The sequence below is a fragment of the Sorghum bicolor genome, chromosome 2 (genome assembly GCF_000003195.3).
Source record: "Sorghum bicolor cultivar BTx623 chromosome 2, Sorghum_bicolor_NCBIv3, whole genome shotgun sequence".
Classification (NCBI taxonomy): Eukaryota; Viridiplantae; Streptophyta; class Magnoliopsida; order Poales; family Poaceae; genus Sorghum; species Sorghum bicolor.
Genome location: NC_012871.2, coordinates 57,778,454 through 57,844,386, shown reverse-complemented (window position 1 = coordinate 57,844,386; position 65,933 = coordinate 57,778,454). Strand labels below are relative to the sequence as shown.

General features: G+C 45.6%; 1 protein-coding gene and 1 long non-coding RNA gene across 2 annotated transcripts; one reads left to right on the top strand and one right to left on the bottom strand.

Annotated features, from left to right (window-relative positions):
* Positions 8,481-9,647, bottom strand: LOC8055783. Its single transcript, XM_002460128.1, has one exon. It carries the CDS (start codon positions 9,645-9,647, stop codon positions 8,481-8,483), a length of 1,167 nt encoding a protein of 388 aa, XP_002460173.1.
* LOC110432350 lies at positions 23,092-31,233 on the top strand. Its single transcript, XR_002449769.1, has 2 exons — positions 23,092-23,756; positions 24,529-31,233. It is a non-coding gene; the product is annotated as an uncharacterized LOC110432350 (long non-coding RNA).

Here is a 65,933-nt window from a genome sequence, read left to right as displayed (position 1 = left end):
CAAGTCTCTAAGCCGCCTCATACCAATTCCATGGATGCATTTATAGAAGCTAGAGGCGGGTAGAGATTTCGTGAAAAGATCTGCGAGGTTATCGCACGATCTTGCTTGTAGGATACTTATCTCCCCGCTCTTCTGGAGCTCATGGGGATAAAAGAACTTTGGAGCAATATGCTTCGTGAGATTGCTCTTGAAATAACCCATGTGCATCTATGCAACACAAGCCGCATTATCCTCATAGATAATGGTGGGGGTGTCGACGACGTCCAAACCACATGACCTCTGGATGTGATTGATCATTCGTCGCAACCAAACACACTCTCGTGTAGCCTCATATAGAGCGATTATCTCTGAGTGGTTAGTCGATGTGGCAACCAGGGTCTGCTTTACAGATCGCCAGGAAATGGCTGCACCACCACAGAGAAAGACAAAACCAGTATGTGATCTGGCATTATGCGGGTCAGACATATAGCGAGCATCCACATATCCCACCATGGTTGGAGCTTGGTTCTTCGGGAATCATAGACCAAGGTCTTGTGTACCTTGTAGGTACCTCAAGATGGTTTTGACACCAACCCAATGTCTCCTGGTTGGGGGCAGCACTGTACCTTGCCAACAGATTTACTGCAAAAGCAATGTCAGGTCTAGTGCAATTTGCAAGGTACATTAGTGCTCCAATGGCGCTTAGGTATGGAACTTCAGGTCCCAATACTTTCTCATCATCGCCCTTTGGTCTAAATGGGTCCTTATCCATTTCAAGAGATCGGACCACCATGGGGGTCTTAAGAGGATGGCACTTGCTCATATTGAATTTTTCAAGTACCCTCTTAGTATAAGTGGACTGGTGTACAAACACTCTTTCAGGGAGGTGTTCGAGCTGCAGGCCCAAACAAAACTTGGTCTTGCCCAAGTCTTTCATCTCAAACTCCGCCTTGAGGTAAGCCATCGCTTCCTCAATGTCCCTTGTAGTCCCGATGATGTTCAAATCATCGACATAGACGGAGATTATGCAAAATCCATCATTGGATTTCTTTATGAAAACACAGGGACAATCATCTTTATTAATGTAACTCTCTGCAGGAGAAAGTTACTCAATCGGTTGAACCACATCCTTCCAGATTGTTTCAACCCATATAACGACCGCTGCAGGCGGACGCTGAGCATGTTGCGGTTTTGATTCGGTCCATGGATCTTGAGTCCTTCAAGGACTCTCATGTATATTTCCGAATCAAGTGACCCATACAAGTATGCGGTCACAACATCCATCAACTGCATTTTCAAATTTAAGTTAGCTGCCATAGATATAAGGTATCGGAACGTTATACCACTCATGACAGGAGAGTAAGTTTCATCGTAATCGATGCCGGGTCTCTGTGTGAACCCCTGTGCCACTAGCCTCGCTTTGTATCTTACCATCTCGCCATGTTCATTCCTCTTCCGGAGGAAGACCCATATGCATCCTACAGGGATGACTTTTGGAGGTGTTGGGACTGCAGGTCCAAAAACCTCTCTTTGGCAAAGCGAGCGCAACTCAGCCTCAATTGCTGCTTTCCATTTATCCCAATCCGAGCGCTTCCGGCACTCTATCATGGACTTTGGTTCTGGATCTGGATCCATTGAGTCAGCAATTTTTGAGGCAAAATATATGTCGACAATAGTGGTCTTTCTACGATATGACTCTCCTGATTCCACATAATTAGTGGCGATCTCCTCATGATCGTCCTCCCACTCATCATGATTTCCCGTAACGATTGAGTTGGGGCGTTCCGATCTTCTAATGCGACGATGTGCACGCGACGCATTGGGATTTCCATCTTCAGGATGGTGTCCTTCAGGGACTTCCTCAACTTCAGGTTGAGTTGCCACTTCTGGGGCATTCTCGACTTCGGGTCGAGCCTCCTCAACTGATTCTTCGAGTGGAGCAAGTGTCTCAGACCGTCGCCTCTGCGGACGTCTCCGTGGGACCTTGTCCTAAGCACCCGGAGGTCTCCCCCTCTTCCTAGGATTAGGGGAGACTGTAGAGTTGGTAGCCTTCAGGGGTACCTGAACTCTCTCCGGCGCTTTTACTGCAGGTATATGCGACCTTGTCACCCTTTTGTGATCAGTGAAGGCATCTGGCAGCTCATTTGCAAGACCTTGCAAATGAATAATTCTCTGAACTTCCAGTTCATATTCGCTAGTGCGTGGGTCTAAGGATTGCATCCCCGATGCATTCCATTCAATTTCCCGGCATTCTTCTGGATGCCTATCTCCCCCTAATGCTGGGAAATGGTCTTCATCGAAGACACAATCAGCGTACCGAGCCGTATGAAGATCCCCAGTCATAGGCTCTAAATATTTGATTATGGATGGAGTCACATAACGAACATATATCCCCAACTTCCGGTGGGGTCCCATTGCAGTACGCTGAGGTGGTGGTATTGACACGTACACTGCGCAGCCAAATATTCGCAGATGGGAAATACTTGGCTCTTTCCCACGCACTAACTGCAAGGGGGATGTATCATGGTATGCAGTTGGCCTGAGTTGGATCAATGCTGCAGCATGCAACACCGCATGGCCCCAACAACTGGTTGGCAGCTTACAATTCTGCAGCAACGGCCTCGCAATCCAATTGATCCTCTTGATCAAGGACTCAGCTAGACCATTTTGTGTGTGGACATGTGGTACTGAATGCTCTACATTAATGCCCAAGGCTAAGCAATAATCATCAAAAGCTTTCGACCTGAACTCACCAGCATTATCCATCCGAATGGACTGGATGCGGTTATCAGGGAAACTTGCTTTTAGCCTGATTATCTGGGCAATGAGCTTGGAGAAAGCATGGTTTCTAGTGGACAACAGGTCCACATGGCTCCATCTGGTAGATGCATCAATCAGTACCATAAAGTACCTAAATGGGCCCGATAAGGGTTGGATAGGTCCACATATGTCACCTTGTATCCTTTGCAGGAACACAGGTGACTCATCCCTAATCTTCAGGAGGGATGGTCTAGTGATCAGCTTCCCTTTTGCACATGCGGTGCAAACAAAATCTTCAGGATTTGGGAAACCTCTGACATCATGGCCAGCAGATTTGTTGATGATTCTTCTCATCATTCCCAGCCCAGGATGACCTAAGCGGTCATGCCATATTCGAAACGACTCTGTGTTTTTTAATATGGTCTTCATCGCAACATACTCATCTGTGGGCTTTATGTACGTGTAGTACAAACCCGTTGGCGATGAAGGGAACCTTTCCACCACTCGCATTTGGTACCCGTCGAATTTAGTGATCAGCAGGTATTCAGCACCTTGCTCGATCTCGGTTTCTACATGGAAACCATTCGCACGGACATCTTTGAAGCTCAAAAGCGTGCGCTTTGAGTCGGGATACAACAGTGCATCCTTTACAAAGATTTGAGTACCCATAGGGAGAACTAGTGTGGCACTTCCGGTGCCCACAATATGAGCATTGCTTCCGGCAATGGTCATAATATTTCCACTTTTCTTTGTTAATGTTTGGAAATATCTAGTATCCCTTAGTATCGTATTGGTGGTACCACTGTCTACAAGACAGAGTTCCGCTTCCGCCATCGGGTCCCACAGGCTCAGTTAAATACCATAAAGTGAAAACATAATTTAACATAAAACATGCATTATCATAAAGACAACATTACATAATTCCTTGGAAACGTTACAACAGTTTGGATCATCTACTACATTACAAATGCTCTTCAGGAGCATACATGACGAAACTAGTACATGTGGGCATCGCTAACATGACTCTCTGAAGATTACTGCAGGTCTCCAAATATATCAAAGTCATCAAGAAGTTTGTCCTCACTCTCGTCCATTCGGACGCCTCCACTTGCATCGACGACCCCGTCATCGCGCTTCTCAGGCCGAGCTTCAGGCTCTGTGAGGAAGTGGGACTCACGTTGACCTTTACTCTTGTTTTTGCTCTGCTGGTAAAGGTCAACGAGGTGTTTGGGGGTGCGGCAATTACGGGACCAATGCCCCTTTTCTCCGCATCTATAGCAATCGCCTTGCTCTTCCCCACTATGGTCACCTCTTTCCTTCTTAGGGTCGAACCTACCCTTGGGTTTTCCCTTTGCTTTGACCTTGAACATGGCACCCTTCTTCCCCTTCCACCTTCCCTTTCCACGGCCCCTCTTGCGGTTGCGAGAACTCTCAGCAACATTAGCATGTGCTTCAGGCACAACTATGGAACCAGTAGGCCAGGCGGAATGATTGTTCATGAGAACCTCATTCTGTTGCTCGGCAACCAATAGTACTTCACTCAACTCAGAGTACTTGGTGTACCTTGAGTTTCTATACTGTTGTTGAAGTACAATGTTGCCGGGGTGGAAGGTGGACAAGGTCTTCTCGATCATATCAGCGTCAGTGATCTTCTGGCCACATAGACGCAGTTTGGTCACAATCCTGTGCAATGCGGAGTTGTACGCTGCCACAGACTTGAAGTCTTGGAAGCGTAGGTTGATCCAGTCTTGTTGTGCTCTGGGGAGCACAATGGTCAGCTGCTGGCTGAAGCGGTCCTTCAGGGACTGCCACAAGACTAGCGGGTCCTTCTCCGTCATGTACTCGCACTTCAAGTCAGGATGAAGGTGGTGTCGCAGGTAATGCAACGCTTTTTCCTTGTCCTGCTTTGTGCGCTTATCCTTGCCAGCTTCAGGCTGGACAATGGTATAATCGAGGCCCATGCCATCGAGTCTGATCTCGATGTCGGTCGCCCAAGTGAGGTAGTTGCTGCCATCCACGGCGAGCATCTCGAAATCTCTCTTTGCGATGTCTGACAAGCCTGCACAATGAATGCGCAGGATTAGTAGGTGTCGGTGCGTAATCTTCAGGATTACGACTTAATATAGTCTTCAGGACTATATATAAATTTCTCAGGTGTAATCTTCAGAATTACTTCGCAGTTAAACGTAAAGTATTGCAATAAAGTAAATATATGGGATTAAATGTAATAAGTAATTGAAGAAAATAAATAACAGCAAAATAACAATAAATATATGAATATGGCGGTCTTCGGGCCGCGCATGATTTACGGACTTCGGGCCGTATATTTTTGTATTATAGTGGGCTTCGGGCCACTATTTTACGCAAATAATAATAGTCTGTGCTACCCATTCTAAATGGGCTAAACAGGCCAAATTTATCCTTCATGGGCTAAATAGATCGGCCCAATCAACCATGGTCGTCCATCGTGATGGACGACCCAGATTTGCCCAAAGGACATATAAATGGGAAGGGTAAACCCTAACCCTATCCATTTCCTTTCTCCTCTTTCTCTCTCTTCGTTATCTTCTTCAGGAAGACAGGAAGGAAGGGGAGGAAATGGGCATGGAGGCTATAGCAGCCGGCCTGGCCTGGCGCGCTGGCCGGGGGCGCGCGGCTTTGAGGGCGCGGCCGGCCAGGGCGCGGCCGTCCAGGGGCGCCTGGACGCGGCACCCCGGCGCGGCCCTGGCGGCGGTGGCGCGCGGCCTGCGGCCGTCCTGGCGCGGCGCCCACGGCTCCTGTGGCGCGGTGGCGCGCGGCCTGCAGCGCCCGGCTCGCGGCCCCGGCGGCGGCCGGCCTGGCTCGCGGCCTCGGCCCCGGCGCAGCGCACGGCGCGCGGCCTGCAGCGCCCGGCTCGCGGCCCCGGCGGCGGCCGGCCTGGCTCGCGGCCTCGGCCCCAGCGCAGCGCACGGCGCGCGGCCTCGGGCGCGGCCCCGGCGCCGCTAGAGCCCGGGACGCGGCGTCGGTGGCGCCTGCGGCCTGCCCGGCGTTACAGCGGAGCCTGGGCGCGCGGCTCCGCTGGCGGGCGCGGCCTGGCGGCACAGCGAGCCTGCCTCCCGCGGCCCGGCCCCGACGGCTCGCGGGTCACGCCCCTGCAGGGGGCGGAGTTTTGCACGAAGGTGGGGCTGGAGGCGCCCACACGTCGGCATTCTTTCCCGTACGTCTTCAGGACGTCGGTGGCTCGGTCCGTCCGCACGCTCATCTTCAGGATGGCGGCGAGGTACTAGTGTGTTGTGCTCTGTGTATTTGTTTGTGAACAAGATGGTACAAACAGTGAGCATCAATTGAATCGATTTCCTACCTTCTTACCCTTAGCTCGGTAGAACTCATGCTGATAACGTGTTAGAAATCGAGTCACTGGGTTGCTCAGTCACTCTCACAATACAGGCACAGAACACACAGGGAGGGAGATGAAGGAGGAAGAAGCTTGTTCTGTATTTCACTCTCTTCTTGATTGCTTTTACAAAGGTGAAAGTGACTCCCTATTTATAGAGGGATGTGGTGAATACATATAGAAATTCTACAGTATCTGAACTCTTGAAAATCCTTCTCCTTCATTAAATTTGGCCACCATTCAAAGTCTTTGTTCATACACTATTCCTTGACTTTGATTTTCAACAAATAGAACCGGATGTAGTAGTAGTAGTAGTATAGGACGGACAGATGAAAAAGAATAGAAACCAAGAAAACATAATTTTTTGTATCTTTATCTATTTGGATTACTCAAAGATTGGAGTCGGGCGACGTGATGGTCACTGGCCGGGGGGAATGTGTTTGATGCTGAACTTGTAGCCTGTCTGCAAGGAATACAAGCGGCGGTGGACTTGGGTCCGATTATTGAAACAGATGCAAAGTTGGTTGCCTATACAGTTTCTACCAATGATTTTGGAGAGAAGTTCCTGTGAGCCATTTCTCTCTTAAATCTATGCTTTACATAATCCAATGAGTATGAGATTTTTATCATAGTTTCAAGCATACAATAATTAGCCTATCATAAAAATTTCACCATAATTAAACCATAAAAGCTTCATTTATGAATTGTTCTTTTTAATTATAGAAAAACATAAATTTAAAGCTACAACAACCATATTATATATTCATTGTGTAGATATACTCATATGGAGTCTAACAAGATTGAATTTTATATCTTACAATTTTTTTAATTTACTATGACGTTTTTTGTCCATCCATTTTTTTTTGATCCGTCCCTCTCCAACTATGGGACAATAGAGATGTATACTGTTGTACTCATAAAGCTCAAGCGAACAGGGCTAATTCTAATGGAGAGCAGTGTAAAAGGGAGCTTGAGGCCTCAAGCTAGGATCCTCTCAAAAATACACGACAAAATTTTCGATCAAAGTTTTCAAGCTTTGTGAACTTTTGACCAAAATTTTAAAACCCAAACGAATTTCATCCTAATATATAGAAAATTCCAAACCCTATTCTAGCTAGTCTCTTTAATTAATGTCCTGATCAAACCAATGTTTTGACTACATAGAAAAACACTAGCATGATTAATCATATGATATAGTACTATTTCAATTTCTAAGATCAGCCCAAATGCTATAATCAACATTTATAGTCTATTCTAATTTGTATGAGCACGAGTTATATATAAATATAGACGAAAGAAATCACGCTAGAGAAAAGCTATTCTAACTCGTATGAGCACGTGTTATATATATACAAGTCCGGAACTCTATTGTCTGATAGTTGGAGGGAGATGGACAAAAAAATTCTGAAATTTAGCCTCTTTATTAATATATATATATATATATATATATTTCGATTGAATTTTTTAAAAAGTCATAGTAAATTAAAGAAACAAAATGTAAAGTGGAAAATTCAAATTTGTTAGACTCCATATGAGTAGCTCTACACAATAAATATATAATATGGTACGCTTTAGTACATAGTTTTTGTTGTAGCTTTAAGTTTATGTTTTTCTATAATTAAAAGAAATAATTCATAAATGCAGCTTTTATGGTCCAATTATGGTGAAATTTTTATGGTGAGCTAATTATTATATGCTTGAACTATAGTAAAAATTCCATACTTATTGGATTATGTATAACTTAGTTATAGACAAAGCATAGATTTAACAAACATAAACCTAAATAAATCTATAACTAAATTAGTCACAACAATTATGTCATTATTAATCGCTAAAATTAAATTACTGATCTAGATGCTTTCATACAGGTTTATGTTTGTCACGTTTGAGATCCAATTCCAAAAGACATTGAGCTATTCATCCTTCGTTGAAAAAGCGAGAAAAAGAAAAGTTCATAGAATTATGGCCGAGTCAACCACTTTTCTAAAGTTATCATGTAAAAGTATTTCTCATGCATAGCGGCTAGGAAAGATGAGTATTGTGAGTGGCGACACTATAAAACAGTAGACTGTTGTACTCACGAAGCTCAAGCGAACGGGGCTTCTAATGGAGACCAGTGTAAAAGGGAGCTTGAGGCCTCAAGCTAGGATCCTCTCAAAAAAACACGACAAAATTTTCGATCAAAGTTTTCAAGCTTTGTGAACTTTTGACCAAAAATTTAAAACGCAAACGAATTTCATCCTAATATATAGAAAATTTCAAACCCTATTCTAGCTAGTCTCTTTAATTAATGTCCTGATCAAACCAATGTTTTGACTACATAGAAAAACACTAGCATGATTAATCATATGATCGATATAGTACTATTTCAATTTCTAAGATCAACCCAAATGCTATAATCAACATTTATAGTCTCCCAAAACACTGACGATTCTTGTGGAGGCAATGCACAGGTCCATATGCCCTTGCCACATGCGGCACGACGACCCTGTGCCGCCGCCGTAGATTTAGGAACAAAGGCTAGTTCACCTTCCCTGTCAACGAGGTCAGCGTGGATCGTCTCAGGCCATTCGTGTAGCCTCGGAACAAAGATCTTGTCCTGCATCCACTTAACGCCGGTCTTCACCATCACCGTGGTGAGTGTGCCGGTAAACAATGCCCGTCCTTTGAGGCTCTCCACCTTCTCCCACTCCATGCTACGCTCGTTGAGCCTGACGACCTGCACCGGCGACCCACGGCGGCGCCCAATGAGCACGGCCATGAGCTCACCTTCATCGGACTCGAACAGATGCGATTCATCATCATCACACTGAAAACCAAAGCCTGCAGGCATGTCGAGTAGCTGGAACCCTTCGCTGTGCCGGCTGTCGTCGTGCACCGCCAGCTTCCCATCGACGCCCAGCAGATATAGCAAGCCATGGTGGAGGACGGGGTTCGTCCTCGGCGATACTGCGAGTTCTGGCCCCTCTGGGTCGAGCTCGGAGAATTCCCACGCGGACCACCCTTGGCCGTTGGGGGGCCGTAGGGAGCGAGCGGCCTGGAGGAGGACGTGGGCGTGGACGCCGAACATGACCTGCTGCTTGCCGGCGCCGCCGTCGTAGACGGCAACGAAGTGGAACCTGGTGCTCTCTGGCAAGTAAAAGTCGTAGATGTCGCCGGTCACCAGGTTCGCGTCGACGACGACGTTTTTATCCGCCACGCTCTGGTAGAGTATCAGGTGTCGGCCATTGGCGCAGCAGATCCTGGCGTTGGGCGACTCCAGCGTCTCGTCGAGTTGGAAGTTCTTGTGGTAGTATGGGCTGTAGAAGCGGAGGTTTGTTGAGCCGACGTCGGCGGCGCTGAGGAGGACCGGGGTGATCCACGCCGGGTAGAAGGGGGCCACGGCGGAGCGCCAGTGCGCGCACGTCGCCGCGAAGCTCGGGTGGCTGTGGCTCGACCACGGCAGCCGCGCCAGGATGTCGCGGAGAAGGTCGGCCGGGAGCGACGACCAGCAGCCCCGTACCACCGCCGTGGGCGATGTGGCCGCCTCCTCCATCGAAAGCCGAAGCTCGATCGTGAGCCGGACGAGTACGTGCGACGGAGAAAAATAAAAGAAACGCGTGTGCTGTTCTCGTTGTCCCGCATCGTCCTGTGTGCTGGTTTCTTTTCTCCCCTTGGCTAATCTTCGTCACCTCGGATTCGCCTACGGCTGGCATCCGATTCAGCAACGAGTTTGTTACGGCTCTTGAATCCTGATCGGAAAATCAAAGCTAGTGTCGGCTGTTGCAGGTAGCTGCTGTTGTTCCACACGTTCAAGATCTTATGGTTTAAAATTTAGGGTATATTTTCCCTTGCTAAATTTTAACTAGCTAAAACTATTTTACCTACTCTTGGTTGAGTAATGAGACTAAACTATTTTATCTCATTTTTAGTCTGGAAATTTAGCTACTAAAGTGAAAAAGTTTAGCTGGCTAAAATTTAGCAAAGGTGAACCAACATACCCTTATTAATTAGTTTATTAGGATAAACACCAAATTTTAGATCATTTTAACTCACTTGTGTGATTTAATAAACTATAACACCCAAAAATTTGTCTTCTTTTAAATAGATAAATTTGAATTAATTAAATAATTTTGGTGAAGCATTGCATATAGGAAAATAATAAATTTTGAGAAATTAAAATTTAATCTAAGTTTAGGAAACATTTTTTATGCTTGCATGTTGGTGCATTTTTATTGTGATAATTGTTTTAAAAACAAAATGTCAAATTTGTTCAAAACTTCAATTAGAAAATGTATTTGAAGTTTTGGTTTGAAAAAAAAAAGGCAAAACCCTTCTTTCTCCTCCCTCTCTCTTTCTTTCGGCCCGTAAGGCCCATACCCCCGCGCCCCCCTTCTCTCTTCTTGGGCTGAGGCCCAGCCGGCCAACCCCCCTCTCTCTCCCGCTGATAGGCTGGGCCCGCCCTATCAGCTTCATCCCCTCCCCAACCGACCCTCCCCTTCGCATGCACGCATCAACCACTTGAGCCGCGCTCTGCTCCCACGATCTCTCCCCCGCTCCTTGTCTCTTTTGAACTGTGCCCGCACCCGAGCCATCGCCCACGCCTCATTTCGCTCTGCACTCGCCTTTGCTCCCGCTCGCTGCGCGCAGTAACCACCGCAAGAACGCCGCCGGCGACCTCCGCGCTCAATCCGACGGACCGAGCCGTCTCTGCCTCCGTTTCTCTCCGTGGTGAGCGCGCCTCATCTCCCTATCCCTTTTCGGCTTTCTCTCGTGCGGTTTGGCGCTCTCTAGGGCCGTCCCCGTGAGCTCCGTCGGGGCCTGCAATGGCGCCACTGTCGGCCGCCATGTAGTGGAGATTCCCAGCCACGCCGAGGCTAGGAGTGGACTCGCGACGGTCTCCTCTCTCTCCTAGTGCCCTCGGAATCGAAAACCATGCAACGTAGCGTCTGCGCGAGTAGCTCCGGCGAGCTCCAGGTCGCCGGCCATGGAGCGCCGCCATGTTAGCCTGCCGGCCGGCGAGCCCCTCCCCTCTCGCTCCCCCAGATTCAATCTATGCCGTGGATCTCTAATCCGACGGCCCAGAGCGCTCCATACCCTTTCAGGGTTCAATTTGTCAAAGAGACCCTGAAAAACTAAGAATTAGAACCCATAGTCCAAAGCGGAATCCGTGTTTACGCTTTGCTGTTTTGAAAACGTAATTCCAGATCGGTTGATTCAAAATACGTTTTCAATATTTACAAAACTGCCACTGAGATTGTTTTGGCCATAAAATATTCGTTTTAACTCTGATTTGACCTGTTTAAATTGCGTTAGACTCGTATTTAAATTCTCCACGTGATAGGCTCACTGTTACCGCAGTTTGAAACTTTTTATTTTTTATACTTAGATTTAATTAATTAAAGTGCTATAGAAAATCGTATTAAATTCGTAACTTGGCCGTTTTAACTTTGATTTTCGTGATCTTCGTATCCATATGATTGTAGAGAGACGTAGGTTCTGTTTTTTAACTTTTCATTTTGTTTTTGTTGTGTTGGTGCACTGTTCTAATTAAAGGATTGTTTGCTTGTATGTTTGAACCTGGATGTGTGTTGTTGTGTGGTACCGATCGAGCGCAAACAGTGACATGTTCGTGGGTAACCTGGTTTACTTCGAGGAACAGCAAGACCAGCAGCAACCTCCCTTCAACGAGCGCAGTTCTTCTTGTTAACCTACTCATTTAATTAATTACGTATCTGCATGTGTCTAATTTTGATAGCCCTAAGAACATCCTAGCTACCTGACTTTATATTAATGACACCTATGGGTGGATTGCATGTGAGTAGATTTGCTAGTGCTCTAACAAATTAAGACTTCACTATCATCTTGACTTTATCAATTATTGTTGAAACTGGTATGATGGTACATGATGGGTAAAGGGCTATGGTGCAAATGACTTCAGTCAGGTTGTCCTAGACCCTCCGTAGGACTTCTCTGTAAGCGACTATCCGGGACATACAGTGCAACCGTGAGAGTTATATAGCTCTAATTTTAGCTCAGTAGTAGGATCTCATCTAGCTGGTTAGAGGTTACCCGAAAGGACGCAAAAGGAGCTTGCCACTTTAGGTTTAGCCATGATGGAAATGTGCCATAGGAAAGGGGTTCTCTATATCTGCCTGTCGAGAAAACCTCGCGGCCACGAGACCAATGAAAAGCTTCATAGTGTTCCTTGCCTCCTCACCTTGGTAGTGTTAGTGGGCCTTGCAAACCCCGGGCATATGGGTAACACGACTTGCGAGAAAAGTGCACACCTCTGCACAAAGTTTGATCAAACTGGTATACTAGCCGTGCTCTCAAACATGAGTGACCTTGGACCCTTACGAAATAGTTGGGTGTGAATGGTTACGGTGGATGACTTATGAAATTATGACGCATTAATCGTGATTATTAATGTGGTTAAGCTGTGATGATAATGGTGTTAACTATGATGGTTAACGGTGTTATTATTACAAAATTATGAGGGTTAATCGGAAGCTTAAGCATATTTTATGAATAATTAGTGTCAAAACATTGACCAACTAAAATGCTAACTGCAGTAATCAGTGTCTAACCTTTCTGAGCCTCATGAAATCTTGTGTTATGCTTGCGGAGTACGAGATGTACTTACACTTGTTTTTATATTTCTTTTTGAATAAAAATCCCGGATGGGTAACTGATGACAACTGCTGCTATGAGGATTTTTTGAAGGACTACTATGTTGGCGTTCCACCAGTCGGTCGTCCTTATGCTGGAGCTACCAAGCTAGAGTTAGATATGTGTTTTATTTCCGCTTGTTGCCACACTTTGATATTCGTTGTTGTAATAATCGCATTGTAAGACACTTGTGATGATACTTCTGTAATTTGTCGACTTGTGTGCGTGACTATTCCTGGGACACACACGGGTATTTTGTACTCAAATTTGTCCTTAAATTTAGGTGTGACATAAACTAATAAAACCTTTTATAATGTTGGATAGCATTTAGACAGCACTATAGGCTCTGCAACCTTGTGAGGCTGCGAGGTTGCTTGAATTGCATGCACACATGGCACTTGAAACCTTTGACTAAATTAAATTTCGGGATTAAATTCATATTTGCTAGCCGCGTTAAACAACCAAAATTAACATGACAAAATCGCGAATGTCAAATATTCGACTCATTTGAAATAACAGTATGGTTCACAACTTTATTACCCACATCAAGCATAGATATGCGGAACACGCCTCCGCAATAAAAATTCCAAATTTAGAAAGTATAACTTTATTGGCCTCAAAGACAATTTTGTAGTCATCTCTGCAAAGCTATGAACCACTAACTAGATTCTTTTTGATGGAGGAGACATGCTGCACGTTCTTCATCAGCACTGTCTTTCCCGAAGTGAACTTCAGAATGACCGTACCAACACCAAGAACATGCGCATGAGAGCCGTTCCCTATCAGTAAGGCTCTAGTGTCGTCTGCCTGATAAGAAGAAAATTAAGAGATATCAGCACATACATATACATTAGCCCTAGTATCCATCCACCACTTAGGTGAATGACAGACGGAAAAAACAGTGGGTAAATAATTACCATACCCAGATGTTCCTCCTTCAGCCTCGCTAACAACCATGTTCACTAGCTTTTTCTCTTCTCGTTTAAATTTACGGTCTGGACAAGCAATTGCCTAATGATCATCGTTACCGCAAACAAAGCAGCCTCCACCTGCCTTTTTCTTCTTAAAAGTTGTAGTTTGCTTTGGCTTCAGATTTGTCCCTTACTTGTTTTCTTGCTTGTTCCTTTTTTTATTACGGAATGCGTATTGCTTTTTCTTCTGCACCATATTGGCACTAGAAGACTCAACACCTTTCCCATGTGTGTCTTTTGCTCTCGCCTTCTCCTCAACATCAAGAGTTCCCATGAGTTCGGCAAGATCAAACTCTTTCCTCTGATGTTTTAGAGAAGTAGTAAAATCCTTCCAAGAAGGTGGCAGCTTAGCGATTATACCACCGACCACAAACTTTTCAGTTGTTCTAGTTCCTTTGCTAGTGCCTGTATCTCATGTGCTTGTTCAATCACAGAACAATTATCCACCATTTTGTAATCAAATAGCTGCTCCATGAGGTACAACTCGCTACCAGCGTCAGAAACTCCGAACTTGGCCTCAAGCGCATCCCATAGTTCCTTCGCAATGGTGCAAATGATACAGTTGTCAACATACTTTTTATCGAGCGCACTAATCACGATGCATCTGAAGAGGTTATCGGCTGTCAGGAACTTTTACTCCTCCTCAGGAGTAAACTGTTTGGGCTTCCCTTCTGCGACGTGAAAGCAACTCATAGCAGTTAACCACAATATCATTCTCGCACACCACCGCTTATAGTTTGAACCATAAAAAGATCCGATTTTAACGCAGCAGTAAAATCACTAACAGAAAAATGTCTAATATTAGGTTTTTGGATTGTTAGAAAATTAGACATTTTAATGTTTAATTTAATCCAGAAAATTACGCATAATACAGTGGTGGCATATATGTGCACGTGTGCAATTTTATCGCTACTCAGATTAGAGGTAAACATTGCAAATACTATTGTAGATATACTAAAAATAAAAGACAATCGTTTAAGATTGTACCTCGAGGAAGGACCAGTGCCGAAGGCACCGGCGCCTTCATTCGCACTAGTCGATATAGTGCGTTGCGTGAAGTAACGGACCACAGTCGATGCAGGAAGGGCTCCATTCACACTAGTCGACATAGTGTGTTGTGTGAAGTAGCGGACCACAGTCGATGCAGGAAGATGTTCACAGTGCAGTCCCGCGAACGTCCACCAGGAAGAAGACGAAGTAGCCGATCACAAGCGTCCACCAGAAAAAAGATGTAGCCAATCTGTTGACGCCACCAGGAAGCAGTCGATCTCGCCGATTCCAGGTAGCGAGTAGTCGCAGAAGACGCTCCCAAAAACCCAATTGCCCGCACACTCGAGCAGGTGTCTGGAAAATGAGAGGATTTGTGTTGTGTCTCGCAGAGGAAAAAAGAGTGACTCGGGTATGGAATATATAGGCCAAAGAGGAAACGTCTGAGTTAATGGCAATCAATCACAATTAATTGCCTTTAACCAGACAACGGTCAGATCCTGATTCTCCTCCGTTTCCTTATTCACCAGGCAAAAACGTGTCTCGTCTTGACACGCACGAACGCCTCGGCTCGGCAGCGGCGGCGGCGCGCGCGTGTGTGTGGCACCCTCTTTCCCTTCCTCAACTTATCTATAGGAGCTATCAGTGGCCGCCTATTTAAGTTGAGTTAACACAAGGTCAACAATCAATACGGTATTAAACCGTTTTCATTATAGCATTTATTATGGGCCCTTAAATTAATCATCAAATATAATATGGTCTAAAAGTCCACATTATATTCAACAACATAAACCATGTTTTCGTCCTATTCTTAGAGGAAACTAACAAAATATACCCGTACGTTGCAATGTAAGAAAACAATCAAACTTTTATGAAAAACGACATGCGCTCTGGAGGACATCTCGGCAAGATGCCAATGGCGTGCCGCCTCTTTTTTTGACAAGGAACAAACCGAAATATATTAAACGCAACATGAAGCTGCAAAAATTTATACATCATACAGGTCTACTGAAAGTAGAGCCTGAAGAGAAGAACATAACAGACCACAAGCCAAACGACTACAAGAGTGATCAAGCTCTACAAGAAAGGAAACTCGCGCTTGTTTAGCTAGGGTATCCGTTGTAGAGTTTGATGTTCTGGTGATCTTGAAAAGAGTAGCCTGTAGATTTCCTGTAACATTATCAAAAGCTTGGGTATATGGTTTCATTCTCCAGTGGGGAGGGTGGTCCCTGTTGTCTCTGTGAAGAAACTGAACCAGCTATTGGGAATCAGAGAGAAAAAAACCTTGAGAAATTTGGAGGGCTTGGACCAGCTTGGCGCCAAGAGCTAGAGCCACCACCTCTCCCATAAGAACTGAGTGACAGTTTTGCATCCTGGCCTTGATGTAGATAGATTGGACTGGGTGTACCTGAAAATTGAGAATAAAAATACCTATGCCAACATTGGCTGGTGCTGTGGAGAGATCGCCTGGCACTCTGGAGACGTCTACGTAGCATTGGGATCCTTGAAGTGCCATTGGGTTGGTGCAAAAATGTGGTCTTGTCGTTTCTGCCTGGATTGGAGTCTGGGTAGGAGCCTGTCTGATAGAAGATGTCATACTAGGGGGCTGTTGGAAGGAAGTAGCTAACTGGGACGGATGTAGATGAATATGCTCCATATAATTGGCAATGGCAGTGTGAATTTGCACATGTGTCCACTCTTTCCTGTTGAAATGGAAGTCATTTCTAGATTTCCAGATATACCACAGAGTAGTAGAGTTTTACATAGAAGAAATTCATCTGTGTGATCTGAGAGAATAGTTTGGAGAATATGCTGCACTCCGTCATCTTTAGAAAGAAGGGTGGCTGTATTGAGTGCAGGACTGGATGTGAGCCAAACCTAAGTAGGAAGAGTACAGTGAAAAAAGAGGTGAGAGTTTCTATCATATTGCATCTATCACAGGTATTATTCCCATTAACAGAGTATCTTGTTGCTCGATCTGCTGCGGCAAGCGCCCTTCTAATGAGTCTCCAGGCGAAAGTTTGAGGAGCGGGGGAATGCATTTGGACCGCCATATTTTGTGGAGTAGTTTACTGCAACCATTAGTAATAGAGCGAGATCCCTGATCAGGCAAGTTAGTAATATTGGCAGTATGAAGATGCTTGTAGATAGCTTTAGTCATGCAGATGCCGTCATACCTCACCGGCGGCATGGGTACACATAGCCGCACGTGCAAGGGGAGTCGACAGCGTGAGCACCTTAGTTGGCAACGCGGAGGTAACGGCATGGGCGCCCTGGGCAGCCTTGAGGCCTAACTCCATCTAATGTCCTCCTCGATTCTTTCTATGATTTTCTTGATTCATTTTTTTTATTTCTTCTTCGGTCGATTCATGTATGTATGGAGAAGGAATTGATTTTTAGTGATCGTTATGGTCGTCCTAGAAGAAATAACAAATTTATTGATTTGATTTGAGTTGTCTTTCTAGAGTTATTTTGTGTTTGGTTTGGATTTAGATCAATGTGGTGGTTTTGATTTAGTCTCGGTTTTGTTCTTTGCGGCTTGCTTGTCGATTTGGAAAATTCTTGGTATAGATTTAGGGGACAGAGGGAATCTAGTTGATTTTGGATTGCGGATGGGTAGAGAATAGATGAATGTAGAGGCAAGACGAAACTTTGGTAAGAAAATATAGATAGTGGACTTCACACAACAAATTGCTCAAGATACTGAACCAAGTTAATAGATTTTATTTCTAATGAAAATTACGGCAAAGACTTGATGATGGAAACCTCTATTTTTCAAGAAAGGAATCAAGAGCTCAAAGATCCATAATTATATATTTATCATTTATTATGATATTTTATATTTATAAAAGAAATAGAACTATTTAGAAAGGAAAGCCATGTTCGTGGAGGGCAAAAACCAAAACGGACGCCAACAACATCACCTATACATGATCCATGTACAACCAGGTCATTGTTGTTTGGCAACACAAGGAATCAAAAAGCGGAGAAACCAAAGCAATCTATTAGATTAGACTGTCTCCAATAATGCAACCTATACTCAAAATAGGTCCTGCATAGTGCTTTGCCTATCCAGAAACACCTTCCAGCAAGTGACCCAAATAGAAGACCTATTTTGCCTATCGGTCGAAACGAGACGCAAAAAATGTCCTCTCTAGACGAGGACGCAAATGAAACATGCTCCTCTTGGTGGGCCCAACAATGGCGATGTGGGGTGGAAGGCGGGCGGCGGCGCTCGTGGGGACGGAGGCGGGCGGAGCTCGGTGGGGTGGGAGGCAGGCGGGAACACAGCAGGGAGCCAACAGCTACAGATCCAAGCTCCTCCTCGCCTATGGCTGCCGGATCTGGGCTCCTCCTCGCCCGCGACCACCGAATCTGGGAGGAAGCAAATGGAGAGACGCCGTGCTTGACGATGGAGGGGAGAGAGGGAGGGGCTGTACCAGGGTAGAAAGAGAGAGGAGGGGCAGCACATGTGGAGATGTGGCTGGCGTGTGGAGAGAAGTTGTGGTGGTGCTCGGTAGGGAGGAGGCGGCCGGCGCTCGGGAGGCGGCCGACGCTCGGCAAGGAGGCGGCCAGTGGTCGATATGTAGAAAATATGTCTCAGGTGTTTGGGTTCCCTATTGGAGCATGATAGTTTTGGGTCCGCTATTCGTTCGCTGTGCACGACCTATACATGTGAAATAAGTCTTGGTTTGGGTCATGTCTATTGGAGATAGCCTTAGGATTGCGAACAAAGACCGTTTCTTTATTCACGTGAGTCTTTTTTCTATTCGATGGTTAAGAGTTCTATTTAGAGAACCAAGATATGAGGAATCTATTTAGAATAGGATTCTTATTCCGTACTCATTAGACACGAGCTATTCTGATATACACGGTAGCGCTATTCTACACCGCAAGTCAAAACTGAGTAGAAAAAATACTGAGTAGTACTGGAGAGTGTTCAGTACGAAATTGTTCAACACTTAGGACCACGAAATACTGAACAATACTGAAATACGAATACTGAGCGATACTGAATTTTGCTCAGTATAACAGTTTGGTGTAGAATAACACTTGTATATATATATAGGGTAAATTTTCTCTACTCCCTAGGAGTAGTTACTCCCTACTCTTAATCACACACGGGCACACAGATATACACCCGTAGAACGTTCCCACGTTAATTAGCGGGTTTAGAAAACAAACCCATTAATCTAATATATATAAGAAACATTCACGACCATCTCAGGTTGGAGCCTCACCCGACGGATCTCGTAGTCGCCGTCGTCCTCTTCCCTTCCTCCTTCCACGAGTGTCTAGGCCCCTAGTGATTTCGGTGATTAATGACATTGTTGATTACTATGACTAACGTGTGTTTTGCAGAGGCAAAGTCATAGGTAAGGTCATGGTAAATAGGTACTCGATGGACAGGGACGTACATGCCTACTTAATAGTGGAAATCGTTTTGGTTTTCAAAGGATGGATGGACATCGTCAAGACTAGACTAGGTCTAAGTGCCATATGGTGAAGAAGGGCACTTCGAGTAGTTTAGGACTTTGTTTTCCTTTGACCGTACTATTAAGAGAGGCTTTGATCTAGTAGCTTGACTTAGGCAAGACTTTAGGTTTAGATGTGGTGCACACTTGGTAAACCTAGCACTAGGCAGCTCACAGATAGTCCTTAGATCGAGAGGAACCAACTTCGTTTTGGAGCGATCGCGTTTCGACGAAGTTAGGGTGCCCAAGAGGGCACCGGACGCTCTGTGAGTGCGTCCGTTGAGGTCCTTAGCCGTTGGAACAGTGCCGTGCTTAGGGTTAAGCGCCGGACGCTGGCACCGGACTCACCGGGCAGCGTCCGGTCCCATACCCAGGGAGGATGTAAACCTGCCCTGAGCACCGGACGCACCGGATAGCGTCCGGTCCCATGCGCAGGGAGCTTGTAAAACTCCCTGGAGCACCGGACGGTGCACCGAACGCTGGAAGTTAGCGTCCGGTGACCTGTCAGAAGCAAGTACAGTTTGCCGTTATGGAGCACCGGACGCTCGGTGCAGAGCGTCCGGTGCAACATAAGGAGCGTCCGGTGACCCCGTTTTCAGTGGAAAACGGTTGGCTGACCTTTGGACTTTGTGGGTAGTATTTATACTCCTCCACCTCGTCCATCAGAGCTCTCTTGCCCATTTGAACATCAGAGAAACTTGTTGTGGAGCAAGAGAGTAGCAAGAGCCTACAGAGGATTGAGATTTGAGTGATTTCTTGAGAGAATCCTTCTCTAGTGAGTTCCAAGAGTCAAGTGTGCATCCACCACTCTCTAGAGCCTTGTTTGGGTCAAGTGAGAGTTCTTTGCTTGTTACTCTTGGTGATCGCCATCACCTAGACGGTTCGGTGGTGATTGGAGGCACGAAGACAGCCCGGAGTTCTTGTGGGTGGCTCGTGTCAAACTTGTGAGCGGTTTTGGGTGATTCACCGCGACGGAGTGTCGAAGAATCAGCCCGTAGAGAGCACTTGGTCCTTGCGCGAACCAAGGGGGAGCAAGACCCTTGCGCGGGTGCTCCAACGAGGACTAGTGGAGAGTGGCGACTCTCCGATACCTCGGCAAAACATCGCCGAGCACTTTCTTCCACTACTCCTTTACATTCTAGCATTTACTTTGTGTTTTTACATTCTTAGAATTGCCTTGCTAGAATAGGATTGAAACTAGGTTGCAAAACTTTTATCCGGTAGCTCTCTAGGTCACACTAGGCACTAGGGGTTGAATTGGAGCTTATAGGTTGCTTAAACTTTTAGAGAAGCCCAATTCACCCCCCTCTTGGGCATCTTGATCCTTTCAATGCCGATCCGCGACGGCAGCGGCCCCGACCCTCCATGGCTGCGTCAACGGCCCTCTCCACGCGCACAACACCGCTAGCCTGTGTGGCAGGCGTCCCTGGCGGCGCCGGGCCCAACCTGCACGGAGCGTCGGAGCCACGACAGCTTCCAGGTCGATCAAGCCATCGAGGGCAGTTGATCCGACGTCACTCCCCTAGCCTTATGGAGCCTGCATCTGGCCGGCGGCGGCGGCCGTCTCTCACGGTGACTCTCTCGATCTAGATCCAGGAATCGGTTATTCTTTTATTTTCTTGCTACGCATTCTTTAATGGATGCCTCAGTTTTTGTAATACAGATTTCTGAGTCCTCATGGATTCAGATTCCATTAGGCCTTGTTTGGATGTTGTCGTATTCACCTCAATCCATGTGTGTTGGTGTGGATTGGAGTGGAATTTAGTTCAAATTCCACTCCAATTCATCTCAACATATGTGGATTGATGTAAATCCGACTACATCCAAACAAGGCTTTTTTTTTCATCATCGGTTTCACATCGGACTTCAACGTGAGACTGCATATCATCAGAGTTCTGTCCGTGTGAAGCTGCTCCAATCAGCATCCACTACCTGCCACCATCGTGGTATTTGGTTCGTGCAATCCTGCCGCCGTCATGGTATTTGAGTTGTTGCATCCACCGGTGACTCCATGCGAGATATGGTGCAGGCATAGGCAGTGAAGCCTGATTCAGTTTTCTCTGGATTTTTAGTACCGATGATGATTTGATTTCGGCAAGTGAATATTACATTGGTGTAATTTTATTGATAAAAGTATATACGTATACTCCCTTCTCACAAAAATGTATATATATATAGGGTAAATTTTCTCTACTCCCTAGGAGTAGTTACTCCCTACTCTTAATCACATACGGGCCTAAACCCTAAACCCTAAAACCATATATATATATATATATAAGTTTGAATAAAAGAAACTATCTAAGTAGTTAGAGGAAAACAGCAAAAAAATGGATGAATTATACTCTCTCCATCTCAAAAAATTGATGTTTTGACTTTGACACATCATGTTTAACTACTCATTTTATTCAAAATTTTTATAAAAATTATAAATTAAACAAATCATTATTAAAATATTTCTAATGATCAAATAAGTTATATAAAAATAGATAATTTTTTTTTTAAAATACTATGTTCCAACAAGATATTTGAGAGTCAACAAAGGGAGTAGTCGTCGAGAGAACGAATACCGGAGAAGGAATAGTGAGAACGATAAAAAAGTAATTGTCATTGTCTTCTATTTTTTGGAAAACATTTTTGTTGAGAGAACAAAAATATTTTTTTTGGGTTCCCATCGCCGATAATGTCAGTTGGGCCCGACGGCCCGACTCCAGGCCACCAAAGGGAAGTCAAGGCCTTATTTAGTTCCGAAAAGTGAAAATTTTTCGGTACTGTACACTTTCGTTTGTTTGTGATAAATATTATCTAATTATGGACTAACTAGGATTAAAAGATTCGTCTCGTGATTTATAGCTAAACTGTGTAATTATTTTTTGTTTTCATCTATATTTAATATTTCATGCATATACCACACAAGATTCGATGTGACGGAGAATCTTGAAAACTTTTTGGTTTCAGTTAAACTAACAAGGCGCAAGGCAAGGCAACTTCAAAAGCTGTGGCGTACTGTGTATGGGCCGTGACATATGCCGCGTCAGACAACCACGACAGCAGAGAAAAGGTGCTGCGCAGGATCCACGTCCGTCTTTTGTCGATAGATCTCCCTTTCCTTGATGGACATAGTGTATGCAGACACGGTGCACACCGCGCCTCCTGTTCTAGCTAACCCTACTTCTCGTCTGCGCAGAATCAGCCGGCCTCTCCTCCTCGCACACATCGCGCCGCCCCGCGCCTCCCAGTCGCCTTCCCCGGCCACGCCGCGCTCGCCTTCCCCGCCCTGCGCCTCCCCGAGCCGCACGCGCCGAGCCCGTTCCTCGCTGGTGAAGGACGCGCGCCGGACGGGCCCGGGAGGTGGAGCGAGGGAGGAAGAGCCAGCGCCGGCGTCGGCGTCGGCGTCGGCGTAGTAGGACGGGCCGGGAGGCTTGGGGCAGCTGTGCGCGGCGGGAAGGTGAGCCGGGGCGCCCTGCCGCTGGGAGTGGACCTCGGAGGGCAGCGCGGGGGCGAGGAGCCGGGCATCGGGGAGCTTCGCGAGCGCTCCTGGATCTGGTGCCCAGGTGGGAGGAGGTGCGAGAGGAGTAGCATGTCTGCTAGTTTTTCCTCGGGAACTTGAGGTGCGAGAGGAGTAGCATGTCTGCTAGTTTTTCCTCGGGAACTTAGAATTCCATGCTTTGTGGGACGGAGGGAGTATCACTCTACTGCGCCCTCTGGAACCCTAGATACGTCCCTGCCGCCCATACGTCGGTGTCAGGTTTGCGACCACATCCCTTCCTTCCTCCTTAGGAAGGGAACAACAGATCTAGGGAAGGGTGGGTGGGCGGCCGGCGGTGAGGTCACCAGCGGCCAGGGCGGGGTCGTAGGTTGATTAGGAAGGGCGGGGAAGGAGTGGCGGGGGTGGGCGGCCCGCGGTGAGGTCACCGGCAAGGTAGCCAGCGCCAGGGTCCGGATGTGGCGGCGGCCAGGGAGGAGGAGGAGGAGAAGGAGGTAAGTCCCTGGGATTGGGATTAGGAAGGGTGGGGAAGGAGTGGTCGGGGTGGGCGGCCGGCGTGAGGATGCTGGCGAGGTAGCCAGTGGCCAGGGCAGGGTCAGAGGTGGCGGTGGGCAGGGAGGAGGAAGATGAACAGTGTCTGGACGTTGCTCGTCTGGATGCCCGTGCCGCCGTGCTCGTTAACCATGTCAGCTATGTCCTCTCGTCTCTGTCCGGTGTTTTTCGCCTGTGCCCACGCCCCTGTACACCCTGGCCCCTCCCCCTCTCCTCTCTATCTTGGCTCTAGCTTGCAGAGCCATTTTCCTTCTCCCAAATCTAGCTCATATGGACACGGCGGTGCCCTTTGCGATGCATGGTGGCTGGCGAAATGCCAAAGAGCAGTGAGACCTTCGGGGAAGGAAAATGGCTCTTTTCTTAACTACAATTTTTGCCACTTGGTGGTTCATATGTGGAGATTGCAGTTGGATTCAACCTGTGAAGGTCTGGGCTTTGGTATTGCTGTTGCAGATCCAATGGCTGCCGGCGACTCTGTGCAGACAAGGCAGATCAACTGCCCACACAGCAGTGCCATTATGCAGGTGTGGTAGTTGATTCCATGAAGACAAATTGGCCCTGTTTGGTTCCCTTGCTAAATTTTAGCTTGCTAAATTTTAGTCACTTTAGTAGCTAAACTTCCAAACACACTGACTAAAAAGGAGCTAAAATAGTTTAGTCCAACTAGTCACCCAAGAGTAGCTAAAATAATTTTAGCTAGCTAAAATTTAGCAAGGGGAACCAAACAGGGCCTAGTCAATAGACCCATCGGTGGCATGGCTATGTCATGTCATTAAATAAAGAAAATTTAGCATGCATATCAGAAAATGTTACCATACACACATGAGTAGTATATTGTAGTTTAAAAAACTGTGGTTCATCTGCGTCTCTAATTTGCTCCAGTTTCATGTGTACACAGCAACTAGACTCCTAGACGCTGCATAGGTGGAGCTAGGCATTGCTTTTTAAAGAGATATTTTAATTGATCCATGTGATACAGCACTGTTTCAAAAAGTTTTAGTTGTTATGCAACGTCCAAATTATAGTTCCATAAGTCAAACTTTCTAACTTTGATAAAGTTTTTAGATAGATATAGCAACATTTAAAAATTCAAACAAATGCACCACATTTTGTGAAATTAATCTGATGTCGGTACATTTTCTGTTCTCTTGGTTAAAGTTAGGGAAGTTTTGACTTAGGACAAGCTATAGTGACCTATAGTTTAGAACATAGCAAGTGCATAAATTATTGTTCTATTAATATATGCTGAGTTGTGACACTACCCTTACCACTACTTATGCTTGTGCTGTTGTGCAGATTTGAGCTCGTACAGAAGTCAGGTGGAGTCAGCTTCTGCCGTGGTCGATAGATAAGCTTTTTGCTTCTTCATAAGCTGATACATAATCTTGGTACATGGGTTCTTGACACAAGCATTTTTTATGCTGCCTGCAAATGATGATACAAGTCAGATAAGTCTTTGCACGAAATCAATTGATCGTGAAATATAGTTGAGAATGTTCTCTTTTTTATCTTTGTTTTTATTACCTCAAATTGTCTAGATAGAAGTTGTGTTTTTTTCTACAGTGGAATTGTTTATGTAGTAGGTTGCTTAGGTCCTGTATGGGTCATCTATGGATTATGGAATCCAGGTAAAAAAATCCAGAGCTGGTTCTTACAATCCTACTATCTCCCTTTAACTAGCTATTTTGAGTTTATAGACAAGCACCCATGCAACCACCTTATGATCCAGGGGTCCAAACAATCTAGCTGTTTGTAGTCATAATTTAGATTCTTATAAGCTATAGCCATTATCTGGATTCTTATATTCTTATGATTTCCAGACAGAGCCTTAGTCTCATTGAACATTAGAGACTTTCTTTCTTTCTTTTTTGTGTTACTTAACATGTTCAAACAATGCTTAATTTAGTATGGGTCCAATACAGGGATGATCATGTTTCAATTTCTCCTGTGAATGATCCTGTAGGACTCACTTCCTTTTCTTTCTTCACATCATTCTAATGGATATTACAAGGGAAAGTAGAAGGAACTTAGATAGTTCACACCATACTTTGTGCACACACTTGACACTGTTGCACTTTATAACTGCAATTTAAATATACTCCCGCCGTTCTAAATTGTAATTCGTTCTAGCTTTTCTAGGTACATATCTTTTGCTACACGTCTAGATACTCCCTCAATCGTGAAATATAGCGCATTTTCATTTGACCTAAGTCAATCTACCTCATGTTTCACAAATTATAGGGAAACATATTAACTTCTATCACATCAAAAAGGTAAGTTATAAAAATACGTTCCATAATTTTTCTAATGGAGCTTATATGACGTCAAAAATAATATTGTTCTTTTCTATAAATTTGGTCAAACTAAAGATACATGTGTTAAGTTAACTAGAGCAACTATGTGCACGTGCGATCCACAAGATGCCACTAGAGCTAGTAAATATTTTTGTCACTAGATTCCACGCCGTGTTACGTGTCATTGGGTCAAAACTACAGGTGGGTAAAGAAACACCAATATAGAACACAAAGATGAACCAAACCGAGATAACCAAATCTTGGTTTGGGTGTTTTTGTTGATTAGTTTGGCCATAGATTTGATCTATTTGTTGATTGTTTGGTGTCGGTTTCGATCATGAGTGCAAAATTAGAACTAACGACATTGCTTTCCATTGCTTCACTTGTCTCCTTGGTCCAACAAGCAGCCTAGTGTCTCTAGGGAACCATAATGCACATGTCAGCCAGTCTATTCCTCTCTGGCTGACCAATGCTCTCCTAGGTCATCTCACATACCACACCTAAACCTAGTACCCATGGTCTCACATAGGATGGCTTCGATGTAGCGACATAGCCATAACATGGTGCTAGTGAGACATGGCAAGCTGGGCGTAAGGTGAGGTCAGCGACAGGGATTGATAAATTACACCATACTTCTCTTCACTGCCCTAAACAACTTTACATGTACCAAGAAAATGAGCATGCCTATTTCCATACTTCTGAAGCACCATATCTCAAGAATTAAACCAGACATTAAGAATCTCTAAGAGTCTCACACCATATGATATTTATTATTGCCATGCCAAAATGTCATGGATGGATCAACATGTCTCAGAACTAGTTCAAATTTAAATGTTCAATAACAAGCTGTGAACAACATGTCTCTTCTGTGTCAAAATGCCAAAATCTCTCTTCTTTGCCTCTTTGGCTGGTTTGCCGGTTCCATTTCCTGCACCATTTAAAATTGCCCATAAGTGATCAAAATAAGCTGTGAACAACATGTCTAATGAGGAAAACTGCGAAAACCACACATACTCTGCTGGTAATGTTCTGATAAGCAGAGTAATGCAATATATTACATGTATGTTTGACTATTAAGTGCCTACTCAGGCCAAAGGTTTGGGCACCAAAATTTGCCAAAAGTTGGTCAGAAATATTTGCTACAGATTTGGCAAGTTAAATGTGAGGTATTGGTAAATTTTGGTAACAAACCAAATAGAGGCCAAATCCTTGGCTTGCCTAAGTTTTGGTAACTAAAATTTGGCTATGAACCAATCAGACCCTAAGGGCCTGTTTGTTTGCCTGGATGGCTGGCGCTTACCAGCCTGGCCTGGCCAGCTCTAGACAGGCCCAAGCGGTGCAACTGGGCATGTTTGTTTGTCTGGCCCAAGCAGGGGCTGCCTGGTGGTGTGATGGTGTTTGTTTGCCTGGCCCAAGTGTCAGATTTCCCCAACTACCATCAACTACCACATTGGGAAGCTGTTTGTTTGCCTGCACAGCCCATACTTGGATACAGGCAATTTTCCATTCAGTTTTAACAGCACATATTGTAGGAGTTCAAACTAAATAGTTGTACTAACCTAATACATCACTAGCAATTATAATGATCACAGTTACAAGAGATACACATGCTGTTATCCAAAAGTACATCTTGAGCACATTTCATAGATCATAGATAACAACACGTATTGAACAAGTTGAATACATAATTCCTACAGGCAATTTTCCATTCAGTTTTAACAGCACATAAACTAACCTAATAGATCACTAGCCAATGATTTCAGGTCGTCCGATTAATCGTGATTAATCGTCCTGGTCGCTCCTAGGATTCGATTAGAAGGTCCGACTCGATTAGTTCGACCAGAAAGCTGGTCGTCCGACTAATCGTCGATTAATCGGACGACCAGGTAAGATGGACGACCAGGCTCCTGTTTTTTTGGGCCTTTTCTAACTGGGACTGGGCTAATGGGCTTTAAGTTTTTGGCCTGTTAGGGTTTAGATAGAATAGAGGGGCTGCAGGGGGGGTTTGGGACAGCAATATGGACCTCTGGACAGTGCAGAAAAGAGAAGAAACCAACTCCCACAAGTAATTCACTATCTAAACACTAATGTAGTATTGATGCTAGCTTGATTGTGTATATTATATAGTATATATAGAGGTATATATATAGGCATATATGCCCTGAAATAGCTGGACGACCAGGTGGACGACCAGGGTCGACCAGGGCGATTAATCGCCCTGGTCGACGATTAATCTCGATTAATCGCCTGGTCGGTCCTAGAGCGACCAGCTTCGACCAGTCGACCTGAAATCATTGTCACTAGCAATTATAACGATCACAGTTACAAGAGATACACATGCTGTTATCCAAGTACATCTTGAGAACATTCCATAGATCATAGATAACAACACGTATTGAACAAGTTGAATACATAATTCCAGAGTACAGAATCTAGCTAAACGAGCTATAACCATCTCAGTTAAAAGAGCTATAAGCACTGGTTGTAACATAGGTCTGTTTGTTTGCCCGGATAGAACTAGAAGAAACCAGCATAAAGGCCTAGTTGCACAAAAGCGGTAGGTAGTAGCAATGACCGTAGGCATAAGAACAGAATATTAGCAGAAGAACAAGTAGTGCCACCTCTTGATTAGGGTTTAAAGTCCTGGAGCACAAAAAACAGTAAAGAGGAACAGCTAATAAGAACTGGTCATCCAGATAGCACATAATTGGACAATCCATCAAAAAAATTAAGATCCAAATGAGAAGAGAGAGCTAACTCTTCAAAATTAAGATGTCATCATAGGCCTTTCAAGTAACGTCCTTGAATTATTCCCCACAAATAACCAGCCAGGACAAATAAGCTAAGGAAAATTATTTAATCACTGGTGGCACTACTTGAAAACCCAAATCTAGTGAACTACAAAGTAAGCACTGCTCAAACAAAGTGGCAAAGGTAGTAACGCAGGGTAGGAAAAAGGCCTGTTTATTTGCCTGGCCACAACATCAAGAAACCGGCATACAGATCGATAATAATTTCAGTAATAAAACAGCTGAAGCCACATCATAGGCATCATGCACATCATTGGCACAAAAATTGTTCATCAAAGCAGGCTGGACAAAAGTTGTAATCACAGTGAGAGACATGAGTTGTGCATTATTAGCAAGAAAGAACATACATGAGTTATGCCAGCCGGAACATGCCCTTCAACCAAATGTTAAATATTTCATATCAAAAAATAACATCCTAACAAAGGAATCATGCAAACCTGCTACTTTAACCCTGTTTACAACCTGAACAGATGCAAGAGACAACTGCTCAAGAGTGTTTCATCCTAAACGCTGAATAAAACCCAAAAAAAAGAAGACTTGAGCAAGGAAAGCATCAGCATTAGCTGTTGCATTGACCTACCCATAGTAATAACTAATGACCATGCAAAATAAATTGAAAACAAGAGCTCCACGGGCGGAGCCCAGTAGAGGCGAAACTGGGCTCCCGGCCCCCCTTCCCTCGAAACAATTTCTTAAGGCCCAATAGGAATATAGGATAGCTGCAGTGTAGCAATAGCCACCAGCCCATTTAGGCACTCACGTAGGAGGCAGTGCTTTCTCTATTTTGAAGATAACCAAGACAAGACTGTGCAACAAGATGGAAGATGATTTCCTTGCCAATAACTTGTTGGTTCAGATCGAAGGTGAAATTGCAGGACACTACCTATGATTGATGATATAATCACAGATTTCAAAAATTTGAAGAAAAGAAGAGCAGACCTCTAAGCTGTAGTCGTATGTCTAACTTATATATTTTGGTGTCCATGTCTTGTCTTTTGTCTAACAGCCCCTATGGCCACGGGCCAATTGTATTTTGGTAATGATTAGGCTAACAATCTCTACAACCGTGTGGTATGAGTATGTGAATAGTTATAAATATTCATATAAATGTATATATTAATGATATATATGCATTGTCATTCATTTTTGGTGTCAATTACTGTTCACTCTCTATTTTTTTTAAAAAAAATCCCCCCCCCCTTAATTTGGCTCACCCTCCGCCACTGAAGAGCTCCAGTTTAGATGACATGAAACTCTACTTAGTTAATACACATCCAAAGTATAAGATCTAGCCATTTCTGGACAGGTTGTAAAACAAGTAGTATACTATAGTATTTAGGAAAAGTCATATTCAATACTATTGTTGGAGGAGACTGGTGGAAATTTTAAAACTAGACCAATGCAACAACTATAAACGAGGCAAATAAATAAAATTACATCTCTGCTAATTTACAGTCTGATAATACATCAATTTCAACACCATATATAAGCAGCCAAAAACGAATACAGTACATAACACAAGAGATAGCTTGCATTCTAGAACCTGTGAATGGAGAAGATGCTAATTGGCCCCATGTGTTTAGATCCTAGCAAATACTGGTAGCGGAAAAGGCAGCAAATTTGCTTGAATCGATTCAATACTACTACCATGCCCAGGTTGCACCTCTAGGGCGCAGTGGCCCAGTTGGTCCAGGCAAACAAATGCACCCTAAGAAGCTAAACGTTTAGTTAAACAAATCTCAGTATATATTGACATCCAGTTATCAGTTTCTTGGGTAGCTATATGTTCAGTTTCTTTTTTGTTCAATATTTTTGATATATGATGATGATTACTTGGTTGTCGAAACATGCACCAGTTGGATAGTTAGCAGAACTTCTAAGCTGAAGCTCTATAGAGCTGTATATTAGCTGTTAGACACACTGAAATTTCTGAGAAGGCTTTATACCTTAGAGCATCTCCAATAGTTTCTAAAAAAATTCACTTGGTAAATTAATGAGTTTTCCAAGTGACTAAAAGAAGTTGGGAGCATATTTGTTGGCTTCCTCCAACCATTTATAAAAGTCTTGTTCCTAAAAGGTAGAAGGTAATTTTGCATCAGGAATCTTGAACTGTCTAAATCACCCAACCAATTTTATACTTCCATTCTCTCTTGTACATTTGCATTAGGAACCCTGTCCTACTCCTTATTCTTCTCCATGTACTTTCACCTTTGGATTGGCTGATGGATATGCCTGCGTATTTATCCACACGATTAGGTAGATTTTTTCAAGCGCGGAAAGATTGGGAGATAGGGAGTTGTTGAAGAGCAGTTTTTTTTAACGTTGCCAAAAATTCAAGATTAGGAGTTGGTTTTGAAAACTATTGGAGATGCTCTTAGGATATCTTTGCCCCTCTTGATTCTTGATGAAAGCTTCTTATTGATTTATGAAAACTGAGGTTCAAAAGAGAGGTGCGTGTATGACGGTACAAATGTCCTTGAAGGAATTGGTCTAATAGAAAAAGTCCAAGAACAGAATCTGTTGGATGTGAGCACTGTCTTCCTTCTATGTTGACACTAACCTCATGAATTTACTAGGGTTTGGATAATTGGATGAGCCAGGAACTAATTTGGATAATGATCTTCCAGTTCTAGAGGTACTTATTTCTGTATTTTTTCTTTCTGTTTCATGTAATCATGTCTATATATTATCAAACACATGGTAAATGTACCTAGACATGAGAGGATCCAAGTCCAAGTACCACTTGGTGTAACCTTGCAGACAGAAGATTAAAATCTTAAATATGTGCGAGCTAGTGTTAGATGGGCATATATAAGGTTAGTACATGTTGCAAAACTATTGACTGCAGTGCTCTATGCTGCTATTTCAATTGAGAATGGTGATACCATTGAAAAGTATTTCTCCTTGCTGTTTTTCTGTGTTGCGAATGGGATTGCAATGTCATTGTCTCATAAAAGAATGCGGCCATGCTATTGCTGTACTTTCTAAAAAAAAGAATGGGAATGCAATGCTTATACTTGGATGTCCCTTTTGCCATACTGTGCAAGAACTTTTTTCATGATGCTGTGCTGCCGGTTATGAGAACGGGGATAAAATCACTCGGTGTAAAGGGTCCAGCAGTAAGTGAGCAATGCATGGATAAGCAGGCATACTTCATATAACGACTTGACGCTAGCATTTTAAAATTGTTTATTGAGATGAATATGAGCTTGCCGCACCTGTCTGTGAATGTGTCCAAATTGGACGCCTGGGCAGGATTTGTTGTCTGGACAGGCACTGCCTGTCAGCCCTTAATCATGTTATACGATTTTATTCGGTATAAACCCAACTATTTCCCTTTTTTTTACAAAAAAAACCCGACTAAATCCTGCCAGTTTCATCCTCACGTGAAGCTACGAATTATTGACTTCTGACCGCAATAATAGCATCTATCGCATCAGCCGAAAGTTTCCCCCTTCAGTTGAAAAATGGATAAATCAAAGCCGCAAGGAAATATACTCTTCGCAAGAGATCCACTCACCTTAAATCTCGTTGGTGGCCCGCGCACCGCGCCTTGCCCTCTCTTGGGTCTCGCGCTCGCGAGCGCGCCTTTCCGCTGCAGTCGGGTTCTCTGCAAGCTCCGTCTGGCGTGCCTGCTCGGCGGTCTGCGCTCGCTTAGAGCAGGTAGGCTTATAGCCAAGCTAATGGTGATGTGTTGGAGAGAAAAGATGAGAGATGATAGCTTGGCTTTTAGTTAAGCACCAAGCTGGGCACGGATGCATAGGTAGTAGTGGGCCTAAAAAGCAAATGTTGTGAGAAGAAAGAAGAAAGAGAATGTGTTTTAGTGACAAGTAGGAGATAACTTATTGTGTAACTTGGCTCTAATTATTTGGCCTTAGACGCGCTCGCCTCTTGCGCCTTGCGCTTCTGGCACGCTTGCACATGCACGGACCAGAGGACCAGCGTATCGAACTTCTTGTTGCACTCAGGGCACGTGAATGATGTCGGCTTCGCGGCCATCGGAGCCGAGTGAGTGGCGACCGCGCTTGAGGGTGGTGCTCTGTCGGCGGCGAAGGGGACGCGAGAGTGTTTGTGCCGCAGATCTCGGAGGCTGTTAGGGCACATAGGTGGCCAGTTGGGCCTTTTGTTAGTTGGGCTCTTGTTTTCCTTGGACATGATGTGGTTGCCCTGGCTTCATCTTCATGTCGCATAAAACTGTTTAGGAGTTTCTCAGGAAAAAAAAACCTGCTCGGGATATAAGGCCTTGCGTAGTTCCCAAAAAAATTTATAAAAAGTTTCAGATTTTTCGTCACATCGTATCTTGCGGCACATGTATGAAACATTAAATATAGATAAAAATAATAACTAATTGCACAGTTTATCTGTAATTTGTGAGACGAATCTTTTGAAGGCCTTGTTTAGATTCAAAAAGTTTTTGGATTTTGGTGTTGTAGCATTTTCGTTTTTATTTGATAAACGTTGTCCAATCATAGAGTAAGTAGGCTTAAAAGATTCATCTCGCGATTTACAGGCAAATTGTGCAATTATTTTTTGTTTTTATTTATATTTAATGCTCTATGCATGTGTCGCAAGATTCGATGTGATGGAGAATTTTAAAAGTTTTTTATTTTTGGGGTGAACTAAACAAGGTCTGAGCCTAATTAGTCCATTATTGAACAATATTTGTCAAAAACAAACAAATTTCTATTTTGCAAATTTTTTTGAAAGTAAACAAGGTCTAAAAGGAAAACAGTTTCAAAAGTCGAGGCATTAAAAAATCTTGTTTTGTGAATGAGGATTGGACTATCGTAAAAATTGAGGTTAAAAACATCCAATTTTGATAGGTTCTTGTCTAATTAAATATCTAGTGGATTTTCCTAGCGGTGTCAGTCACTTGGCCTAGGCTTTACTTAGCTGGTCTTAGTAAGGACTTGTGTGGTGTTGTTTCTAAAATTGTCATGTTAAATAGAATGAAATAAAACATGATGAAACCACCTACTCTTAATAAAAAGTTTCATTCTACGTCTTTATAAACATTTAATTTCATGATTTAATTTCATGACTCATAGAGAGTTGATAATCATAACAAGAGCGCTTCTTCTCTCTTTTCTTAAAAATGCTGCCATGTCATAAAAAAAGTCTATGTGTCAATCTATTAAATATAGATGAAATTTCTACTAAGACTAACCTTAATTTGCTTTGTTACTGTAACACAATATTGGTTGGATAGAATCCTAATTGTCTCATGCAAAAATCAGAATGAGAAATATTGTTGCCTCGTCTCGGTTGATTGTCCTTGCATTAGACATTTATCGGCTCCTTGTCATAGTTATTAGGAGTTTAGGACAACACCGAATATGAATATCAAACTAGCGTCAGTTTGCCGGTTCACTGGTCTAACCGTTAAAAACCGAAAGTTTGGTAGTTTTGGAGCGGATGAATTAAACCTCATGCGAATACTTCAAATAGGTGCAATAGAGTGATATTCAATAGATAATTAGCAACACATAGTTGTTCACATGTACAAATAAGCTGATAAAGAACACAAGTGTCCAATTATAATCTAGCTACAAGTGCACAACAGGTACTACAAAATTAGCATGTGTATGTTGGTGGTTTTTAACTCAAATAGTCTCACCACTAAAAGATAATAAATCGGCAACATTTCATATTGCATCATAGCAAGATAAGTCTATATTAACAAGGTTCACAAGTTTTGATTGCTCTAAAGTTGTTTTTTACAAGATATGTCAGAAAATGTGCATGAAAAGATATTATTTGGAGCACTTACGAATTGATGCAAACAGGACTTGGATATTAATTAAAAAATTCACCATTGTGAACAAATATCAAATATCGAAATAGAGTGTACCATTGCAAAATCCTAGTCAAAATAATCAAAATGGATATTTTATTTTTCTAATTTAGAGTTTATATGAAAAATATGAAATATTTTGAAATAATTTAGAGTTTTTCCGGTTTGATTGTATGGATAGTAAGTGAATTGGCTATAGTCTATGCTTTGATCTGCTACTGGTTGAACCGCCGAACTGTTTTGTCCTCTGTTACGAACAATACGCACAATAGTACGGCTGGACAGGGATTGGGTGACTTGCCTTGAGCAAGTCACGACGTAACTTACCTCCTCTATCTATTTCTTCAAGACTTTGTTTAGTTTCGAAATTTTTTGTAGAATTTTAAATTTTTTATATTCTCCATTACATCGAATCTTACGGTACATACATAAAACATTAAATATAAATAAAAAATAATTAATTATACAGTTGTCTATAATTTGCGAGCCACTGAATCTTTTAAGCCTAGTTAGTCTATGATTGGACTTGTGTTTGATTGTGCTTTGATAAGCTGCTATCTACATGTCCATCTGAATTATGGACCTGAATTATTGTTTTTTTTCTTTTTTGAAGCTATGAATTATGCTGCTATATGCTATCTATATCCGAAAAAACAACAAGTCTCATGTGAAGGGTTGGATCTGATTTGGGCCTTATTTAGTTCCATTTTTTTTTACAAAATAGACACTGTAGCATTTTCGTTTGTATTTGACAAATATTATCCAATCATGGACTAACTAGCCTCGAAAGATTTAGTGGCTCGCAAATTACAAACAAACTATGCAATTAATTATTTTTTATCTATATTTAATGCTTTATGCGTGTATCGTAAGATTCGATGTAACAAAGAATATGAAAATTTTAAAATTTTACAAAAAATTTTGGGAACTAAGGCCTTGTTTAGTTCGCGAAAATTTTTGAGTTTGGCTACTGTAGCACTTTCGTTTTTTTACAATTATTGTCTAATCATGGACTAACTAGGCTCAAAAGATTCCTCTCGTAAATTACAGGTAACTATGCAATTAGTTATATTTTTATCTATATTTAATGGTTCATGCATTTGCCGTAAGATTTGATGTTACGGAAAATGTTGAAATTTTTTGGAACTAAACAAGGCCTAAATAAAGCTTTGGAGAAATGGATGGAGGAGGTAAGTTACATTGTGACTCACTGAATCCCTGTCCAGTACGGCTGGCCTGTACGACGTGTTTAATTTCTTTACCGCTGTATTACTATTATCCGCTCTGGTCTTCCTTCGTTGGTTTCTTCATTTCTTCACTATTTCTTCTCCGGTCTTTGGACTGTTTCTTCTTTTGCTCCGGACCTAATATAACATGTCTAATATATCATAACACTTATGCTAATCATAACGATTGGCTTACGATTATCTCAATTGGAGACCTTTTACAACGGTTGGAACCGCTTCGGATCGTCTCCCATCGCTCCCACTAAATTTTTTTTCTTGATTTAATTCATGGAAGGGTAATAACATCATTGTATAAGGTTCTGTCAAACCCTAACCCATATCATCGGCGGTAACAGCTCCCTGTAACACGCATTGATAGACGTCGGCGGGTGGAACATACACTCCTCTATTTAAAAAAACTTAAGAAGATTTTTATCTAATTAACTATAGTACTTGAATCATACACCCTAACTATGCTATTTAAAATATTATTTTTACAATTATGAATTTACCCTTTTACCCTTAATTAAAAAAATACGAAAAAAAGAAATTACCGCTCCTCTATTCACTACAGGAAAACTGGGCTTTGCCGACTGCTAAAATCCTTTGCCACCTGCCAAAGGTAGGGCAGTCGGCAAAGATTTTCTTTGCCGACCGCTTTAAAAAGCAGTCGACTGCCAAACAATCCTGGCAGGTGGCAAAGAAAGGCAGTCGGCAAAGACGTCCTTTGCCGACTGCCTGGCAGGTGGCAAAGAAAGGCAGTCGGCAAAGGTGGCTGCCTGGCAGGTGGCAAAGAAAAGCTGGTGGTAAAGGTGGCGGCCAGTTGACGGCCTCCATCTCCGTCCCCTTTGCCACCTGCCAAGCCGTTAGGCAGTTGGCAAAGACAAAAATTTTTATTTTGAAATTTGAATTTAGGTTTTAGACATTCGATGTCGTCACTTGCTCCAAACTTCCTCAAACTTTTTTCATAGCCTCCACATGCAATAAAAGTGAACCTTATAAACTTTCGTGATTTTGTGACCCTTTTTGCTATATTTTGTAAATAAATTTTTTTAATTGTATTTTCCACCGCAGAATCCTAATTTGAACTGCAGGTGCATCAAATAATGGAACTTAGCCATTTGAAAAATGATATTCATGTTGGAGAGTCTATTTTAAGGTCGTTTCCCGAAACTCACCCAAAATTTTGATGTCTTTATCCACGGGACATGACCATCCACGTGTGTTAGAGGTGATTTTTAATTATATAAAATTCAAACAAAGTCAGAAAATTAGGAAACTTGACGAGGTGTCATGTTATCACATGTGGAAGCTATAAAAAAAATTTGAGAAAGTTTAGAGCAAGTTGCAGTATCAGATGAACAAAACCCAGACATTTCCAATATGATCACATGTGATCACATGAGCAAGTGTTTGGGTTTTATACATCTAACATCATAACTTGCTCCAATTTTTTTTTTCAAATATTTATCATTGGCTACTCATGTCATAACATGACACCTCAATAAGTTTCGTAATTTTCTGATTTCGTTTGAGTTTTATATAATTAAAAGTCACTTCTACCACACTTGGATGATCATGTTCCGTGGACAAGGACTTCAAAATTTTGGGTTAGTTTTTGGATATGGTCTAAAAATACATTATTCAACATGAATATCATTTTTCAAATGGCTAAGTTTTACTATTTCATGCACCTATAGTTCATAGTAGGATTATGCAGCGGAAAAATCAATTTAAAGAAATTAATTAATGAAATATAGCAAAAAAGTCAAAAAATCACAAAACTTTTTGAGGTTTAATGTTATCACATGTGGACCCTATAGAAAAAATTTAAGAAAGTTTGGAGTAAGTTGCAGTATCAGATGAACAAAATCCAAACATTTCCAATATGATCACATATGATCATATGTTGAAGTGTTTGGGTTTTGTACATCTGACATCACAATTTGCTCTAAAAATTTTCAAATTTTTATCATAGGCTCCCCATGTGATAACATGACACCTCAACAAGTTTCGTAATTTTCTGATTTCGATTGAGTTTTATATAATTAAAAATCACTTGTACCGCACTTGGATGATCATGTTCTGTGGACAAGGACTTCAAGATTTTGGGTCAGTTTTTGGATATGGTCTAAAAATACAATATTCGACATGAATATCATTTTTCGAATGCCTAGGTTTCATTATTTTATGTACCTATAGTTCATAGTAGGATTATTGAGTGGAAAAATCAATTTGAAGAAATTGATTAATGAAATATAGCAAATAAAGTCATAAAATCACAAAACTTTTTGAGGTTTAATGTTATCACATGTGTACCATATAGAAAAAATTTGAGAAAGTTTGGAGCAAGTTGCAGTATCAGATAAACAAAAACCAGACATTTCAAATATGATCACATGCGATCACATGCGCAAGTGTTTGAGTTTTGTACATCTAACGTCATAACTTGCTCCAAATTTTTTCAAATATTTATCATAGGCTCCTCATGTGATAAAATGACACCTCAACAAGTTTCGTAATTTTTCGATTTTGTTTAAATTTTATATAATTAAAAATCACTTCTACCACACTTGGATGATCGTGTTCCCAAGATAAGGACTTCAAAATTTTGGATGAGTTTCTTGACACGGCCTCAAAATAAACTCTCCAATATGAATATCATTTTTCTAATTCCTAAGTTTGGTTGTTTCATGCACCTGTAGTTCAAAGTTGGATTATGCGGTGGACAATTCAATTAAATGAAATAAATTAACAAAATATACCCAAAAAGGTAAAAAAATCACGAAACTTTTTGAGGTGTCATTCTATCACATCTAGAGCCTATGATAATAATTTCAAAAAGTTTGAAGAAAAAAATTGAAGCAAGTTGAGGCTACAAATAAATTAGAGAAAAAAGTTCTTTGCCGACTGCCCTAGATCTAGACAGTCGGCAAAGAATATTTATAATTAAAATATTCCGAGCCTTTGCCGACTGCCTTGTGGCAGTCGGCAAAGGACTTAAACCTAAAAGGCCCCATCCAGTTACTGGACCGTGACTTGTAAAAAAAAACGAACGAGCAGCAGCCCCTCCCCTGTCCGCACCCGCATGCAGCAGCAGCTCCCACCCGCACGCAGCGCCGCCGCCGCCGCACTCCCGCCGTCAGCCCGGCCGCGCCCCGCGCCCTGCGCCCCGGCCGCTCACCCTGCACCCTGCGCCCTCACCCCCTGCAGCCTGCCCCCTCACCCCCTGCGCCCTGCGCCCAGGCCGCCCCGGCCGCGCCGGCCCCGGCTGCTCCGGCCCCGGCGCCCCGGCCCCGGCTGCTCCGGCCCCTGCCCCGGCCGCTCCGGACGTGTGCGGACGCCGCGTGAAGCTAGGTGCCCCGGACGTGTGCGGACGCCCCTGCCCCGGCCGCTCCGGACGTGCTGGCGGACGGATCTCCTTCGCCGACGTCGTCAGAGGCCTCGGCGCGGCGCGGCGCTGCCACTCCGACGCTCTTGGGGCGGCTTCCATAGCGCAACCGCCGCTCCGACGACAGCCGACCCTGGTTGAATTCGAACTCGCCCTTCTCGATTTGGGATTGGTTTGGGACGCGGGTGGGGAAGCCGTGGCTCCGTCCATGGAGATTCGTCGGAGGCACAGCACGCCCGTGACCCGTCTCGCTTCGATGTGTTGGTCAAATCAATCTCCTGGGCTCAGTCAAAACCCGTTGTGCCTGTTCCCGGTCTTGGATGACTTCCAGATCGTGGTTGAAGGCGGCATCCACGGCCTGCAAACAACATGCCATCGGTTTGGTCAGTTTGCTGCCATCGGTTTGGTTAGAAAGAAATTCATGTCTAGAGTGAAGCTTTGTTATAACAAAAAAGACTGAAAGCATGATATGGCGCACTCAAAGCTTCTCTTCTTGACATCTTAATTTTTTAAGACTGTGGCGGTCTTCCTGGCTTTGGCTTACTGAAAATAGCACCATAACTACACTGGTATAAAACCTTCAGTACTAGGGCATTAGAACTCATAGTGTGGATAACATACTGAACAACACAATAATACAATATACAGTTTGCTACTCCATAGTTCTGGGGGCTTGCTACCGAGCTCGTTTGCTGCATCAGTCTAATGATAATGCTAATGTACTAGTTTATGCTGTGTTTTGTACGTATTAAAATGCAAGAATCCTAGCAAAACCAGTAAAGTTTGAATTAGCAGCTGTTTATACTGTAATAATAATAATAATAAAGTATGACAAGCTCTCTAAAAAAAGTTTATCTATCCATGTTGCATTTGAGCAGGTGTGGTAATTAATCCTTCTAATTGTTGGCCTTCGTGCCATTGTGATGTCGGCCTTCGTGCCACTATGGTTATTGGCCTTCGTGCCGTTGTGGTTATCGGCCTTTGCGCCATTGTTTTTTGCAGGTTTTGGAACCTCCCCGTTTAGGGGAGGTGCTGCCGAAATTTTGAGTGGATACTAACCTTTTTTTGTCCTTTTTGTAGGATCACCTGTGGGAGGTACTTGGTGACTCCGATCGTGTTCGTGGGTGCTGTGGGTCTTCCTACACCGCGTCGACTCTCCATCGCCCTGCTACTCGCCTTTGTGTCGCTATCCTAGGTATAATTCACCTCTCATCCTTATAGTAGTTATAGATTACGCAGCCAAGTTAGGTGTCTCCCGTCCGAAAGGGATATATGGTCGTTGGTATGCTGATCAGTGCATATCCGCGACAGTATCTCTTTCGGATTGTCCACGTTTTTTGGACAGCCTGCGGATGCGTAGATGGGTTAGCTTCCATGTTCTGCTCTTGTTCGAGTCGGAGTTTCGGCCGCACCTTTCCGTTGTTCTCCGGATACACACTCTCCCCACCGGGACGTGTATCGGGAGAACAGCGGGGAGGTGCTGCCAAAATTCCGTCTCGGACGGGAGCGGAGCATGGAAGCTAACCTCATCTACGCATCCTAGGGTGGGATTAGGACCTATCTTTCACCTATTAGATGGTAGGAACGCCTTGTAGATGTAAATGCTGGTTTTATTACTTGCTTACATTGTCGCATAATAGAGGATGGATGACCGTGAGTGGATGTACGCTGGCTGGACAACTAAGAGGAAGAGCGATGAATGGATTAGGGGGACCAATAATTTCCTGGAGCAAGCATTTGGACCAGATGCTCACGGGTCGGATCGGACGTGGTGTCCCTGCAAAGAGTGTAAGAACCATAAAAGAAAAGTACAGAGGGAGGTCTACAAAGATCTTTTCAAGTACGGACTTGTGGAAAACTACAAGAGGTGGATCTTCCATGGTGAAGCAAAAACACGTATTAGAGAGGAGGAGGTAAGAGCACGCCTCGAGGAGTATGATGGAGATGCTGGGGTGGCCGACATGGTGGTAGACTATAATGAGGCACATGGCAATGAAGGATTGATGGAGGAGGATCCAGAGGAAACCGCAAAGGCTTTCTATGAAATGATGTCTTCGGCACAGAAGCCTCTTCACGAGAAGACAACAATGTCGCAACTGGATGCCGTTGGTCGCCTTCTAGGGTTGAAGTCGCAGTTGAGCCTGAGTCGAGACGGCTTCAATCTCATTTTGACAGTTTTGGGCACAATGCTTCCGAAGGATCACACGCTGCCGAAGAACACGTACGAGTCAGTGAAGCTCCTCCGTGCACTAAAGATGTCGTATGAATCGATCCATGCTTGTCCTAATGGGTGCGTCCTATTTAGGGGAGAAGATCTGAAGGTTGCAACGCACTGTCCAAAGTGCAAGGCCTCGAGGTATGTGGAGGTAGATGGTGGTGATGGCAAGAAGGTGGAGTCTAAGATCCCCGAGATGGTCGTCCGGTACCTTCCACTCACCCCGAGGCTCCAACGGATGTTCATGACAGAGGAGTCCGCGAAGCAGATGACATGGCACAAGGATGGCAAAAGATACAGTGACAAGATGGTGCACCCATCGGATGCTGAGGCATGGCAGTACTTCAATATGCAGTATCCTGACAAAGCTAAGGACGCTCGAAATGTACGTGTAGCCATAGCAACAGATGGGTTCAACCCGTATGGAACACTTGCGGCTCCGTACACTTGTTGGCCCGTATTTGTGATCCCCCTCAATCTTCCCCCTGGCGTCATGTTTGAACCGAAGAACGTGTTATTGTCACTGATAATACCTGGACACCCGGGCAAGAATATGGGTGTGTTCATGCAACCACTGTGGGATGAACTGGAACATGCTTGGGAAAAGGGGGTACTGACATATGACCGAGCTACAAAGAACTTGACAATGCATGTGTGGTATCAGTATTCAATGCATGACTTCCTAGCGTATGGCATATTCTGTGGGTGGTGTGTTCACGGGAAGTTCCCTTGCCTAGTATGTATGGAATCTGTGATGTTCACCTGGCTGAAGATGGGTGGCAAGTACTCTTCGTTTGACAAACACCGTCAATTCCTGCCTGAGAACCATGAATTCAGACGAGACACCCAACACTTCACTAAAGGTGTTGAAGTCACCGACCCTATTCCTGAGATTAAGAGCTGTGCCGAGGTCCTTGCCGAGTTACAGGCTCTCAAAATCGACAAAGACACTGATGGTTTTATTGGGTACGGTCAGGAACACATGTGGACCCATATATCGGGGTTGACTAGGCTCCCCTACTTCAAGGACCTTTTGCTTCCACACAACATCGATGTGATGCACACAGAAAAGAATATCGCCGAGGCACTTTGGGGAACCCTCATGGACATAAAATAGAAGTCAAAGGACAACGTTAAGGCTAGACTTGACATGGAGGCGATCTGCGATAGACCAAAGCTAGTGATGAAGACCCCTAAGCTGGGCAAGAATTGGAGAAGAGGGCCAGCCGATTACATCCTGAAAAGGAGCGATAAGAAGGAAGTGCTGGAGTGGATGAAGATGTTACTATTTCCTGATGGGTATGCGGCGAATCTGAGTAGGGGAGTGAACCTTAATACTATTGAAAGGATCAAGATGCTCAAGAGGGGGGGTGAATTGGGCTTCTCTAAAAATTTAAGCAACCTATAAGCTCCAATTCAACCCCTTGTGCCTAGTGTGACTTAGAGAGCTACCGGATAAAAGTTTTGCAACCTAGTTCCAATCCTATTCTAGCAAGGCAATTCTAAGAATGTAAAAACACAAAGTAAATGCTAGAAAGTAAAGGAGTAGTGGAAGAAAGTGCTCGGCGATGTTTTGCCGAGGTATCGGAGAGTCGCCACTCTCCACTAGTCCTCGTTGGAGCACCCGCGCAAGGGTCTTGCTCCCCCTTGGTCCGCACAAGGACCAAGTGCTCTCTACGGGCTGATTCTTCGACACTCCATCGCGGTGAATCGCCCAAAACCGCTCACAAGCTTGACACGAGCCACCCACAAGAACTCCGGGCGGTCTTCGTGCCTTCAATCACCACCGAACCGTCTAGGTGATGGCGATCACCAAGAGTAACAAGCAACGAACTCTCACTTGACCCAAACAAGGCTCTAGAGAGTGGTGGATGCACACTTGACTCTTGGAACTCACTAGAGAAGGATTCTCTCAAGAAAACACTCAAATCTCAATCCTCTCTAGGCTCTTGCAACTCTCTTGCTCCACAACAAGGTTCTCTGATGTTCAAATGGGCAAGAGAACTCTCATGGACGAGGTGGAGGAGTATAAATACTATCCACCAAGTCCAAAGGTCGGCCAACCGTTTTCCATTGAAAACGGGGTCACCGGACGCACATTATGTTGCACCGGACGCACTGCACCGAGCGTCCGGTGCTTCATAACGGCTACCTGCACTTTTCTCTGACAGGTCACCGGACGCTAACTCCCAGCGTCCGGTGCACCGTCCGGTGCTCGGGAAAACTTTACATGCTCCCTGCGCATGGGACCGGACGCTACACGGAGCGTCCGGTGCTCAGGGAAGGCTTGCAACCTCCCTGGGTAAGGGACCGGACACTACCCGGTGCGTCCGGTGCTAGCGTCCGGTGCCTAACCCTAAGCACCACACTACTCTAACGGCTAGGGACCTCACCGGACGCACTCACGGAGTGTCCGGTACAGTGTCCGGTGCCTCTTTGGGCACCCAAACTTCGTCGAAACGCGATCGCTCCAAAACGAAGTTGGTTCCTCTCGATCTAAGGACTCTCTCTGAGCTGCCTAGTGCTAGGTTTACCAAGTGTGCACCACACCTAAACCTAAAGCCTTGCCTAAGTCAAGCTACTAGATCAAAGCCCCTCTTAATAGTACGGTCAAAGGAAAATAAAGTCCTAAACTACTCTAAGTGCCCTTCTTCACCATATGGCACTTGGACCTAGTATAGTCTTGACGATGTCCATCCATCCTTTAAAAACCGAAACGTTTTCTACTATTAAGTAGGCATGTACGTCCCTGTCCATCGAGTACCTATATACCATGACCTAACCTATGACTTTGCCTCTGCAAAACACACGTTAGTCATAGTAATCATGATGTCATTAATCACCGAAATCACTAGGGGCCTAGATGCTCTTTCAATCTCCCCCTTTTTGGTGATTGATGACAACCTCGAGTATGAAAAGAGTTGAGGTTTTTAAAGAGACTTGGTTTCAATAAGCATGATACAATAAGAGCAGAAAGGATTAGGCATGCTTATATCAACCAAGTCCAATACCCTGCATCCAAATATGTGAGTGAAATACAACAGGATAAACACAGAAGGCTCATAGAAACAACGGAGTAAAACACGGAAGCAAAGGGTAATATGAGCCAAAACACATGACATTAAGATATCACAATAACCACAAGTCATGTCTCACAACCATAGTATCTCACACAAGTGCAATGCATAAAAGTAAACGTGATGCATGATAAAGTAGCACACATAAAAAAGGGTATCTCAAAAGAATAGACTCCTCAAAAGAAGACTCCTAAACCCTCTCTAGCTCCCCCTAACTCCTAACTCTCATACTACGAACTCTCTCCCCCTTTGGCATCAAGCGCCAAAAACCTAAGAAGTCGGTGGAGCAGTGGAGTCCCTCGGCACGGCCACGAAGCGAGCTGCATCTCGGCCGTCAAGGCGGAGGAGGTGGAGTGACCCTCTGAAGCTGCAGGAGCTGGTGACGCGGTTCGGGTCTGCTCTGGCGCTGTCACAGGCTGTGCTGGCTGCTCAAGACCGGCTGACGAAGCTGGCACGGACTCGGTCGCTGTAGCTGTCGTCTCTGCTACGGTAGTAGACGGTGCAAGCTGCTCGGACGACGCTACGGACGACGACAGAAGCTCTGTAGTGGTAACTGGCGCCGTAAAGACTGCAGGAGCCTGCAGAGGAGGAGGCGTAGGGTCACCAGTCAGAGCACTGTAGGTGAAGCTGAGGTGCGGATCTGTCTGCGAATCCCACACAAGCTGTGACGCTGACGCTGACTGAGGAGTGAAGCCTGAGCGGAGAGGAGTGAACTGAGGTACCTGCTCAAAGCCTGAAGAGATAGCACCCTGAGAGACTTGGTGCTGTGGCGTCGAGAACGGCAGACTCTGAGCTGGTAGCTGGAGCGGCTGCTGAGACGGGCTCTGAGTCTGAGGCACTGGGGTAGGCGGCCTGACTGTCGACGTGCCTGGGAGCTGAATCTGCGGTAGCTAAATCCCTGAGGCGGCCATAAGAGTGGCCATCATCGCTGTCTGCTAAGCCTGGAAAGCAAGCTGCTGCTCCTAAAAGGTAAGAAGCTGACGCTGGAGCTCATCCTGCCTGGCCTGCATGGCTGCATTGATGGCAGCCTGATCCCTGTCTCGCCTCGCCTGCTCCTCAGCTGCACGGCGCAGATCTGCCCTCATCCCCTCTAAGATAGCAAGCAGGGCGGGGTCTGAAGTACTCGAAGAACCGCCTGCCTCGTGGTCGTGAGCTCTGGGAGGGAGATCTGTCACTGGCGGCTGATAGTCATCATCTGAGCTGTCTGAGGCGAAGTCAAACTCGCCCTCTGCCTCTGCATCTGCAAACGCGCCAATAGCTATATCCTGCTGCTTCTCTGTCTCTGCAACTGCTGCTGTACTGCGGGTGCCCCTAGGAGAAGGTGGGGGCACCGGTCCACGTGGAGCACGAGGAGGAGGTGCACCGCGAAGGTCGTGGTGCGCTCTCAACATCTGCCGGGGGTCGTAGTGGGGGAAGACGGTGTCGGACTCTGTCAACTCCCTCTGCAAGTGAGCTGGCAGGGGCAGTGGCCTAGCACGAAGAATAAGCAGAGTGATCCAATGTGCATACGGCAACTGAGGCCGTCCCCTGAAGCTCTCTGAGATGGTGTCCTCTATCTCTGAGACGATCAGATCCCACAAATCAAACTGCGTCTGGGAGATAAGGTGAGCGACGAGCCACTGCTGCATACGAGTGAAGCCGTCTCTGTAGCCTGTCCTGGGGAGAAGAGTCTTCCTCAACACAAAGTCGAGGATCCTGGCTAGGCGTGTCAAATCTGCCACTGTCCTGCTGGAGCCCTCTCCAAAAGGTGCACGGAAACAGGGAGCCACGAAGTCAACCGGTGGGATCTCACCACCGTGAGGACGACGAGGGGGATCCACGTTCCCGTAGCACAGCTGGTGAATCCTGGTGGGAGAGGCTCGCAGTCGAAGCACCTCTCTAGCCCTCTGAGCTGTCACTCTGTAGTCCGTGCCTGCCAGTGCGTAGTGGATGTAACTGTGATCTGGAGAAACCCACACTGACGCATAGAACTCTCTGACCCACTGCTCACAATAAGTGCCGGGGAGTGCTAGTAACTCTGGAAGTCCGTGGAGGTAGGTAAAGTACTGACGAATATCTGCTCCAACCACGTTCCCCAGTATCTCCAGGTCGATCACTCTGTGCTCCCTGAACTGAGCCTGAGAGCGAACCAGTGCCTCGTAGATGTCCTCCTAGACGACTGTGTAGAATCTGGCACCGGCTCTAGGATCCCTGGCAGCTGGAAACCAGGTGGGAAACGGAACGAACCTCAGCTGCTGGATCTCTCTGGCTGACACAAGAGAGAGATCCCTGTGGATCCTGACTGGCCTCGGGCGTGAAGCTGGTGTGCCTCTCGCTGGTGTGGCACGAGCTGTGGAAGTGGACTGACCCGGCGTGCCGGTCCGAGGAACGGCCTGGGTACGAGCACGAGTCGACCTCCTGAGTGGCGGCTGCTGCTCCTGCTCCTGTGCTGGACCCTCTGCCTGGGTCTCTGTCTCAGTGTCTGGATCCTCCTGAGCTGGATCCCTGACCACAAGCCTAATCCTCTGTCCTCCAATCGTCACGGTGCCTGGAGGGGATCCGTGGAATGCCTCTGCCTCAAGCACTGCACGCCTCTGTCGCGGCGTAAGATCATCCCCAATCCTCAAAGCACCTGCTTGACCACCTCTCTCTGCGGCCTCTGCTGGTGCTGCCACTGCCTCTACGACCTCTGCATCTCTGTCACTGGCCTTGCGCTTCTTGGTGGCCAGCTTCTTTCCCTTGCCTTTCTCTGCCGCTGATAGGCGACGAGGAGGATCACCTCCACCATCGCCTCCTGGGGAACCTCCTGAGCCAGCTGTCGGACCACTGACGTTCTTGGTACGAGCCATTGCGAAACAAGCGTCCGACAAACAACCGACTGACAATGGAGATTAACGCGCTGCAGGGAATCGACAAGATAGGATATATATAAGAAAACAAATCGACTAGAGATGAGACAATCCTATAGATCGTAAGAATAGATAAGATACGCACGCGAACGGCTTACGATCCACGGACGAGTCGTGTTCCGGATGAAAACTTTCGATTGACAACCACCGGAAACCACGAGCCCTTCCCTTATGGTGCTGCACAGGGTTAACGAGGAAGATCGAGGTTAAGAACCCTTTTCTAATCCAATGAAACGAAAAACTCAAACACCTTAAGGGCAAGCAATCGAGAAACTCACCCAATCCCTCAAATCCCCTCGAGATGGATCTGCGCGTGAGGAGAAGGATGGGGGAGAGATCCCTGGGCAGATCTGGTGCAGGGAAGATGGCACGGGATCGCCGGAGGAGGAATCTCGGCGGTCGGCGGCGGTTCCTGCGGGCTAGGGCACGGGCAGCTCGGCGAGAATCGGGAGAGAAGAAAGAAAACCGCCCGCGAAACCCTCTGGGCGCGGGCTTTATGCGCCCGCCGCGGGTTCACCGGACGCTCTTTATGTGGCACCGGACGCGTCCGGTGACCATCGGACTCATGCGCAGAGAGGTTTGCATTTTGGCATTGCACCGGACGATGGGCACCGGACGCTGGCTTTAGCGTCCGGTGCTTCGGGTTACGCCTGGTGAGCACCGGACGCACCGCACAGGACGCTGCAGGGATACTGTTCCTGTGTCCGGTGAGTGCAGTCTGGCACACTCACCGCACCGGATGCACAGAGGCAGCGTCCGGTGCATCGTCCGGTGCTCCTCTGAGCACTTTTCAACTAAGCACCACGTCCGACTTTGACCCAACCAAGTTCCATTTCCAAAAGCACACAATAAAACACCAAATGGAACTGGTATGAGTGACTTCTCTCAAACCCTCAAATTTTCACAAATATTTAGTCGTAGGCTTAGTAGTTTTTTTAATAAAGATAGTTCGAGAAAATCACCAAGGAGCATCGTATGGCCATAAAGCTAGGGGTTTGAATCATAATGAGCTTTGAATGCTCCCCCTATCTATGGACGAACACAGCGGATGCTCAACGAATATCCGAAAAGAAATGGTCAATTAACAAGCATGCATATGATATGAGTTGTAATGCAACACTTGAAAGTAAACTAATGCTTGTCAAGTTTGATCCAAGGTTAAGCTTTTTCACACACTCAGGGGGTTATCTTAACCATATTAGACAAGCCCTACATGCAAGTTGTATTTTTAGTTTTAGTATGCATGATATGCAAAGCAAAAGTTATTTACAAGATTCAACACACAACTTTTATCTTTTAGTGAAGTTGGATAGGTCAAGCACATTAAGTTCATTTCTCAACAAACAAAACCTAGCTTCATCTAGGGGTTTTGTGAAGATATCCGCCAATTGATTTTCCGTTCCCACATTCTCTAAGGATATATCACCTTTAGCAACATGATCCCTAAGGAAGTGGTGGCGGATGTCAATATGTTTTGTGCGGGTGTGTTGAACCGGGTTGTTTGCAAGTTTACGGCACTTTCGTTGTCACACAACAAAGGTACTTTGTCTAGTACTACTTCATAGTCTAGCAAAGTTTGTTTCATGTAGAGTATTTGTGCACAACAAGCACCGGCGGCTATGTATTCCGCCTCGGCCGTTGACAAGGCAACACTATTTTGTTTCTTTGACATCCAAGAGACAAGTGATCTACCTAGGAAGTGGCACCCTCCGGATGTCCTTTTTCTATCAATCCGGCACCCGGCATAATCCGAATCGGAATAGCCTACAAGTTGTAATCTTGCACCTTTGGGATACCACAAGCCTAGGCAAGGTGTGTATTTTAGGTACCTAAGAATTCTCTTGACCGCAATCAAGTGAGATTCCATAGGCATTGCTTGATATCTTGCACACATACACACACTAAACATTATATCGGGCCTAGATGCGGTGAGGTAGAGTAGACTTCCTATCATGGAGCGATAGAGAGTCTTGTCAATTGGGTTACCTCCCTCATCCAAGTCGAGATGCCCATTGATGCCATGGGAGTCTTGATTGGCTTGCAATCCATCATCTTGAACCTCTTGAGAAGATCTTGAGTGTACTTCTCTTGAGAGATAAAGACTCCTTCCTTCATTTGCTTGACTTGAAATCCTAGGAAGAAGGATAGCTCGCCAATCATGGACATCTCAAACTCCTTGGATATCAAATCACCAAATTCCTTGCAAAAATCTTCATTAGTAGAACCAAAGATAATATCATCAACATAAACTTGGCAAATGAAGATTTCCCCATTTATTTTCTTGGTGAAGAGTGTTGTGTCAACTTTCCCAATCTTGAAGCCCATCTCAATGAGGAAATCCCTAAGCCTCTCATACCAAGCTCTAGGAGCTTGCTTGAGACCATAGAGAGCCTTGGACAACCGGTAGACATGCTTGGGGTACATGGGGTCTTCAAAACCGGGGGGTTGCTCAACATAGACAAGCTCATTAATATAACCATTTAAAAAGGCACTTTTCACATCCATTTGAAATAACTTGATATTATGACTAGATGCATATGCAAGTAGGATACGGATTGCTTCAAGTCTTGCCACTGGTGCAAAGGTTTCACCAAAGTGAAGACCTTCCACTTGTGAAAAACCTTTTGCCACAAGTCTTGCCTTGTTGCGCACCACTTTGCCTTGATCATCCTTCTTGTTCCGGAAGACCCACTTTGTTCCAATCACTCTTGCATCTTTGGGTCGCTCTTCAAGTGTCCATACTTGGTTGCGAGAGAAGTTGTTCAACTCCTCTTGCATGGCCATGATCCAATCCGCATCATGAAGAGCTTCCTCTATAGTCTTTGGTTCATCTTCAAGAGACACAAAAGCGTGATGTTCAATAAATAAAGCATGTCTAGAACGAGTAGTTACACCACGTGATGGACTCCCGATGATGAGATCTTGAGAGTGATCTTGGAGGAGATGTGATGTTCTTCTTGGTGCCACTTGAGGGGTTGGTTGGGGAGCATCAACATCTTGTGCTTGTGCCACCGCTTGCTCATGAGTGACTTGAGTGTCTTCATGGGCATCTCTCACATCCTTGTCTTCATCTTGTGGACCTTGTGAGGTGGATGGTGGCTCAGTGACTTGCGCATCATCATCATCTTCTTTAGGCTTGATGTCTCCCACCGGCATGTTCTTCATGGCATCCCTCAATGGTTCACCACCCACATCATCAAGGTTATCACTTGCTCCTTGGGAGCCATTAGTTTCATCAAATTCAACATCAAATGTTTCTTCAACCATGTTTGTGGCATGGTTAAAGACCCTATATGCCTTGGACTTTGATGAATAGCCAACCAAATAGCCAATGTCACATCTTCTTTGGAATTTTCCAAAGTGTTGGCGCTTCTTGTAGATGTAGCATTTGCATCCAAACACTCTAAAGAATGAGACATCGGGCTTCTTCCCATTGATCAACTCATATGGTGTCTTCTCTAGGAACTTGTGAGGAAAGAGCCGGTTTGAAGCATAGCATGCGGTGTTGATTGCCTCGGCCCACATCTTCTCCGAAGTGTTGTACTCATCTAGCATTGTTCTTGCCAAGGTAATCAATGTCCGGTTCTTTCTTTCTACAACCCCATTTTGTTGTGGTGTGTATGTTGAGGAGAACTCATGTTTGATTTCCACTTCATCACAATACTCTTCAATGTTGGTGTTGTCAAATTCTTTGCCATTGTCACTTCTAATTTTTTTAATCTTCACATCAAATTGATTTTGGGCATTCTTTGCAAATTTCTTGAATATTGATGCAACTTCGGCTTTGTCTTGCAAGAAGAATGTCCAAGTGTACCGGGAGAAGTCATCAACTATGACCAAGCAATATTTGTTGCCTCTAAGACTAGCATATGTGGTTGGACCAAATAAATCCATGTGAAGTAGCTCAAGCACTCTTGAAGTAGAGAGATAGGCCTTTGATTGGATGTGTATTTGCAACTTGTTTGCCCGCTTGACATGCACTACAAAGTTTGTCTTTTTCAAAAGTCACATCCTTCAAGCCTCTAATCAATTCTTTCTTCATTAACTTCTTGAGTGTACCCATTCCAACATGTGCTAACCTTCTATGCCACAACCACCCAAGTGAAGTCTTGGTGAATAAGCAAGTCTTGACATCAACTTCATCGGATGAGAAATCAACTACATATAAGTTGTTGTGCCGGAAGCCTTTGAATATCACTTCATTGTCATCTTCCTTGGTCACAATTACTTCTTTCTTCTTGAATAGGCATTCAAATCCAAGATCACAAAGTTGTCCAACCGAGAGCAAGTTGAAACTCAATGATTGCACATAAAGTACATTGGTGATGGAGTTGTCATTTGATATAGCAACCTTTCCTAGTCCCTTGACCTTGCCTTTTGAATTGTCACCAAATGTGATCTTCTCTTGGTTGTCAACATCTTCATCAAGAGAGGTGAACATCCGGGGATCTCCGGTCATATGTTGAGTGCAACCAATATCAATTACCCAATGTGATCCACCGGTCTTGTAGTTCACCTACACACAAGAGATCAAGCTTGAGATTTAGGGACCCACATTTGCTTAGGGCCCTTGACCTTCTCTACTAGTTGCTTTGGCACCCAAATCTTCTTTGGCCTTTGCTTGTTGGGCGGCCCCATGAAGCTAACCTTGACCTTGCCACTCTTGTCTTTCCTTACAATGTAGTGAGCATTGAAGGCAAATGGTCTTGCATGCTTGGGCAAGGGTGGTGGTAGTGGTGCCTTACACTCATGAGCAAAGTGTCCTTCTTGACCACACTCAAAGCATCTCTTTGGTTTTAGCTTGCTTGATTGATCATGAGTGGCTAGTGACTTGATGAGCTTTGTTTGATGTGCCTTGTAGCCAATTCCACTCTTGTCCATCTTCATGACGGTGTTCATGAAAAGCTCACTTTGAAGGTCCTTTCCCTTTGTGAACTTTGCTAACCCCATGGTTAGGTGTTCCTTCTCTTTCTTGAGCTTGTTGTTCTCTTGAGTTAGCTTCTTGATGATTGGGTCATTGTTGCTAGCTAACTCATCCAAGATGAATGTCTCATCTTCTTCTTGCTTGTCATACATCAAACCAAGCTTGAGATATTGATTTTCTTCTTTGAGTAACTTGTTCTCATATGCAAGTTTCTTGTCTTGATCAAGTGACTCAATCACAATGGTCTTGTGCTTGGCTTGGTCTTGCAACTCTTTCTTGAGCATGACAATTTCATCCTTGAGCTTGATAGTGTCCTCATAACTCTCGGCCACTACCACTTTCTTGCCCTTGCAATCAACACATTTGCTTGTGCTCTCCACAAGTAAGTCATCACAAGATATGGCTACATCAAGCTTAGCAACATTGTTAGTAGCAACATGTGTTTCAATTGCGAGTTCATAAGCTATCTCAAGGTTGTCATAGTTTGCTTTTAGAGTTGTTAGTTCCTCTTTCATTGTTCTATATCTAGTGATGAGCTCATCATGAACACTCTCAAGTTTATCATGTTTTTCTTTGAGCTCTTTTAGAGAGAGTTTGAGCTCCTTGAGCTTAGTGGTCATGATCTCATTTTGGTCTCTAAGCTCATCACTAGACTTAAGCTTTGCTAGAAGTGTTTCATTTTCAAGTTCAAGCTTTTCGTTCTCACTTCTAGTCTTTCTTATGACTTTTGTGTACTTGTTAAGCAATTTTACAAGTTCATCATAAGAAGGTGATTCATATTCACTATCACTTTCACTACTCTCATCCTCACTTTGTACCTTCCGGTCACCTTTGGCCATAAGGCATAGGTGTGTAGAGGATGTAGATGGTGGTGAAGATGATGGTGATGGAGCATCGATGGCGATGGCGGCAACCTTCTCATCATCACTTTCATTGCCGGAGGAGTCACCACTTGAGCTCTCAATGTCGGTGAGCCAATCACCAACAATGTAAGCCTTGCCATTTTTCTTCTTGTAGTGCTCCTTCTTCTTGCCACCTTTCTTCTTGTATTGCTTCTTGTCATTCTTCTCATCATCACTTGAGTCATCTTGCTCTTTGTTCTTCTTCTTGTATTTGTCCTTCTTGGGCTTTGGACATTGATGAGCAAGATGACCAAGTTCACCACAATTGTAGCAATCCATCTCGGAGATAGGCTTCCTCTTGCTACTTGTGAAGAACTTCTTCTTCTTGGAGTCAAAGTTGACTCCATTCTTGTTGAGCTTCTTCAACATCTTTGTGGTTCTTCTCACCAAGAGGGCAATAGATGCATCATCATCACTTGAAGTTGATGACTCAACTTCAATCTTCTTGGCTTTGCCCTTGTGAGAAGCTTTGAGAGCCAAGTCCTTCTTTTCTTTCTTGGCCGACGAGGAGCCATCTTGAGGGTTCATGGGCATGTACATCTCATGAGCATTGATCTTCCCCAATATGGTGGTTGGTGTAGCGGTGGAAAGATCGCCTTGATGAAGCACGGTTACTATGTGCCCATATTTCTCAATGGGAAGTACACATAGTATCTTTCTTGCTACATCCGCCGTACTCATTTGTGTAAGCCCAAGTCCATTTAGCTCCTCTACAATGACATTCAAGCGAGAATACATTTCATTAGCATTTTCTTTAGGAAGCATCTCAAATGTATTAAGCTTGTTCATCACTAGGTGATAGCGTTCCTCGCGTTCACTCTTTGTTCCCTCATGGAGCGCACAAAGTTCCTTCCAAAGTTCATTGGCGGTTTTGTGGCTCCGAACGCGGTTGAACACCTCTTTGCAAAGACCTCTAAAGATGTGGTTTTTGGCCTTCGCATTCCACTTCTCGTTTTCTTGCTCTTGTGGAGTAAGAGCGGTGGCTCTTTCCGGAGGGGCAAACCCTTCGGTCGCGGCTTTTAGGCACTTTACATCGCATGCCTCAAGGTATGACTCCATCCGTATTTTCCAATACGGGAAGTCATTCCCATCGAACATGGGTGGCGGTCCATCCCCGTTAGACATCTTTCTCTAGGCGGTGAAGCCTAAATAATGAGCACTAGGCTCCGATACCAATTGAAAGGATCAAGATGCCCAAGAGGGGGGTGAATTGGGCTTCTCTAAAAATTTAAGCAACCTATAAGCTCCAATTCAACCCCTTGTGCCTAGTGTGACTTAGAGAGCTACCGGATAAAAGTTTTGCAACCTAGTTCCAATCCTATTCTAGCAAGGCAATTCTAAGAATGTAAAAACACAAAGTAAATGCTAGAAAGTAAAGGAGAAGTGGAAGAAAGTGCTCGGCGATGTTTTGCCGAGGTATCGGAGAGTCGCCACTCTCCACTAGTCCTCGTTGGAGCACCCGCGCAAGGGTCTTGCTCCCCCTTGGTCCGCGCAAGGACCAAGTGCTCTCTACGGGCTGATTCTTCGACACTCCGTCGCGGTGAATCGCCCAAAACCGCTCACAAGCTTGACACGAGCCACCCACAAGAACTCCGGGCGGTCTTCGTGCCTTCAATCACCACCGAACCGTCTAGGTGATGGCGATCACCAAGAGTAACAAGCAACGAACTCTCACTTGACCCAAACAAGGCTCTAGAGAGTGGTGGATGCACACTTGACTCTTGGAACTCACTAGAGAAGGATTCTCTCAAGAAAACACTCAAATCTCAATCCTCTCTAGGCTCTTGCAACTCTCTTGCTCCACAACAAGGTTCTCTGATGTTCAAATGGGCAAGAGAACTCTCATGGACGAGGTGGAGGAGTATAAATACTATCCACCAAGTCCAAAGGTCGGCCAACCGTTTTCCACTGAAAACGGGGTCACCGGACGCACATTATGTTGCACCGGACGCACTGCACCGAGCGTCCGGTGCTTCATAACGGTTACCTGCACTTTTCTCTGACAGGTCACCGGACGCTAACTCCCAGCGTCCGGTGCACCGTCCGGTGCTCGGGAAAACTTTACATGCTCCCTGCGCATGGGACCGGACGCTACACGGAGCGTCCGGTGCTAGCGTCCGGTGCTCAGGGAAGGCTTGCAACCTCCCTGGGTAAGGGACCGGACACTACCCGGTGCGTCCGGTGCTAGCGTCCGGTGCCTAACCCTAAGCACCACAATATTCTAACGGCTAGGGACCTCACCGGACGCACTCACGGAGTGTCAGGTGCAGCGTCCGGTGCCCCTTTGGGCACCCAAACTTCGTCGAAACGCGATCGCTCCAAACGAAGTTGGTTCCTCTCGATCTAAGGACTCTCTGTGAGCTGCCTAATGCTAGGTTTACCAAGTGTGCACCACACCTAAACCTAAAGCCTTGCCTAAGTCAAGCTACTAGATCAAAGCCCCTATTAATAGTACGGTCAAAGGAAAACAAAGTCCTAAACTACTCTAAGTGCCCTTCTTCACCATATGGCACTTAGACCTAGTCTAGTCTTGACGATGTCCATCCATCCTTTAAAAACCGAAACAATTTCTACTATTAAGTAGGCATGTACGTCCCTGTCCATCGAGTACCTATATACCATGACCTTACCTATGACTTTGCCTCTACAAAACACACGTTAGTCATAGTAATCATGATGTCATTAATCACCGAAATCACTAGGGGCCTAGATGCTCTTTCAACTATGAAAGTGTTAGGGATGAAGAGTCATGACTTCCACATATGGATTGAGCGACTTCTTCCTGCGATGACCCGTGGATACCTCCCCGAGCCAGTTTGGCGTGTTCTGGCAGAGTTGAGCTATTTCTTCCGTCAACTTTGTACCAGAGAGTTATCTCGAGAAGTGATTCGTGACCTAGAGCGTCTTGCACCGCTGCTGATTTGCAAGTTGGAGATGATCTTTCCACCCGACTTCTTTCTGCCAATCCAGCATCTGATCTTGCACCTCCCACGTGAGGCACGGCTGGGGGGTCCTGTGCAGGCCCGTTGGTGCTATCCAATCGAGAGGTGTCTAAAGATTCTTTGAAAAAAGTGTAAAAATAAAGCTAAAATTGAGGCTTCCGTGGCAGAGGCAGCAAGAGTGGAGGAGGTGTCGAACTTCACAATGGCGTACTATACTGACAACCTTCCGAACATGAAACCACTCCCTCATTACAATGAGGACGAGAATTTATCGACCCTGAGCCTTTTCACGGGGCAACTTGGAAGGGGAAGCGCAGGTACCCCCAAGACGTTGCAACAACATGAGTTTCGCACTAACATGCTCTACGTGTTGTTGAACCTTGAAGAAGTGGTTCCTTATCGAATGTAAGTTCTCAGTTCTGGACTTGTTTCATACGTAGTCAATATCCTCCATGTATCGTTCCGACCACCTTCATCTCTTGTTTTTTAGAGAGTTTTTTAAGGAATACTGGCGAAGGAATACGGCTCCTACTGTCGAAGAAGAAGATGATTTCCTCAAAAATGCCAGGCCTGATTTTATTTCATGGTTCCGTACAAAGGTACCATCAAACTTACCTCGTTCCAACTTTGAGATTCCAATTTGCACCTAGGAGCGAGTAATGTAACGCTCTACCTGGCCTCACCTTGCAGGCACGCACGGATAGACAAATGAGTCCTGAATTGAAACAAGTTGCATGCGGCTGCAGTAGTAGGGTCAATGCATTCACCGTTTATGATGTCAATGGCTATCGCTTTCGCACGAGAAGCCAGGAGGAGAGTCGGCCTGGTCAAAAGACCACGTGCACAGGAGTTTGTACGCCCGGCAACGATGGTGTCAACTATTATGGCATAGTGGAAGAAATATACGAGCTCGAGTTCCCGGGCCCTAAAGCTCTAAAACCAGTCGTCTTCAAATGCCATTGGTTCGATCCTAATGTCACGAGAAGAGCCGAAGACATTGGACAAGTTGAAATTCGACAGGATTCTATCTATAGTGGAGATGATGTCTATATTGTGGCTCAACAGGCCACACAAGTTTATTATCTTCCGTGGGCGTGCCAAAAAGACGAGAGGCTTAAGGGATGGTACCTTGTGCAATTGGTATCGCCACGTGGTAAAGCGCCTGTCCCAAACGATGATGATTACAACTTCGACCCGAAGGCAGATAGCGGAGAGTTCTATCAACCTGAGGGGCTAGAAGGGCGTTTGGAGATAGACATTCTTTCACTAATGGGCATGGAAGTAGACAACAACATCGATGAGGATGATGGTGAAGTGGTGCAAGATGCTAAGGACCTAATGATGCTTGAGCGATGGAGGGCTCGACGCGAACTAGGTGTTGAGGACGATGGAGGTGGTGACGAGAATGAAAATGATGAGGACTTAGGTTTCGACAATATTGATAGTGATGATGATAGTAGTGATTCTGATGACGGTGGCAGCGATGATGACAATGGTGATAATGATGATGAGGACTTCGTTTTCTAATTCATGTAATACTATATTGTTCTTATTATTACTTTGCAATTATGTTTCTAATTCATTTTGTTCTTCTTAGTACTTTGCAATTATGTTTCTAATTCATTTTATTCTTATTATTATTTGTGCTAATTGGTTTAATCTTTGTCATTGCAGGTATAGGACAAAATGCCAGGCGGAGGTAGACGGCGACGACCGCTACGAAAGGTCACCTCGATCTACATGTCGACCGGCGTCGACGACGAGGCGGAGGACGAGCTTCCGTTGGTCGAGTTCTCGGCGAGGTCTCGCACACGTCGCTCGTCGACGAGGGAGCTCTTTCCCCCAGACGATGACCAGGACGGGGGCGGCGAGGACGGGGGCGGTGAGGACGGGGTTGGCGAGGACAGCGGCGAGGACGGGGGCGGTGAGGGCGGGGGTTGCCAGGACGGGGGCAGCCAGGGCGGGAGCGGGGCGACACCAGCGGAGATGTCTTCCTCAGGTTCGAGGAAGCCCTACCAGCGCGGGATCACGCGCCTCCCTTCCACCCCGCTCGCGGTAGCCCACCGTCCGTTGATTCGACCCGAGGGTCCAAAGTAAGTAACCATTCATGTTTTCACAATTTATTCATATGACATGTTGAAAATTGAACTTTGGACTAACAGTTGTTCTTAATGACTCGTGCAGCAACTAGAAGCTTGTGAACGGGGGCAGTTCACGCCATATTAATGGCATGCTGGGCCTCCTGCTTAAGAAGCACTATCCTGGTCTTGTCACCATAGATGGGATCCAAAAGCCACCCAATAAGTGGCTGGATTTCTACAAGGTCAAGGATGTAGATGAGGTTCCCCTTGCTGACGTGATCAAGAGGGAGTTCTGGGTGAGTCTTCATCGCATGGCTTTGTTAATGTGAATGCATTTGTTGGACATAGTTGAAATAATGAAATGATACATTATATCTGTATGCAGGAGTGGTACACGTGCGAGCCGGGGCACGAGATCGAGGCGTCACGAGTGTAGGACAGGGTCTGCATGGAGAGACTGAAGGACATGTACTACGAGGCGCACCTCCAGGTCCTTATCAACTACCACGCCGAGGTGCTTGGCCAGTCGCTGCCGAAGTCGCAAGCCAGGGCGATGATCCTCTCGCCCGAAACTGACCTCCCCAGGGAGATCTACCTCCAGGTAAGTAGGAAACATTAATTTTGATTCCATTCTAATTCATCTTCTTACTCACCCAAATGCATGTTGTTCTACAGCATCCTGCTGATTGGTGCAAAATGCACATGGACTGCTGGGAGGCGATTGTGGACTCGTGGACAACGCCTGAGGCATACGTGAAGCGCAGGGAGAAGTCCGGGCATGCCAAGGGGAGGACAGGTGCAGCACACCACCAAGGGAGCTGCCCCTTTGGAGCTTACATGGACACATGAGTACTCTTGACACTACTTTATTTATTTATTTAATTATTCAATCTCATTACGTGTAATCTTCTTGTGTTTTTCTCGTAGACCCAGTCGCATGGTGGCCAGGTGATCAACGAGTTCACGGGCTATGTCCTATATCACCAGGGCAAAGCGACAGATCCGGAGAACGTCTACGACCCGGCGAAGGGGGCCGACGCGTTCACCAACCCGAACGCCTACGAGAAGGTCGTCCAGTACACCGAGGCAGTTCGCAAGCGCCATGGTGAGGCCTATGATCCGGCCACCGAGCCCCTTGACACGGATGTCCTGATGAGGACGGGAGGAGGGAAGCAGCATGGGCGGTACTTTCTTGCCCACAGCGTAATCGACCCGGCCACCGTTCCCACCCTTCGTGAGGTTCGTCGATCAGACAGCATGACCTCATCGGACGTCCCCATACAGCCTCGGCGGCCAAGCTCTACGCAGATGATGGCGGTGGTTCAGGTAACTATTTGTCGTTTATTGGATTTACATATGTAGCTTTCCTTATGCATTGTTTAAACATCACGAGTGTAATATTGCAGTCCGAGCTAGTCGAGCTACGGGCCCAACAGGCGGCCCAAGAGGAGGCTCATCGGCAGCAGCTGGCGGCCCAAGAGGAGGCTCATGGGCAGCAGCTAGAGGCCCATCGGCGGCAGTTGGAGGCTATGCAGGAGCACTCTACGCGTCAGATGAAAGAGTTTGCCAGCTTTTTTCAGGGCCTGGAGATCCCTGGTTTCAGATGTCCTCCGTTGCCAGCTTCTTTCTTCGCTCCACCCCCTGTTCTTGCTCCACCCCCTGTTCCTAGCGCTTTAGGGACTCCGGTGAGTTTCTAGCAGTCTATCTATTATTTTCGTTTGTACGGCTATCCCACATGTACTAATGACATCACTTCTCTGTGCAGCCACCGTCGGCAGGTTCAAACCCGACTCCACATGGCCTTTCTCCAGGCCAGGTGGAACCAGGTGGCGTTCCTCCTAGGCTTACGCAGGCGGGGGCCTTCGGGTGGGGTAGCGACCCTCCGCCTACCCAGCAGGTCGGATCTGGGTGGGTGTACAGCAGCGCGCCGCAGATTGGACCGTCTTCGTGGCCTCTGTGGCCAGCTGGGAGCTCTTCACACCACGGTGGCGACGGGTCGCAGGACGCGTGACTAGCTATGTGGTTCTTCTACTTTGCAGGATGTTGGATGTTGGTTTAGCACACCATGTTGGATGTTTGATGTTGGTTTTGCACACTTAGTATGATTTGTTGGATGATGGACTTGTTGAACTCATTTATTATGGTTTATGTGTGCTATATATGTGGATTTGTGTGATCTGTGTGATATATGTGAATTCTAGTTATATAATCATATTTGTGATACAAAATAAAAAAAAAACAGGCTGAAATTTTACTTATTCCAGCTTTGCCACCTGCCAAAAAAGGCAGTCGGCAAAGAGCCCTTTGCCACCTGCCAAAAAAGGCAGTCGGCAAAGAGCCCTTTGCCACCTGCCAAAAAAAACAGTCGGCAAAGAAATTCTATTATAAAAAAAAATAAGAAAAGCCTTTGCCGGCTGCTTTTGGCAGTCAGCAAAGGGGATGTGCTCCGTCATCTCACGACGGCGTTCGTTCCCTTTGCCGACTGCCATATTGGTAGGTGGCAAAGGCTTTGCCGAGTGCTTTTCTCTTGGCAGGTGGCAAAGGTTTCTTTGCCGACGAATTCTTTGCCACGTGTTCTTTGCCGACTGCCACGTGTAAAGCAGTCGGCAAAGCCTTTGCCACCTGTTTTAGGGCCTTTGCCGACTGCTTTTGGCAGTCGGCAAAGAACAGAATTCCAGTAGTGATTCAGGGTTCTAATCCCCATAATTTCGAAGGCGATGGGAGGCGATGTGACGTCTATGGCCCAGCGACCATAGACAGACCTATCGTCTCCCATCGCCTTACTCCCGTCTATATTTAATGCTTCATGTATATGTCGCAAGATTCGATGTGATGGAAAATCTTAAAATGTTTTTGGTTTTTTAGGTAAACTAAATAAGGCCTTAGTTTGCTCTTATTTTGTGGATTTTATTTCTTTCTTTCTCTCTGTGCGGAGTGGATACGTTACCGGCCGTTTGGGTTCAGGATTTACCTCCAAACTACATGATGTTTGCGAAGTGCACCACTACTTAACACGACGTCTGCCGTACGTGTCTATACATACATAATCTCTACTATCATTGAAATCTTCTCCAAGCAAATCCCACCTACAAGATCAACGACTCACAGCATATGTCATACAGATTAGACGGCCCAGATTAGAAGTATGATGACGACCTTACATCTCTACTCTCCGCCCTACTCTCCGTCCTCAGCCTCAACCAAGGACAAGCACCGGCCAGCAGCGGAGCCGTGCCGCTCGAGCACGAGGTCGACGACAAGCAAGTCCACGAGCACGTCAGTGAGGAGGTCATGCGCTTGTCCTCCGGCAGCGGCGGCTCCGGCGGAGGGGGTTCTCGTTCCAGCAGCAGCGGATCAAGTGGCGGTTCTGGTTCTCGTTCCGACAGTGGATCATCAAGCGGCGGTGGCGGTTCTCGTTCCGGCGGCAGCGGGTCAAAGGGCGGCGGTTCCCGTTCCGGCGGTGGATCAAGAGGCGGTGGCTCTCGTTCCGGCAGCGGGTCAAAGGGCGGCGGTTCCCGTTCCGGCGGTGGATCAAGAGGCGGCGGCTCGAGAGGCACCACGAACTATGATGATGATGATAGCGTGCTTGACGTGCTCGATTACGACGATTCGTCTGCCGGTGCCCGCGGCGGCGCTTGGAAGACTGGAGTCGCTGCCACGTTTCTTGCCGTCGCCTCGCTCTTGTACATCTAGACACACGCGGACGCACTGCGTAGGGTGCATGATCTCGATGGCATCGATCATCGTAGTATTTTTTTTAATATCGATCATCGTAGTTATTAGTTTATTATTATACTAGGTTCGTGCCCGTGCGTTGCAACAGAATAACTAAACTTTAATACATAAAACACATGGATCGCACGATAAGAACACAATACTATGAAATTAAACACATGGATCTCACAAAATCTTTGAAAATTTTCTACATACCCTTCCTTGCTTGTCTTCTTGGCATTGCGTGATAGACTTTGAACATAGGTGCCTGATTTTGTTAGACATTTTTTGTTTTATTATTCCTTTAATCGATCTCTATAATTTTGTTTTTCTTGCTTGTTTGTCCAATAAGGCAGATATACACCTACACTAACTACAATCAAGTATCTCATTTTTTATAGACTTGTTACCAAAGTTACAAGACAAATGATGGGCATTTATAGATCAGCTGTGTTTCTCAATTTTTCTACATAGCATTTGTTAAAACCAAATATATATTCGCAAAAAAAGTACCGTAATTTTCATATAGACTTTCTTGTTAGTGGGGTAGGTTTGTTTTTAGTTTTATGATTTTTTTTAGTTTTGTAATTTTTTTAAAATGTCACCGTAGCGTTAGCACGGTAATATACTAGTTAAACTAAGGCAACCCGTGATCCGCCGCCGTCGCTGTTGCAGCAGGAAGTGGAGCCTCCAAGTCGAGTCCAGTCGAAGGGAAACTAACTCATGGAAACGTTAGAAAACGAAGAATCGCCGCCGCCACCGCTAGACCCTAGCCTGGCACCTGTGCTGTTGTTCCACGTTGAAGCAGGCGATGAAGATGATGCAAGATCCCTGTACAGCATACCCAAGAAGCGGGCGCTGCAGGCGACAGGGTTCGGCCGCCGCTTCGTCGCGGATGTCAACTGGGTCACCCCGCAAGGGTGGGTGCTCACGCTCGACCCGGCCTCCCGCGCCGTGTCGCTGCGCGATCCTTTCTCCTCGCGCACGGTTCGTCTTCCTCCGGACCGGGAGTGCCTCCTCGACAGCCAGGCCACCAGGTGCCTGCTGTCGACGCACCGGCCAACGGACCCTGCCTGCGTCGTGCTCGTGGTCCACCGCAAGCTGCCCGTGCTGTACTACTGCCGACCCGGCGGCGGCGAGGACCGGTGGTTTCAGCACGGGTACCAGAGTGAAATCATCCATGAGGACCGCGACATCTCCGTCGGGGTGATGGCGAGGCTCACGGCGGTCGGGCCCGGCAGCAGGTTCCTCGGGCATGAACTCGTAGACGACAAGGTGGTGACACTCGACTTCTCTCCGCCGGCGCCGGGACCGACACTGACAGTCGCTGACGCCGCGGACAGTCCATGGCCGGTCGGGTGCTCCCAGGTAAGATCATGGAAGGTGGAGTCGTGCGGCGAGGTGTTCGCGGTGAGGCTCTGTTACACGGCGCTGTGTGACAAGAGGGTGTCCCGCGTCCAAGTCGATAGGCTGGACTGGTCCACAAACGCTTGGGTGAGGGAGGCTGCAGCTGCAGGGCTCGGAGCCAACAGGGCCTTCTTTGTTAGTACGGGTCAGTTTGGGGTGTCGATGGCGGCGCACGAGGCTGGCTTGGAGCCAAACTGTATCTATTTCACAGAGGAGGGTGACAAAGGGCTCTATGTCTATGACACACAGCAAGGAACCACCAAATTGCACAATCTTGACCCAAATGTTCCGGATTCTGCGTGGCCTATACTTTTGATGCCTGCTCTGGCCTGAATGTGTTTTTTTTTCTTCATAAGACGACCTGAATCTTTCTTTTATATATAGTTATTAAGTTATTACGACGTCAAAGTGTCATATATATTCATAATTTACATTTTTTTATATGTGATAGCTACTAATATCCTTCTTTATTGTAACTTTGGTCAAACTTCATATTGTTTGACTTAAAACAAACTTGGATTCCATGCACATATTCATTTGAGGATAGATAGAATAGGTCACTTTCCAAAGATAAGCATTAAATCAGAGCTATTGAGCCCTGGTGACATTATGTGGCCCATTTTATTTCACTGATGCAGCACAGGGCTTCCCCCAATGCTCCAAGCTAACGTATTGCCTCAATCTCCATATATTAGCACCGGGCATCCAATGTCATAGTGATCGGTGGTCTCAAGTGTTAAGAGGACCTATAGAAGTACCATAGGTATCGTCTGACAAAAAAAAATGAAACAGCAGTTTGGGTTTGCATTGGCGAGAAGAGAGACGCCAATACTTGTTCAGGATCACATCAAGTTGAGGATAGAGAAAGTTGTAATAGGAAAAACCATGTGTATGATGGGACTGAAAATGGTACTGTTTGCCCGCGTTGCAAGATCACTGCCTCAAACTCGCCCTCATCTACGTGCACCATGGTTTTTGGTTGAGGCTAACAACATCGTTAGCATGCACTACTCGTGCCCTTAGGCAACAAGAACAGGGCATACCAATTGGGGGAGAACGATTGTCAGTGCCAACATTGCCAGGCTTCAAGGGAGTATTATGCGAGTAGGTAGGCCATAGGCCCTGTGGTGGTGCCTTGGTGGTGAGCCTGGACGACAAGGAAGCGTTGGAGAACCAGTGAGAGAGATGAGAGGATTACCGGCACAATTGATTTAGCGTGACGGTACAAGGTTCATGTGTCCATATATATATATATATATATATATATATATATATATATATATATATATATATATATATATTATGTATATTTTTTGAAGACCTTTTACAATAGTCGGAATCGCTACTCATCGCCTCCACTGAAAAATATATTTTTTTGCTTTAATTCGTGAAAAGATAATAACGTTATTGTAAAAGGTTCTCTCAAACCCCGACCTCTATCCTGCCGCGCCCTGCTCTCTCTCCCTCCCTCCAGCCGCAGGCACCGTCGTCATCGCCATCACATGGCCTAGCCACCGTTGGCCCACCTTTGCCCACACTCGTCGCTGGGATCTCATTGCTTCTTCCTTTTTCTGCCACTGTGCCATTGGCCCCAAGTCGACGGCGCCAACCAGGGCAGCAGCGCCGCACCCACGCAGCGACGCACACCCAACCAACGTTGCCAATGATATACACCTAGGCAGCGGCGTGGTTCCCAGGCATCGACATTGCCTCTATAGTGCTTGAATCATACACTTTAACTATGGTACTGAAAATATTATTTTTATAATTATGAATTTACCATTTTACTCTTCATTGAAAAAATAAAAAAAAAAGAATTACCACCCCTCTATTTAGGATCCTAATCCCCATAATTTCGGAGGCGATGGGAGACGATATGACGTCTATGGCCCACCGACGATAGTTACATCTATCGCCTCTCATCGTTCTACTCTCATATCGTCTCTCATCGCTTTTCTTATTCTGGGTTCACCGACCATAAATACACTAATCGCTTCTCATCGCCTCTCCAACCATTGTAAAAATACTCGATTGATTTTACTGAATTGTATGTAAATAAAATTATTAGTGTGACATATCCTTTCGCAAAATTCCAAGTCCAATCACATCTGTCGCATGGAGAGCGCGGACACCGATCGGCCCTGAGTATGTAGTTCGTGCGTACCACGTACGGGAATCGATTATTATTAGTCGAATTAACTGATTTATTATGGATTGTGATACGAACTCTGGCCACCTTTTCTGCTGTTGTTGTATTATCTCCTACATACAACTAAAAATAAAAAGAACAAAAGAACAAAAGTAAGACCACCATATGGTGCGACTTTTTTTTCGCTCCCCCACCACCCGACGTGCGATACCCGTGCGTAGTATAGGAGGTGGAAGGGTCAAAATTGAATAAAAAAACCAGATAGGATTCCTGACGCAAATTTACAATCCAGAATAATATATAACATAGAGGTGGAAGGGTACGAAATGAAATAAAGAAAAAGAAAGGATTCCTGATATAAAATAACAATCGTGTAAAGGAAACAATCGCACGCTAAGGAAAGAATCACTCACGGTACCAATCCTCGCCCGACGCCTCGCCCTCGCCCAACGTCGCACCTCTCTGTCTCCGTCGATCGTCCTGGGTCCTCGCCGCCCTCGCCCTCGCCCCCGACTCCCGACGGCCGACCTGCGTTGCCAGGTCTGGAGAGTCGCCCTCGCCGGAGAGTCGCCCTCGCCCCCGACACCGTCGCCCTCACCCTCGCCCTCGCCCTCGCCCTCGCCCCCGACGCCCGACGGCCGACCTGCGTTGCCCACCTCAGTCCTGCGACCGTCCTGGAGAGTCGCCCTCGCCCTCGCCCCCAACACCGTCGCCCTCGCCTCCGACGCCCGACGCCCGCGTTGCCTGGTCTGGAGAGTCGCCCTCGCCCCCGACGTCGCAGCCCGACGCCCTCGCACGACCTGCGTTGCTAGGTCGCCCTCGCCCTCGCCCGACGTCGTCGCCCGACGCCCAAGCCCGACCTGCGTTGCCCACCTCAGTCCTACGAC

Bases quoted from the DNA above. Each gene is read 5' to 3' on its own strand.
- LOC8055783 (XM_002460128.1), bottom strand. From the start codon at position 9,647: ATGGAGGAGGCGGCCACATCGCCCACGGCGGTGGTACGGGGCTGCTGG.